Source organism: Rosa chinensis, chromosome 3 (genome assembly GCF_002994745.2).
Source record: "Rosa chinensis cultivar Old Blush chromosome 3, RchiOBHm-V2, whole genome shotgun sequence".
Classification (NCBI taxonomy): Eukaryota; Viridiplantae; Streptophyta; class Magnoliopsida; order Rosales; family Rosaceae; genus Rosa; species Rosa chinensis.
Window position 1 is genome coordinate 40,954,337 of NC_037090.1, and position 72,089 is coordinate 41,026,425.

Consider the following 72,089-nt stretch of genomic DNA (forward strand, 5'->3'; position numbering starts at 1 on the left):
GCGAGGGGCCCTAGAGGCAACCAATGAGGATTTTGGTTGGGCCTGAGCGTCTGTAGCGCTATTAGAAGCAAAGTGTGTGACTACATCTCCCATTATGGCGTTAGAGCCACTAGGAGGAACAACCATGGCGTTATGCTTATGGTTGGCGCCATTAATGGCGTCACCACATGGGACTTGGGCGGCCCTATGGCGCCCCAAGACGGCTGCAGCTCCAGATGCTGCAATGGTTGCGGTCTTGCTAAGTCCTGGAATCAATTTTCGATTCTTGCTTCTGCTCACTCTAAAGAATGGATGTCCGTGTGAAGTCTTTAGTATACGGAGCATCATATCACGACCAGGATGTCCTAGTCGGTCATGCCAAAGCCAATATGTGTCTGAATCCAAGAGATCTTCTCTTATGATATTATTGGATTCAATAGGTCGAATTGGAGTGACATAAAGTCCACTAGATTGACACATAAGCTTCTCTAAGATGCGCTTTCTTCCGCAATCATTAGAGGTAATGCAAAGGAATTCTATTCCGTTCTCACTATGCGTTTCCGCATGGAATCCGTTGGCTCTAATATCTTTAAAGCTCAATAAGATTCGATTCGCCTTAGGAGCGTAGAGAGCTTCAGTGACTTTAATCAAGGTGCCATTGGGCAAAAGGAATTGGGCCATTCCATGTCCTTGAACTAAACTTGATGGCCTAGCCATCGTAGTCACAGATGAATATGTGGGCAACATCTCCAAGAATAATTGCCTATGTCGTAGAATGGTGTGCGTAGTCGCACTATCCGCAAGACATTGAAGTTCATCCATTCCTAAAAGAAAAGCTCGTAATTAAAAAAGGAGTCATAAAGAAAAGAACTCAACTTTTATTAATAAGCCAAACGGAATTACATCATCGTTTCTTTAACCAAAGGAAATCTAATCCAATAAACTAGTTAATGCAAAACAATGGTAGTCGTCTAACTCCTTTCGGTAATTCCAATGTAAATGTGACCAGGTGAGTAGAGAGATGTCGGTGGAGCGAGGCTCACGTAAGTACCACTGATCTCAAAACCTTCCTAGACATCACACTCACATTGCATGCGCCTACTTTGAAGAAAGACTAATAGCATTGGCATCTACTACAAAAATAATATGGCAATTGCCTACATCTCTTGGAAATAGAAAGACTTAATCAAAATCGCCAGTTTCTGGGTCTTGATCCTTGTAGTCTTCCACCCTTAGATCGAGATCTCCATCTTGACCTTCTTGTTCCATGTAATGTGCCTCCCTTGCTTCACGATACATCTTGTATGCGTTTGCAACATTTTGGGATGCAATACACTTCTTTGCCCAATGTCTACTTAATCCACATCTGAGACAAGCATCATTATGGTCAGATTCCCTTGATCGAGGCGCTCTGGGGGCTTTTTGTAGACGGTTATTGCCTTTGGTGGCGTTACCACCATAACCGGAGGCTTGGCCTCTCTCTCTCTTTACACGTTTACCTCCACGGTTCCGTGTACGCCTATCTTGGTGATTTCCTTCCTCTTTAGGGCGAGAATATGGACCAGAACGTCCAGAATTATCCCTACTCTTAGGGTTTCGCTCCTTGCACCCTCCCTTGGGGGCGTGACTATAATTAGACTTCGGAATTGACTTGGTTCCCACGGGTCTAGAGTTATAGTTGTCACGCCCCTGATTTTACACACATGAAAATCGATATATATAACCCCATAATTATATATGCGTGAACGTCCAGTCATCAATACAAAATACCTGAAATCTTTTTCCCTTAAACTTACACACATATTGATGTCCTGAACCCTCAAAGTTAATATACACTCGCATCCAAAGAGTTATATATTACACAAGCTTACGAATTAAATTGTCAACAACAAAATAAAACGTAAAGGCTGCTCAGAGTAACTATACAACGGAAGTCCTTATCAAAGGTAAAGTCACAAAGATGGCTTCCTACCGTAAAGCTGCTAGCTCGCTGCCTCAACCTCGATTATCCTAACCTGCAGGATTAACCCCTACACCGTTGGAATGGTGCACCGGGTTGCCACACAACAAACCCGGTAAGCTTTTGCAAGCCCGTATGAGTAACTCAAAACACACATGCACAACTCACGCCAAAAACGAGGAAAACCTTTCAACTCGCGAATAAAGAAATCATACCATGCTTCCAAAATCAATACTCTTTTCCCAAAAGAAACAACGAAAGTCACACCGTGACAAAATCATATAAATCGTTAACCTAACAATTCAAATATGATAAATCGATCCAACCTGGATAAAACAACAAATCGGTCCAACCTGGACAAAACAACAAATAGGTCCAACCTGGACAAAGCAACAAATCGGTCCAACCTGGACAAAACAACAAATAGGTCCAACCTGGACAAAGCATCAACACAAATAAATCATACCTATTGTTAACCTAACAAGTAGAATATGATAAATCGATCCAACCTGGATAAAACAACAAATCGGTCCAACCTGGACAAAATATGTACCCAGGAGTCTTAAGTAACCTACTTAGATCCCTAAAGTACGATGGCAGACAGACTAGAGCTCTAACTGAATCGTAACCTGTCACCCGGCCAAGGTTCAATCTTACGATATAATATTGCCATGAGGATGCAACCTGCAACCCCGGATCCTTAGGCCAACCTGACCCTCAAATCAAAACGTTAAATCAAATCAAAAGGAGAAATCACAACCTGTGACTCTCAAATCCTCAGACCACCGGTCGTCAGATCAAAACGTTAAATCAATTCAAAAGGAGAAATCACAACCTGTGACTCTCAAATCCTCAAACACTTTTCAAAACAATAGAAATACCATTTCCCACCAATTGTTTTCCAAAAGCCACAACCCAAAACAATAAAAAGCATCGTTTCATGCATATTGTTTCACAAATCCACAACTAATACATGAATACGTATGTATATATATACATCCCATAATATATATATATATATACGCACATAGTCATCTACTCAGAAATGTCACTAATACCATCTATAGTTTGCAGTTAACTAAATAACTCTCAAAACACTAAGGGTGTTCCCGTTCGTGAAATGAACTTCGTGAGATTACTCACCTCGAACTCCTGCTGCGTCTTCAATACAGAACCGAACCAAACTATCACCAACAACTCGTTCAAATACTTCGACAAGTACCTAATCACATACGATTTCCACTTGGTAACAATTCACAAACGATTTAAGTCCGAAACCCCTGTTTTGAACTAAAATCCCCAAAGTGGCGCCAATCGAGGCGAAACCACATCCGAGACCTCCCAAAGTCTCCGGAATACGTCCACGATCGATGTGACCAAACCACAAGTCGATCGGACGCTCAAATCCTCACGGATAGCATAAATTGGTCGGTATGAAACTGCAAAAATCATAACAATTCCAAACGAACTCCAAAACTTGCATATTATATATCGAAACGCTCGTATCAACGAGTAGAACATATATAATAACAGAAACAGTTCCTTAAGTGGCCGGAACACCGCCGGAAAGCCACCACAGACGGTGGTGCACCGCCGCCGGCCAAAAACACATTATTTCACAAAACTCCCAACATCAAAAAGCTTCATCTAAGCATGCTTGTGAACTTTCATAACTGGATCAAAGTCAGAAAACAAGCATAAGGGGTCGAAAACTACCTCAAAAGCCGTGAACAGTGATCCCAACTGAGTTGATCGAAGTTTCACGTGAATCGATCCAAACAACCACCAAGGATCGATCGGCGAGGCTGTTCTGAGTTCAACCAAGAAGACTTGAAGCCTTGCCGACGTCGGAACAAGGAATTCCGACCGGGTCCGAAAACGTCAACCTGCACAGCCTTGCAGCGCCGCCGTGGAGGAGAATCGGCGCTAGAGGACACCAGAGGGACGACCAGACGGAGGAGACTATCCTATCTGGAAAGTTTCGTCGCCGGAGACCGCCGCAGTTCGCCGGAAAAGTCGGGTCGGATCGACCGGGTCCGGGTCGGGTCAGTCTGAAATCTTCGATTCTGAAGGTGCGAACGAGAGAGAAGAGAGAGGAAGGAGCTGGTTTCCGAAAAAGGAAACAAATGAAAATAGTAAGTTTCTCCTTCGGGAAACTTCTATTTATACCAAAATGGAAATTCCTTCCAATGGCCATAACTTTCTCATACGAACTCCGATTCTCGCGTTCCACGTGTCCACGAACTCGTATCGACGCGCTCTACAACTTTCGTGAAGGAAGTTTTCGGAGAATCCCAACGAATAAAAATTCAACCTTTGTGGCACCCCTAAAGTCACGCTTTTCAAATAGAAATTCGTCCGAAACGCTTCCGCTCCATCCACGAGCCACGAAACCGTCTAACAACCATAAATTAGATTCCGGAAATTCCTCAGAAAATAATTATGAATTTCCGGGGCATCACAATAGTTCTTCACAAGTATGTTGTCATGCTTTTCAGCTACGTTCATGGCGCCAATTAGCTCATGAAATCTTGTGATGCGTCTAGCATTGACATCAATTCGATAGTTTTTGGCTATCATCAATGCAGAGACGGGGAAGGTGGAGAGAGTCTTCTCGATCAACATCGTATCAGTGATGTTCTGCCCACAGAATTCCATCATAGACTTGATACAAAGTGCTTCTGAATTGTAGTCAAGTACAGACTTGAAATCACAGAAGCGGAGGCTATGCCATCTCACTTCTAAGTCTGGAAGCAGGGAATCACGGACGTTGCCAAAACGCTGCTCGAGTTCCACCCATAGTTTTCTTGGGTCTTCCTCATTAAGGTACTCATTTTGGAGCGCGTCATTCATGTGCCTTGTCATGAGAATGATGGCTTTAGCTTCATTTGCCTCTCTCGCAGCTCTATTTGCTTCAAAAGCAGCAGCTTGTTGAGGAGTACGTACGTCCTGACTTGGCTCTTGGATCGTACTTAGGATCCCATCAGCCTTAAGATGCTGGCGCACATCACGGACCCACTTGTGGTATCCTGCGCCTGTTGTCTCTAGTGGAGCGAAGCTCAACTTGTTCAGGTTATTCATCCTGAAAAACAACAAGAAAATAGGGTTAGTTTCGGAGCGAAGAAGGCTACCACGAAAAACTATATAATTTCTGAGTGTAGTCGCTTTCAAGAAATTAGGGATTTTTCTGAGCGTAGTCGCTTCCAAGAAAATCCGATTCCAAGAGGGGTTTTGGATTAGATCGAAACGACGATGTATGTGGTCGATCGTTTTCTTCTCAACAAACTCTAAGTTTGGAGGACTCTACAAGCTCCAAGCTTGGAGTGAGCACGAACCCCCACAGTTCGGCTATTGGTTTCCCCTATGAAGAAGAAAGGGGGGTAGAAGAAGGGAGGTTGGAAGTCCCCGAGAAAAGAAGAAGAAATTTAAAAAAAAACTTCAAAAACGGGAACTTTTAGAAAAGTTTACCTTAAAAGATGGTCGGAAAAATCGTCACTGGAAGTTACTGTAGCTACCGGGGAAAGTGACCGGAAAAGTCGCCGGAAAAGTCACCGGAAAAGTCGTCGGAAAGTTGCTGGAAAAGTCGCAGGAAAAGTGGTCGGAAGTTGGCCGGAAAAGCTGCCGGCGGTCGTTGACCGGAGGGTTGACCGGATCGCTGAGGTGGCACTGGCGCTGACGTGGCTACTGCTGATGCTGACGTGGATGATTGCGTGGCAGATGACGTCAGGGTCTTATGCTGCTGGGCTTCAGAGAATTGGGCCTCAGGTTATTGGGCTTCAGGCTGCTGGGCCGAGTACTTAGGCTACAGGGGCTTGGGCTGACCGCAGCTGGGCCTAGGGTTGACCGAGTTGGGTTTTGTTGACCGAAGCACAGATAGGAGGTGCAGGCAGCGGCTCAGATGGTTCCGGCGGCCGGTTCAAGTCGATCTAGACCGGTTCCGGTGTTGATCTTTCGATCCGGTGGTCTGAGGTCCGTTTGCAGCTTCTGGTGGACGTTGGTGACGGTGGGCAGGGGGGAAAGCGTCGAACCGGGCAGAGGGACTTTCGATATTTCCGGTGGCCGATTCGGATATTTTCCGGCCGGTTCTGGGGGCGGGGCCGCCGGTTCTGGACTCCTGGAGTTGAGATCTTCAAGGTGGGCAGCGGTGGTTTCTGGGATTTGAAGGCTACGAATTTAGGATTTTAGGGTTAGGGCTTCGTGCTGATAACGTGTTTTAGAGAAACTGAATTTGAGAGGAATTTGCTGTGTATTCTCATTGATAATAGGGGCCTCTTTATATAGAGGATTACAATACGTAGAATCTCAATCGTACAAGGAAAGTAATTGTACATTGAATAGGAATCTAGATCCTTCTAATTTAACCCTATTACCACTAGGTCAAGTAACCTAGAGTTTGGGCCAAACACAAATAGAGATATCCTTAAACAGTATTAACTATACATACCAAATTCCAATAATTTTCCAGCCTCTAGACCAAAGATTTGAAAAAGTCTATCAAAGTTTCCTCTTTAAAAAAAAAAAAAAAAATCTATCAAAGTTCTTCTCCCTACGCACGAAGAAGTTGGTCCTTCATCATCTCTCTTTCTTAATTTTTTGTCTTTTCTCTAATCTTTTATGATATCAACGTTTTTTGATACCCAACATCATGTTCATTGTAGTTGTTGAATGTGATTTTTTTTTTTTTTCAATTGTAATACTTCAAATCCTAATAGCAATAAAAATGATTTATGAAACCTTAAAACCCAAATATTGTGGTCTACCCCTAAGACCTTGAACGGTGTTGCTATGGCATACTAAATTTTATCTTATTAATTAATTATTCTCATTAATTTGAATTTATATTATGGTTCAAAGAAAGGTTGAACAATTGAATTTCAATTGATTGATTATAGATCAAGACAGTGACCAATATTGCTACAATATATGTTAATTGGCGAAAACAAAATTGATGAGAATAGTTAACCATAAACATCAAGTAATCTATATTGTATATTTATGTTGTTAGGAGATTAGGAATGAGAATAAACTCGCTAGACAGACTAACAATCATTCATTTGAGTCAATTTCTATTAGAAGATATTTGAGCATTGAAGAAGCAACGAGTTACTATCTTGTTTTGTGTTTGGGCTGCATTTGTTTTGTTTTTTATTTTATTTTTTTATATTTTGTACATGCTAGGAAATCTGTAAAAGTCATTCATAATAAAGTATATAGATTTTCATGAATCAATAAAAGTCTGTTGCTAAAATCAATGGTTTTAAGAAATCCATAACAATCTATCGACTTTTTAAAGAGTCTGTGGACTTTTCAAAAAGTCTGTCAGTTAAAAAAAGTCTGCACAAATCCAAATACAATACACACCCCTTAGGTTGCAACTGGAAATTTTGTTGGCCACTTTGAATACTTTGTGAAATTAACAATCACAAACTTTTTTTTCCTTCATAAAATTATTAAATTAATATTAAATATCTAAAATTTAAAATTAACATCTTTACGAAAAATGGATCTTCTATTCATACCTCCGAAATTGGCATTTGGATCTCCTCACTTAATACACCTCCAACTTACTTTTACAAATAACCAATATACTATTTGCACCTCCCTAATTTTCCCACAATACCCATTGTCTAACAAAATCTATAAAAAGCCTCTCTTTTTTTTTTTTTTTTTGAAAGAGAATAACCTCGGAGTCCATGCCCGGCCATGAATCAAAGTCACCCACAACAAGCATGTGATCCATGAATTCAAGGACATGCGGTATATATAATTTTCTGTAGTCAGAGTGTCTTGATACATTTACATACTTTTCTATAGAGAGGTCTTCTCTTCTTCTCCGTCAAATCATTTCTTTCCTCTGCTAGATCTCTGATCTCTTTATCTAGACCAGTGTTCTAAAAAACGCTCTAGGCGGCGCCTAGGCGCTGGAAGGTAGATGACTGCCCCGATTCAGGCCTAATCGCTCGAAAAATCGTATTTGAATTTAAGCGGACGCCTAGAAGAGCTTGACGGGAGCCTAGGCGTTCTGGACGGGCTGGCGACTAGGCGGGCCAGCTAACCCATGTCTCTCTCCTCAACTCTCGCCTCCTCTCTCTTTCAATAGGCCGCCAATCTGACTCTGAAAATCCTTCTCTCTCCTTGACAGTACCTCTCTCTCTCCTCGAATAATCAATCTCTTTCTTTCTCTCTCCCTGTAAGTTCTCTCTCTGCACTGATTTTGTTAATCTGGCGAATCGTCGCACTGATCTTTCCTATAATTACAAGCTTTCTCGATATATTTGGTTTGGATTAAAATATGGGGGGAGTGAGTTGCTGAGAATGAAGTTGGGGCTTTGTGCGAATGGCAGGGAAGAACGAGGAAATACTGGGACACGAAGAGGTGTGATACAACACGAAGAGGTGTGAAGCAGTTGGTTAAGAAAAGATTGATTGAATCCTTGGTTAGTAAGGAGCCACGTGCTGCTCCATTTTGACAAGCTTAACATAAATAAAAAAATTATCTATATATATATATTACCAACCATAATTAGCTAGAGTTTTAATTTTTTATTTTGGGTTGACCAATGACTTTATGTTGTCTTTCTCAAAACAAAAAAAAAAGTCTTTATACGTTTATAATTATATAAATAAATGTTATAAAAATAAAATTAAAATTAAAAAAATAAAACCGCCTAGGCGGCGCCTAGGCACCCGCCTAGACCCCTGGGCACTAGTCCCCTGACCACCGCCCGACTAGCGCCTAGCGATTTTTAGAACCTTGATCTAGACCCTTTCCTCTCTTTCCAAAAGTATGATCCAACTCTGCTAGCTTTTCTTCAAGTTTCTTGTCAATAGCATTTGGATTTTCTAACAGTTTGTCATCTTTCTCCTTCATGTCATTGAATTCTTCTTGATCATCATCATCAACAACTCGGATGATTTTTTTTTCTTTTTGAAATACAACATCTTCTAGAAGATCAAATGAGGGCTTCAGTAGTTCCTGAATGGCTCCATAGTTAGCAGGATCATTTGCATCATAGGCTTCTGAGAAACAAAAACAATCCCATGAGATTTGATAGCTCAAAGCTATTTGCAACAAAAAAAAGTTTATGGGGTTTTGCCATTTAAATTAGTTGGTAGTAGGGTTATGGAACTCTTTGAAACCCAAACAACATCACCATAATTCATCAAAATTATATTCTCAGTCAGCTTTCCTATGTGGGATCGTTTCTAGATTTTCATTCTTTTATTGACGTTGCAAAAAAAAAATATTAAAGCAAGAAGAAGACGAGGGGAAAGTTTATTTTCTCCCCAAAAAATCTTGGCATCCTATCAAGAAATGTTAATAAACGAAACAAAAACCACATAATTTCTTTAAGTTGAAGACTACTGTTGTTTGTAGAGGTAAGAAGATTTTTTTTTTCTTTCTTCTCTTTTGTGTCTTTATTGGTAATTTAACATGAGTTGACAAAGTCAACTATCACTTGAAAAAATGAAGAGGTCCAAATGCTAATTTTAGAGGTATGAATAGAACCTCCCTTACCAAAATGCCAATAGATACTGATTGCACAAGACCAGCTAGTTATCCATGTTGATAGTGTAACACAAATCTCAAACAAGAAATGCTAGAGATACGAAATCACAACAAAAAGAAAATTGAACTTCATTCAGAATCATGTTTCTCTAATTTGATAATCTATTGACAAAAGACTAAAAGATAAGTAAGCAAAGTCAGCAGCCTAAGAATTAAAATTTGTGGTGAACTATTAGAATCACACTATATGCTGAGAGCAAACTATATATAAAAAATCACTAGTCATCACGGATAAGTTTTGTGGTATATATATTAAGAACTACTCTTCCTTTCTTGTTTTTGGTGTGGGTCATCTAGATATATCAACCAATCTAAAGCATTTTGAAAGTATTTATTACTGTCTAGGAGCTCAATGCATACTTCTTGGTTGAACTAGCCTCTAAGAGATTAAAGAAAATTCCATTACAAGCTAGATAGCCATCCTTCAACAGAACTAAGAGCATAACCTACAAAAATTAATAAAAAAAATTAGCCTTGAAAGAACCAACAACATATATGAACCATGCACGACGCTCACAAATTCAAGGATTGCAAACCCTATGGTATAAAAGCTTAACTCAATATTGGATTGATTGAAAATTCCCTTCTATTGTAAAAAAATAAGAAGCGAAAGTTTATCAATATTATAGTTCATAGTCCCCAAGCCAAGTTCTTTTGGTTTTCGATAAGAGTTCGCCAACAAACACGTGCCACATTCAATTAGAAAAAAAAGCCAAGACAATTAAAAGCTGGTTCCACCAGTTTCTTTCAAACAGTTTTTAGTCCATCTTCATCAACATAAAGAGCAAATAATGCAAAGGATGACTGGTCTAGTAGGATGAATGAGAATATCTGCATTCTTTAATGTCAACCCAAAGTCCAATCAATCAAAATTTTAGGAGTAGGCTGCAATGAACCAACACAATTGTAGACCAAAGGGGCCCCACTGACATGGCTAGTTAACATCCTTAGGAATTACTTACTTTTTGTTGATCGTGAATTGAACATTAACTGTAATTGTTTTCCCATCATGGCGAAACAAGTGGGGGTTAATGGTATTTTCGCTATGAAAATATATCCATACCTAGCTTCATTGAAATCACCTGCCTGACAAAGATCTGCCCTTCTCGATATCTCTTCCCCTTAGAGCTGATTAAAAGCAGAGAGAACAAAGCAATCCCAACATCAGTCAACCATCAATGAGGCTAATTATCGCAGACTCTGGATGTCTCATCGTTGTTATCTAGATGGATCTTGATTTTTGTTATTCAGTTTGATTTTGGTTGGAGAAGAGAAGATATATGGTTTGACAGCTGTATCGATAATGTAATGATGACAATTTGTAGGCGACAATGGACACTTGGATCCCGAAAGCCTCACCACACTACCAGAGAGCAATTTCGTCGGTACAGGTTCGTCCCCATATTCTATAAATTCCTTTACTTTTTGGATGTTTGTATAGGTTTATTAATCAAATATGTAGTTTCATTTGTTAGTATTGATTTCAAATGTTGTATTCTTGGGATTGCCAACACAAATAAAATTTCAGAGCAAGTAAACTGAAATCTGTGTAGCAATAGAAGCAAGTCAATCTAACCTTTTGTGTTTCTGCACATGTAATCCAGGATTTGATCGAGTTAATACATTGATGTGAATCCCCCAATTCGAGAAGTCCACTTCGTCCAGGCAATTGTATCTCCTAGTCTTACTAATACTGCCCCATGTTGTAGAAAATACTAAACAGGTTCACAAGTTCAAAGCACTCCTGCAAAAAATCGTTCCAGCAATCAGATTGGACGTCAACCATCTGGTACTCTTTATCTTTCCATTTGGGTATTCTATTTATATTGAATATACTCCCCTTGTGCTATTGTCACAGTAATGAAATTTGTGGTCTTCTTCATCCAGTTCTTACTATTTCTTTGTTGTGCCAATTGTTTGGTTTGGGTGGTTTTCTGTGGTGGGCACTAGGCAGGACGAGATAATTGTTTGGTTATTTAAGTTCATTATATAGTTTTCGTAACTGGTATTTGTTGTTGCTTGGAGAACACAATATTGTTGCTCTAGTGATTTAATTTCCATGTGATCACTACCCTCTACAAGGTTGGTACCAACCTACACCCCCAATAAAGCAAATAGGCATTTGAAAGCATCTTCAAGTTAAACAAAGCTTTTAGATTCATTCTACAAGGTTCAGAAAATTTCATATTGTGTATCCACGCTTCTGATGTTCGTTTTATGCATATACAACAGCTGAGTGTTATACGGTTAATTACTGCTGGAAATTGATATTCCACTCATACATGGGAACAGTGAAACCGTGGCGGTTAGGCTTGGGCGTCTGGACCCGAAGGACCAAACCGGACCGAGCAAAAAAGACCGAATCGATTATGTTTTAATATGGGAATTATTGGTTTGGTGCAAAGACCGACCTGAATGTATGTAATCAGTTCGGTCTCGGGCTTTAACAATTCAAAAACCAACCTGAACTGAATTGTGTCTCATTTGCCACTTGTCATTCTATGATTGGGTGATATAATAATATGTTAAATATTTAAAAAAAAAAAAAAAACCTAAGACCTAACCCACCTAAGTCATTGAGTCGAGACTAACCCGATCTCAGCCTCCCTCTGACCCTCTCTTCTCTCTCTCTCTCTCTCTCTCTCTCTCTCCAATCTCAGCTCTCCGTTCACCACCAACTCGATACCAGCTCCTCCGCCATTCTCCGTCTCTTGAAATCCGCCTCCGCTAGTGAACCACTGGATGCAAAGCTCTAGAAATTCACCGTCGCCGACGCCCGACGATCTCAGAGAGAGCTCTCGGATCTTCAATTCCACATGGTTTCGATATAATTGTGAGTTGTGACTTTGTGTTTGTGAGTTGTTGGAGTTGGACAATGTAATTGTGAGTTGTGAGTTGTGACTTTGTGTTTGTGAACTTTGTGAGTTTGTGTTGTAAAATTTAAGTTTGATTGAACATTTGAAATTTTCAATGTTTGAACTTTGAATAGGCTGTAATGTTGTATGATCAGTTATGTTAATGAGTTTGTGAAGTTGATATGCATCCCAGATTTCCAGGTGCCAAAATGAGTCTGGCAGTTTTGCCAGAAGTCCAGATGAGTTTTTGAAAAACTGGGAAAACAGCAAGCTCAAGACTATTTGGATTTTGGGCCCGAAAAGCCCAAAACCGAACCGACCCGTTTGGGATCGGTTTATTTCGGGTTCCAATTTTGAAAAAGCCCGAACCAACCCGAACCTATTATTTCGGGCTCGGTCTCAGTTTTACCAAATTTCGGGCCTGGCCTGACCCGAGCCTAGGCCTAGTGGCGGTAAAGTAATCCAAATCTGTATTCTTTGGAGTAATTACAGTTTTAGGTATAGTTAACGTGTTGCTAAATTATGGTGTGTGGACATTTAAGTAAATGATGACAATGGGTATCATGAAATTCTGTTAGAGGCTATATATGCAGAGGTTTCCTGATGGATATTGCTCGAATATTGGGAATTGTATGAAGTTGAAAGAATACAAAATACTTGAGAGTTGAAAGAATACAAAATACTTGGTCTCAAGTCCCATGACCATCATGTATTGATGCAGCAGCTATTGTCTGTTGCTGTGAAAGGACTTTTACCTTAGGTATTAGAAAAACAATATTTCGTTTCTCGTCATTTTTTCATGAGTTGTGTCAAAGAGTACTTGATAAAAAAATATTGGAAGAGTTGGAAGATGAGATTATCGAGACTCTTTACTTGTTGGAAAGATACTTCCCTCCATCATTTTTCGACATAATGATTCACCTTACAATTCACATAGGAAGAGAAGCAAAATTATGTGGTCCAGTGCATTATAGGTGGATGTACCCTTTTGAGAGGTATTGTACTGTTAATATTTTGTTTTCTTGTGATGTCTCTTTATTTTGCTAAATGTCTTTTTTTTTTAAATTTTTAGATACATGAAGGTCCTTAAAGATTATGTTAAGAATCGTGCATTTCCTAAAAGAAGTATCGTAGAAAACTATTTAGTAGATGAATGTGTTAGGTTTTGTGGTCGATACATGAAACAAGTTGTTGTGTTTAGTAGTAAATGAAAACGCAATGCTGTAGTTGAAGATGAGACAATCATAGAAGGATCCACGCTTCTAAAAGGGCGATCTGTACAATTGACTGAGGTTATGCATAAAGTTGTTAATCTATGTGTGCTTCTTAACAGTGAAGAAGTTGTACCCTATATTGAGTAAGTAACTTATCTGAAGGTTAGAAAATTTTCATATAATATAATGATTAGTTGTGTTGATGTTTTCATTAGGGTTCATAAGGAAGAGTTAAAGTGCTCTAATCAGCATTTGATAAAAGATACAAAACTGCTAGAAAAAAGACATTTGGAGACATTAATTTGTTCAATGGTTACAAGCTAAGGTTTGAAACATTGATACCTGGTTCATGTGTTCTAGGGTATTGATTGTCTTTCTTGCTTTTAAAAGTAAACTTTGTTATTAATTTTTCTTCCAAATTAAACTTGAAGCTGGTAGTATTAATTTCAAGTCTGAAACATTCCCATTACTTGTAAAAGGGCCTCGGCGTTCTGCAATGTCCCACACTGGTTTTCTTATTAATGGAAAACACTTTCATACTATGGAAGCTAATGTTTCAACGCAAGATTATGGTGTACATAAACAAATAGATACCTTATGCAATTATTATTATTATGGTATTATTAGAGACATTTTGGTCTTGGACTTCTATAAATTTCGGTTGGCTGTATTTCTTTGTGATTGGGCCAACATTGTTTCTGGTGTAAAGAAAGTGGATGGATTCACCTTAGTTAACCTTCATGAAGGTTTAAGTAAAAAGGATCCGTTCATTTTAGCATCACATGCTCAACAAGTGTTTTACTCTAGAGATACTGAAACTTCAAGCTGGTATGTGGTGTTAAAGGCACCACCAAGAGGTTTTCATGATCTGGATATTTTTGATGAGAGTGTGTTTACATCTTATGTTCCTCAAGACTCCTCTGCACTTCACATAGAACATGAGGATAGTGATGAAAGTTGATCACTTATGTACCTAGGGGTAGTACATGTAAATGATCATTTTGTGTAATTAATGTCTATGTAATGTACTGTGAATGTAATATATTTTGTAGTAATATATCATATTTGTTAGTTCTGTTTCAATTACAATGTTCTGGTTACTTCTTCATATTATATATTTTGTAATATTAAGTTCTAACTTTGTTTTCATGTCAAATAGACTATGGAAGTAGTGCAAAAAAGAGGTAGAACCGGATATACAGAAGATGCACGTGCTAGACAGTCAAATGATTGTTCAGAATCAAATCCTGAACTCGAGCTTACTCCTGATCCTGCTAACAATGGAAAAAAGGCTTTATGAGGTATGACTACGTTATAGGTCATTCCAACGGGAGAATCTGATTGACAATCTGTTGAGTGGAATGAAAGAGGACAACTTGTTGGGGATTTTTCAAAAAGGTTTAGCTCAACTATTGTGGTTTTAGTAAGAGAGTGTACCAATCAACATACAAACTTGGCATGTCGTGGATGATGTAACTAAGAACAGCGTCTGGGGTCTTTTGATGGTAATGTGTGCTCTCATTTGTTTTTTTTCTGCGTTAATACTTATTTTATTTTAAAATAAGTAATAATAGTTTGATATTTAGAAATGTAGCAAAAATATGTAGTGGATCTTACTCATAAGACATTTATCTTACAACAAATGGGAAGGCTATGGAGAGCTTGGAAATCTGATCTCTCAACCAACATCAGAAGAATTGTAGATACTACACGCACTAAGTCAGAAACTACAAGGCTACTTCGCATGCTTAAACCCTCTGATGTGCCACAGAAAGAGTGGGATGAGTTCGTGGCAGAACGTAGTTTAGAGTCATGGAAAGTAAGTGATTTTTCTTGATAACATGTAGCGAACAAATAAAATGAACCAAAGATTTATGTGTATGATGAAGTAATGGTGTGATGATTTGCAGGAAAAGAGTGAGAAAATTAAAAAAAATAAGAGCAAAACAGACTTTAACACACACAATGAGCCGAAAAGGTTATGCAAGGTTGGAAGATGAATATGTAAGTCAAATTAGACAAGTTCAGAGACATTTCTTTTTCCCTATTCTATAAATGAATAATAGATCTTTGAGATAGTAATAACCATAAATTGGAGCATGAATTTATGAACATATATCTCTATTTTTTTTTCATTACAGAAAAAGGAAAATCCTGGAAAATCATTTAGTATGGCAGAATTATGGATTAAAGGACACGAGCAGAAGAAGGCAAAAAATGAGCATGTGGCTGCTAAAATTGTAAGTATTCTTCATGAACAGATTTTCCTAAAGTGTGAATGCATACTCCTTTATTGTGCGACAATGAATCTGCAATTGCAATGTCAAAGAATCCAGTCTTTCAAAACAAGACCAAGCACATCAAAAGAAAATATCACTTCATCCAAGATGCAGTACAAAACAATGTAATTGCAATGCGATATTGCAGAACACAAGACAAGCAAACATCTTCACAAAGGCATTGCTAAGGGACAGGTTCACTTATCTCTGAGATCTTCTAAGAGTAAAACAATTAGCAATTTGAAGGGGAGTGTTAAATATTAAATTACTTCCGGTTTTGTTTAATTGTAATTTATCTATGTGGACACATGTGTGATCTGATCAACTGCCACATGTATGACTGCGATTGCACATAAGGTGTTACATTAGGGTTATATCCTTAAGCCACCACATTATGAGATGTAGATCTGAGAATTGAGAAATAGAAAAAAGGCTGCAACGTATGGCCATTCTCTCAAAAATTTTCTCTATCTAAAAATACAATATCTAACACCAGTTCATCAAGCCTCTCATGGCTTTCAACAGCCTTGATCTGCCAGTAAACCAGCATTAAGACACCCGGCCTTTTACCAGCATCAATTTGCATCGAAGAATCCCTCCAAACTTCCTAGCTGAGCAGCGTTGCCGCCTCCATTGAAACCCCAAACAGGAGAATCGTCAGCATTGCCGAGGTTGAAATATGTTGCCATGGCTGCCCAACTATTGCCCGACGAACTACCTCTATCGAGATCCACAAGTTTCTCATCTTCCTCATTGTCCAACCCCACCAACATTGCTAATCGCCCCCATTTTGGTCTCAAGCCATCTATAGTTTTCTCCATGCTTGCAATTTCAGTTAAGTCGAGATCGTCCCGGCAAGGTGTGATTGCAATGAAAGCACCCAAACCTAGACGTGCATGGGTTGTCACCGAGAAGCATCAACGGTGAGGGTCTAAGAAGCAATAGTCGGGTGTGGAGAGGAAACCGTGCTTGGAAAGGAGACCGACACCGATCTCCACGGTTGAAGCACCAAGCCAAAGCGGCTAGGTTTTGGGAGCCTCGTAGAGGCCATATAGATTCACACTACAAGAAAAGTGATCATTCACGACGTGAGATTTATAGCATGCATTAAATGCAAGCTGTGAATAAGTATTATTTACGACAAATAATAAAAGCACGTTGTGCTTGATACTTTTCAATTACATTTTTTACAGCGTGCTCCCTTTGTATGCCGTGATTCTGCAAAAGCACCAAAATTTTTGGCCAAATATTAAACTTTCCTCTCAGATGAAAAAGAAGGAGATTCACTCTCTCCCTCTCCCTCTCCCTCTCAGAGACTCTCTCTCCCCCACAAAATCTCCTCCGCTCCCGAAACCCTAAAACCATTGCCGCTTCTCCTCCTCCTCCACTTGCAACCCTATCCCTGCCGCCCAGTTTTCCCTCCTCGTCTGCTCCAACGGGACTGCCTTTAACGGTGTCGTCAAGAAGCTCAAGAATTTCAACACTTGAGTCCCCCACGTGCTTCCAGTTTCCGGCGACGGAAGAATCACCGCTGAGATTATCAGTGTCCTCGGTAATTTCTAGTATTTCGTTTCAAAATTGAATGTGTTTCTGTCTGGGGATTATTGTTTATTTTGGATTAGGTGTTCCGACCGTCGAAGATATATACATGGTCTAGATGCTTGAGATTCCGAGGCGGTCGTCGTCAGGCAGTTGCTTAGTCATCATTTACCACTTGATGCACGGCAAGCCAAATCTGAATGGTGAGACTTGGTTGTTGTATTAAGAATCATGTTATTTAGGGACTGCATTTGAAATTATGAGCATATTGTGAAGTGATGGAAATGTATGGTTGGTTTATTGTCTACTTTGTTATACTATTCGTCATTTTTGGGTGATGTAATTATATTTTCCTAAATTACTTTGGTTCTAATAGATCTTCCTCTTGGCTTATGTACGTTTATTCAAATGAAATTGGTTTACGATCAGTTGACACCAATTTTCCTGTTTTTGCTTTAATGGATTGATTGCTGGTCTTCATGTTTACTTGCAAGTTACTGGAATCTTTTGACATAGTTGTATATAAGGCTGGTTTCTGCTTTGCTGTTCATATGTTTCTCAACGAAATTAGATTTGTTTAATGGTTTTTGCCTCATAATAATTGGGTCCAAGCTCTGAATTGTTGTTTAATACTGTAAATGCATGCACAAAAATGATATTTCTGTTCTATTCTGGTTGGAATTTATGATCTATTGTATGCATATGTCATATTTGTTTTTCAGAGAAAGTTTGTGTGAATGTGATGAGTTTAGGCTGCATCAAAAGCAACTAGCTGATTGCTTGTTTCAAAGGTAAAAGGTTACCCTATTGTCTGTCAATATCTATTTGGTTGCAAATAAATAAGGTTTTTCGCTTTAAGTAGGCAAATTTGCATATGAGATTTAAACAGTAGTGAAGTCAAATTGCAAACACACAGTTTTATGCCCTTGGAGCTGGATCCTTATTTGATGTGTGGGAGGATTCTGATTACATTCGATACTCCTATTGGTAAGAACATTCTCATGTTATTAACATTAATACAAAACACACTGTATGATCTCTCTAATGTGTGAGTGAGAAATTGGTTTATGTCATTACTAATTAATAACATAATTTCTTATATAGTAATGTTAGAAGTGAATTGGTAATATGGAATTTGAGAGTGCAGGTACTAACCGTACATATGTGACATGTATTGTTGTTTGCCCCTCTCTTCAGCTAAAGTTATAGATGAGTATACCAGGCACTGGAGGACAAAAACAAGCATCTTCTCTAACAAACTCGGGGAAAGACTTTAAAAGGAAGAAAAGAACAGAAATCTGTATTGTTTCTTAGTGCTGCTACATACCCCACCCTTCCTACAGAGGTAAATCTTCAAGCTCTATGATTCCATTTGGTTTATTTTCCTACGACTTTGATACAGATATGTACTCATGGTTTTAGAGTTATTGCACTTGATCGGTATCCGATGTGGTAAATCAAAGTAGGTCAATATGAAAAAGTTGGCGCCAGCTTTTTCTCTGTAGCCAGGGCAACAGAAGCTCAGTTATTTCTAGAAGGGATATATGATATTGAAAATAGAGTGAAGGAAGCAGATTGATGTGCAGATAATGTAGATAATGCACCGGCTGCTATTATCAATCTTGTTGGTACCAAGGAGTATGACAAATGTGCCAAGGATGTCTTTTACAGTTTTACTTTCTTCAGGTAGTTATAGTCATTAGAGGGTTAAGAACACATGTTATTTCTGCCTTTCTATCTAATTTGACCCTCATTTCCTTGTGAGTTGTTATAGCCAAGGATCACTAATTATAGTTGATTGAGATAATTTTGATGAAGAGTTTCTTTTACATTTGGTATCTTGTACATCTATTTTGTTTCATTAAGTGTCTAAAGATGATATGGCTAATGGCTACAATATTGGGGTGACCCTGAAGCAACCGGAAATTAATTGATCTTTTTTTTTTTTTTTTTAAAATTTTGCAAAAGACATTTATAGCGTGCAATGCGCGTCGTAAATGAAAAATCTACGATGTGTTTTTGAATACATTTACGACGTGCATTTTGAACGCTGTAAACTTGAAAAATTCTGTTCAATTTTACGACGCGGTCTATAAGGGCTTTCGCACGCCATAAAAAGTTATTTACGGCATGTTTTGCAACCTATTTTCCTGTAGTGTCATAATTTGAGTAGTTTGTGGAGTACGTTAATGTTTATCTTTGATAGATATATAATATATGCAGCGAAAATGAGGATTGATCAATTACTTGTAGTCTTTTTTTTAACCCTAATAACATTACATAATAGAAGGGAAATGAGCGATTGTGAATATTAGAAGTGAGGTACAACAGCTCAAAGTTCCATACACTGCGCGCGCCATGCTAGTGGAGTGCACTCAAAGCTGATTAAGAATATGCGATGTCCAAGAAGAGGAAGATGAGTTTGTATGAGATGGAAAGGAGCTAGGAGCTTAATTAATAAATCAATTATACCAAACATAATATACCTAAAACAGGTCAAATAGAATAATATAGAGTAGAGTGAGGGATAAAATTATGTGAAAGGTACTTGGAAATGTGACACCAACAATCCCGTGACGCAGCAGCAGCAGCTACTTGCTTTTGATATAGATATATATACAAATCAGAATATGATGATGAGCTGCATACAGCATACGCGCCCCTCCGCCCTTATCACCTCCACAGACTCATCACTCGTACAACCGCCACCGCCACCGCCAAAACCAAAATATTAAAGAACAACTTAGAAAAAAAATATTACATTCAAAGCCAGGATTGATTTTATTTGTCACGCGAACACTACTATTCATTCAAAGTTCATACTATAAGGTGGGTATATCACAGGGAAATTTCCTGCTTATTCACGAGTACGTACTACATATCTTACATTTGGCTTATTCTCAAAAAAAAAATATATATATATATATATATATATCTTACATTTGGCTCCCAAGCCATTTCTCTAATTGGGTCATATATTAATTTCAATGAATCAAGGAAGACTGAAAATATAATAAAGCCCAAAAAATTATATTTTCTTTTCTCATGAAAATATAATAAACCCAGTTAATAATGGAAAGCACATAGGCTACATTTTTAACTGTTCCAAAAAGAGAAATTTTAAGGGTCCTTGCCCAAAAGCCCCAAAATGAGCCAAACTTTTCCCACTTACCCCAGCAACAGATTTTAATTCCCACTAACCCAATTTGAACTAAAATAACAATTTTACCCTCCATCTAATTAATGAATTACATCCATATGCCATCAATTTTCTCTCCTCTCTCCCTATCCCTCTGCGATCTGCAGTCTCTCTCTCTCTCTCTCTCTCTCTCTCTCTCTCTCTCTCTCATCCCTCTCCGATCTGCTTTCTCTCACCTCCGTCGTCATTTTCAAATTCTGCCGCCGGTCTCACCAGGCTCGCAACGTCGCCGGAATGGGTTGGGTCGTCGTGGAGGCCAGGAGATTTTGTTGGATCCAGTTTTGGAGATCGTCTCCGAGCGCCTCCGCCTCTGCTTCACCACCTGCGACACCGTCAACTGCACCGACTCCCTCTTTGACAATCTCAACGCCGGCCATGGAGCCGAGGACCGCAAGAAGGACCACCACCACAAAATCATCACCAGCGACTCTTATGCTAGAGACGACGGTGCCGACCCGACCCGGTCAGGGCTTCGCCTTGTTGGAATTCGGATCTTCATGGTTGGTTCCTTATATTCGAGTCCAGTTTGGCAGGTTTGGCACAGTTTCGACTGCAACAAAAATGGAGAAGATGACATGGGTGCCCAGAGCTTTTCTCTGGGTGCCCAGATCAATTTATCTGTTTTTTTTTTTTTTTTTTTTCATAAAATGGTGCAGAATTCCTAGAAAGAAAGAAAAAATGAAGGAAAAAAATGTTCTATTGGGGCAATAGAAGTCTGTTAAAGCGTCTATTGGGGGGCAATAGACTTTTTGAATTGATGTAATGTTCTCATTTTTTTCTTTAATCAAAGTTTTATTTATCTAAATCTAAGAAGATTAGTTCCTATTCTGGTGACTGAAAGTTCTATTGGGGGGCAATACATGGCTGATAGTCGTCTATTGGGGGGCAATAGACCTCTATTGGGGGGCAATAGATGTTTTGAATTGATGTAATCTCCTCGTTTTTTTCTTTAATCAAAGTTTTATTTGTGTAGTTTTAGGAAGATTAATTACTATTTCGGTAATCTAAACGTCTATTAGGGGGCAATAGACGTCTACTGGGGGGCAATACATGGCTGATAGTCGTCTATTGGGGGGCAATAGACGTCTATTGGGGGGCAATAGACGTCTATTACCCCTCTATTAGGGGGCAATAGATGTCTATTGGGGGCAAAAAAACTTTCCGGTGAGATTTTCAGCAAGTTCCAGTGGGCGACAGCCGGTGACCGGATTCCGGCGAAAGTTGGCCGGATTCCGGCGAAAGTTGGCCGGAATCCGGCGACCGGTGACCGGAATCCGGCGACCGATGACCGGATTCCGGCTGCCGGTGACGGGCTCCGGGGAAGTCTCCCATGGTTTCTCTCTCTTCTATTTTTTCTCTCTCTCTCTCTAAGTAACAAGGGGGTGAGGGTAAAATGGTATTAAAAAAAAATTAAAAACAAAAAAAAAGGTATTAGGGAAGACTCCCTTAGAGTGTATTGGGTAAGAGAGAATTAAAAAAACTTAATGGGGTAAGTGGGAAAAAAATCCCTAGAAATGGGGTAAATGGACAAAATCCCTTAATAAATACACACTCCTGAGTTCTTAATACACATGCCTATAATTTTATATTTCAAATCAGATTTTATAGGTACATTAAATGTCCAAAATAGACATCTATGTATTAGAAGAAAAAAAAAATAGTCATATTTTCTTTATATTATTCTATAATTATAAATAAATAGTTAGATAAACACAAGAAATTTCTATACAAAGACTCCACATTTAATACAAGAATAAAGTCAGAAACCATCTAATTTAAATTTTCCTTAAACAGATAGTAATTAAATGGAGTGAGAGACCATATAATTTAGAACTTTGGAATCAATGGCATTAAATATTTTTAAAATATATCGTTGAACTCCCATTTTTTAGTTAATTTTCATTTTTTGTTCTAAAACTAATGCTTAGTCAATTTATTATTATCTAATATATATGATACATCACAAGTAGAAAACTCTGTAATTTTTAACTTGTTTGGCCCCTCCAAGGCTCCAATGACAATTTCGTAGTTCTGCCACTGTTGACAAACTATTGATATAATTTTGTTGAATGTTCAACTAAAAATTTTATACTTGATCATCAGGGTGTTTGGTGGATGAGAACTTAAATAGTATAAAACCTGTTTCTAGGTGATAATAAATCTTTATGGACTTTCTAATAATTAAAACAAGTAATCAATATGGTCATTTACAAAACGTCAATATATTGTCTTGAAAATTCAATTGCTCTAAAAAAAATACCTAGCGCTCTGCTAGGGTTGAGAGCGGCCGCCCTCGCGGTTTTGCTTCTGAAATTTCCTTCATGAATATGGAGGACTTGGGTGACTCCGATGGCGTGGTGGGGATATGGTGTAGCGGCAAAGGTTGTTTGCCTCGTTTCTCTTCCCTCCGACGGAGTTATTACTGTGATTCTCGAAGCCATTGGAGGATCGGATGGTGGAATAGCTTTCCGATTATGGTGGTGGATAGGGGTAGTATGGTGGACGCGGTGGTGAGCAGGTCGAGCAGTTGTTAGCCAGCAATGGAGGTAGGGAACCTCGTCCCTGGTCGTGGTTGTGTTCGGCGGACCTGGATTTGCGTCTGGACAGTTGATATGGGTTGCATCTGGCGGCGTGCCAGAGGGCGATAAATCGCCCGATGTTGAGCTGATGGTCGGAAGCTTTTCTGGGCTGAAGACGCCGCTCGACAGCATGGTGCAGACTGGTTTGAAGATCCGGATTTGAGATCCGAGTCGGATCCAGATTTGGGTCTAGTGCTGGGTCTGGATCTGGATCACAGGTCGGGTCTGGGTTTGGACTTGGTACTGGGCCTGGATATGGGCTTTGAGTTTGATTTTTATTTGGTTTTCATCTTTTTGTTTCATAGGTAACTTTGGTGGAAGATTGATCTCTGTTTGGCGTACTTTTTACGCGGAAGATGTTTGGATGGTCACATTAGCAGTTATATTGTTAGAAGATTGCCCTTTAGTGGTCGGCCACACTATTGATAACTTAGGTGGAAGTTTGTTCTCTTTTCGACGTAAGATGTACGAGGACTCTGCTTGGTCAATCATACCACCGGTTTCTTTGATAGAAGATTGCCTTGTTATAGTCGGTCATGCTATTAGTAACTTTTCACATAGCACGGTTTACAGCCGATGCATCCTCAGATGCATTTTTGCATCCAATCGTATCTTTGCTAGGTTTTATGTTCAATGTTTTATTTTCGTAATTTTCATTTATGATGTAATTTCTACATTTGTCTTTTGTAATATTTCTTATTATTAATGGAGTTGATATTTATTCTATAAAAAAACGCCAATATATTAAATAGTAACCTTAATATAGACAAATAATATGATATTTAATGGTTTTTGAGATTAAGGATATTTTGAGTTCTTTGGGTTGTGTATTTAGTAAAATATTAGAATGAGATATTAAATGGGTAGTGTATTGAGTATAGTATGTGTATTAAGTAATTAGGGGTGTGTATTTAAAACCTCTCATCTAAAAAATAGAGGGAAAAAAAAAAAAAAGGCCAGGACACTAGAACTACAAAAGATTGATTTTTTTTTTTTGAAATGAAAGATTGATATTTTAAACAATAAAGGAATTATAAAAAAAAAAAAAAAAGGGTGGAAATGTTGTAACGTACCTTCCAACACATATTGTCTTCATTTAATTAAATTATCAAGTTTATGGCGCAACGCGGACTCTACTAAGAATGTCAAAACCAGATACAACTGGCTCCATGATCTATTTCTAGTTGAGACCTCTTCCCTCTTCAAGGTGCTCACCTACATATAAATGGGCAACTAACTCTGATCATTCATCGATCATCTTAGGCATATACAAATGGGCAACTACATTTCTTGCAGTCTGTCAAGTAATACTGGAGGAGGAAAGCACTGCAAAGTGACCAAAGTAGTGGTTCCAAGCGGTGAAGTTCGAGAGATGAATGAACCGGTAAAAGCCGCGGAGGTGATGCTCGACACCCCAAACTACTTCCTGGTAAACTCCAAGTATCTCCATATGGGCAGGAGGTTTTCTGCTCTTACTGCAGACCAAGACTTGGAGATGGGCAGCGTTTACGTCATGTTTCCCATGAAGAGGCTCAACTCTACGGTCACATCTTCTGACATGGCCGCCTTGTTCCTCACCGCCGTTGCCACTCCCAAGGCCATGCACAAGCCCAAACGGCAGCTTTCCGGTGGCAAGGTCAGGGTGCGGCCGGCTGATCATGACGATCACGATCAAACCACCATTAATAAGATGTATTCAGACAAGGGGCCAAAGCTAAATTTGGATGATATCGAAGAGTTCTCGGCCCCAGAGTTCATGCATCGATTATCCATGAGTAGGTCCAAGAAGCCATTGTTGGAGACCATAACAGAAGAGGCTGTTAGTGTTTGTTCAAGGTGAAAGTCATAACAATTAGTAAAAATGTTGTATATGTATGCATGTATTACAAACTTAATTAATTACAGCAGTTAAGTTTCAAAGTGGTTGCGGACCAAAACAAACAGCGGGATTTTTCTGTTTTCTCCATCACCTACGTAAAAACCTCTAGGTATCTCTGCCCTCTATTTTTTGGGTAAAATGCTCCAATGATACCTTTAACTATATGCAATCTGTTGACATAAAGAATGGAGCTAGAATTCTCATCATTCTTAATTTCGTAGCTTAGAGGGAATAGGATTAGAGTACTTTTTCTTTCTTTGTTATTTTTTTTAAAATAACAGGAAAATAATCCTCGAAGGCCTCTGGCCCAGAGTCCCAGACCCGGCTGCTTGAAAGGTTTGAATAGTTTTCCAGCTATATCATCCAAGGGTCTTTGACTCTTTGGCATGTGCCGCACAGCTCCCCTAGGAAATTTGTTTTGCAATTTACTTTTTTTCAAGTGGAAAACTCCGGCAACGACATGGACAGCCAGAGACTTTTTTCTCTTCTTTTTTCTCATTTTTTATCAGAGCTGGAGAAACCCCGAGGCTATATTTACAAAAGAAGCCCAGGAACAAAAGGGATAATGAAATCCCAAATTGTTCAAGTTATACATTCGAAACACATTCTTTCCTACCCTAAATGTACATTAGAAAACATTAGAAAACATGGGAGTGAAAGCAGTAAATTTACAGTCACAAAAATCTTTTGATCCTCAGCTGCCATCTTCAGAAGCCACATCCATCTTCCTCGTCTGAGAATGAAACATTTCAGCTAAATCAGAAGCTGTGCTACATTCATCTGGTTTTCTATCAGTCACAGTGCGAATGTATCTTGGGAATCGAATGGAAATGCCACGTGATGGATGAACTAGACCTAAAGCAGCCTGGTGAACTGGAGACACTGTAAAGTCTGCACCTCTTATTTCCCATACAAGCTCAGGAGAAAACCACAAATCAGGCACCTCAGCTGTTCTATAATAAGGAGGTTTTTTGGCCAAGATCTTGTCCCCAGAATAAAAACTTTTCATCTGCAGTCAAACAATAGACAACAAGCATGTTAAAAAGCTGAAATGATAAATAGACCTCAACAAGGAATCCAAGTTAGAGGATCTACAACAGTACTAAATTTCCAAGGGTTACTATCTCCTTGTGCCGCAGAAAATAGTAACAAATTAATTGGTTTTTACACTGCCACCATCAAGCAATTATGTATTTTATAAAATTTGTTGTAGCACCAAGCAATAGGCAGAATCAAAAATACCGAGAAGCATGTGTCAAAGAGTAGTACGTGAACTATAGATTTATTCACTAGACCAGAAAGACAAAAACCATTATTTGCATAGGCAGTGGATTAGAAAAAAACTTTGATGGTACTCCAATCAATCAAAGTATAATTTATTTGTGAGGTTTAGGATGGTCTAGGGTATTAAGGTTCTTTGGCTAGCAAAAGAAACAACCCTTACATTAATCAGCCACAATACATAACTAGTATGGGGAACCACAATGTCATGCAGCCACAGTTCCTTCAATGAGTCATAATACCTAACTAGCAATGTTCCCAAAAGGGCATGTACTTTCTTCAGTATAGTGCAAATCAGCAATACACTTACCTCTGTATAAAATAAATCTGAAAACCCAGACATAACACGACAGACGCTTTGAAATTCTTCAGTTTCAGGATTGTAACATGCCATGAGAAATGGACTGTACCTGGAACATGAGTACATATTTGAGGGAAATTTAGTAAGCACACAAAACCAGAGTAACCACCCCTTCCCATGGGCATGAATAAGATTTAGTCCATATTTATTTCAGGCAATTAAATAATTCAAGGTACTTCACTTGCTCCATGCACTACCAGACGAATATGAAACGAAAACTAAAAATCAGTAAGATTTAATTTTTTTACCCACTGTTTCTATTCAAATGGTTATACTCACAAAGTGGATTTGTGCCTCCAATCACATGAACAGAAATTTTTTATTTTATTTTCAGATACAACAATGACTTGAAGAATATTAAAGTGATTAAACTGCTATTTCATTGGTGAAAAGAAGTAATTACCAGCCTGCCTTTCTCCCGTTTCCATGCCAAGCTCCAATTGGGACTAAATCAAGAGTATCGCCCAATCCCTCCATGTAGTCTCGCTTGACCTAAAGAGGACCAACAAAAACAGAAGAATTTATTCAGGTGAGAAAAGTAGATTAAAAATTCAATGCTTCTAACATATTTAACATAGAAGTTTTGAATGGCGTTGACCTTTAACCAAGTATCTGTACGCTTTGATGGAGAATATCCAGCATCAACATCTAAAGATTTAACTATAATCCCTTCACAAGAGGAAACAAATGCATTTTCAAGGAAAGAGTTTATTTTGGTTAATGTCGCTTCACTGGTTAAACAAGCATCCTCTGCCTCAACCTACAAGCAGATAGATCATACAAATGCCATTGAAGAAAAATATTAGTTTCTCATATTTTCTGGCCAATGAATTATCGTTATGTGCAATTGTAAAGAATAATTGTGAAAATACTAAACCAGAAGCACTTACTGTCATTTCCTTGGCATATTCAAAGTAACCCAACTTCTCATCGTAGAACAACTCTTTCAAATCTGCAGGTTTTGGAGCACCAAAGTTTACAATATAATACAATGAGGTATTCTGTATTCTATTAGGAAACATATAAAGGCATTGCAAAAAGGATGTAATGCATACACTTTCGCCTTCTCCGCAGAGGAAAGCTTAACAACCTGTGATGAGAGACAATTGCATCCGCCTTAAGATAAACTAAAGTAAAAAATAATAATAATAATAAATAAATAAATATAAAAAAAATAAAAAAATGATAAAAGCAGAGACAACAATATTAGAGCTATACACAACTCTAGGAGGTGAACCTTTGACAACACAAAAGATAAGTAAGGTCTTTTAACTCTTTTGAGCCTGCAATGCTTGAATTCATAATGAATAAGAAGAAATAAGAATGAAGCGAGGATAATACACGATAAGCAAAAGGGCAGGTGTATTTAGCAGTTAGGTTTAACATTACCCGTTACATTTTAGATAGCCTATAACAATAGTTTTACCATTCTTAAAATTATATCTCCCTAATCACTATCATACATAGCCAAACAAATAATTAATAATAAGTTTCTTTTTTCTTTTAAAATTGATTTAAAATAAACTTATCTTGTCAGTGTAATGGGATTGATTTAAAATTCTGCGACAAAAAGATTGAACAATTCATTAGCATTATTTCATTGGGTTCAACTAGACTTTACCATTGCTAAAATTCTGCATCACAAGAATCATATCATGTATCCCAAATTACTATCATACCTTACAAAACAGATCAATTGAAAATAACTCATTAACTGAGTTTAAAACAATTATTGCAGTAACGTAGGATATAATCTGCTAAAAGAGCAATAAGTTATGCCCAATTAGTTTAGTTATATTGGATTTCTACCGATTTGTCATATTTGCGCTGCATAAAATATACTAAATCCATTATTAATTGGTGTAGCATTTTTCACTACATATTGATAAAATTGAGAGAAACGCTACTGAAGGAGTTGAGATATTTACTGTTGTCCATTGGCAAACATGATGTCGAAGACAAAGACGCAAATGTTGACCTGCGCAAAAAGAAATTATTTGACACCAGATTCAGTACTTTAAAATACTAAGAACTGGACTCAAAGACCAATTTTAGCAGTGTTTTTAATCAAAAGAATTTTAATTTATTCATTAACTGAACCTCCATAGATATGTAAGTTACCCTTTATTAATAGGCAGTTCTTTGATAATTTCTTCTTCACATTAATAGATGTAAGCATTGGTGTAGTGTTAACATCTGATCTGCCCCGTTTAAGAATACACAAGATGACGATAACATAATTAACCTTTATGCTATCCAACGTTATTGATGCATCTCTGCTCCCTCTCCCACGTGAAGATAATTCTTGGAAGGACATTAGCTTGCAACCATTCTTCCTATCAACTCCAACAACCTGAAACCAGAAAAGAACATAACAAAGACTACTTGTAGTTGTACACCACCAAAAGAGAATAAAAATAAATTAATTTCTGGAATGTGCATCTCTGTGTGATTGTGCATCAAAGAGATTTTACCTCTGCATCCAGTATGAAAGTCACTGCATCGGGTTTACAAGATTGATTGATTATATTAATCAGATCTGGAAATCTCGAAGTTGACTCATCCCCATTTCTTGTAAAAACATGCATGGACCCATCAACTAGTTTATGAATTTGTGCACGCTGGCCATCATATCTGCAAGTATGCCAATTATGGCCAATAGCAGATATATCACATTTTCAGGTCAAGCACACTTTGGCATAGAGCCACTTGAGCACATCTTCTAGATATAGACAACAAGGGTGAAGGGGATTCCATCTTGGATCCTCTTCGAACAAAGTGGATAGAAATACCAACAGAGAGAGAGAGAGAGAGAGAGTTACTTGTATTCACATGTAAAAGCTTTATTTTCAAATAGCTTCAGTGCTTGCTGAACACCATTTGTGATTCTACCTCAGGAAATAAACAATAAAAACAGTAAGCTTCCGCACTAGTATCCTTTCTACTTAAAACTTTTCTCAAAGCATTAACTTTTCAAAAGCATTATACCTTGCAAGCATTGGCTTGATAGGTATTCCTGGAACCATTGACAAAGTTGATGAGGAGAATCCAATGCCTCTTTTCATGAGAGAAGGAATGACCAAATCCTACTTACAATTAATCACATAACCCATCTAGAGATATGAAAAAGAGGAAAACAAGCATAGTCCCTCCAAAATATAAAAAAATATATATAAACAAATGAAAGAAAAGGGAAAACTTGATAAGAAAAACTGTAGCTTATTTGATGTGATGTGGAATATTGATTCAAATGGACTTTCTTCAAGACCATATCTAACAGAAAGAACACAGAACCCTGAAACATTGTTGGATAAGGAAAAGAAAAAAATATATATATATACACACACACACACATATTTTGAATATTGATGTTCTTAATAATCTAAATAACACGTATATCTTACTTGAATTAGCATCTTGGAATCTTGCTTGTATTAGGATTAGTATCCAACTTGAATAATTAGTAGGTTATGTTGACTGTTTATATTATTGACTTGTCGATGTAAGAGACATCAGAAGATGAAGCTAATGTAGCTATCTAATAACTTCAAGCCAGCTCAAATACAAATGTAGGAGTTCAGGAGTCTTGCCAACAATTGACAATCATAACTAGTCTTCAAGTCGTAAGTCATCTACATTGCTAAAAAAAAATTCTAAGAAAAATTGAAGGGTTTATCTCTTCAACAGTTAAACCAAGAAAAGATACCACGAATTCACCATTACTTGCAATTTTCTAATTTCCACACATTAACAAATATCATACTAGAAGAAGATGGGCGAGATGCGCGTAAAATTTGATGACAACTACAAATACGTACCAAATTGGGCAGTACATTGTATGCTTCTACTACAGCTGCTGAATGGCGCTAAAAAAATTAAGAGAACAGTCAGAGAAGAAAACAAGAATATGGAATAAATTTACAATTCTAAATCGTAAGTATCGCATCCACAATTATGAAAGTCTAGACCTTCTAATAAAAAAACTGATATAATCATCTACAATTATGAAAGTCTTCACTGCATAATAATAAAACTAAAACCTGAAGCTTGTCCTTCAAACTTTCTATAGTTCCTTCGTGATTACAGCTATGGAAGGAATTCAGAACAACAGCTTGAGCCAGAGCAGGTAGGACAGTTTTCATCATTGCTCCGATACGTAAGTTTCGAACCTATACAGAAAATGATATTCAGAATGTCACAAGCATTTTCCTTTCATCCTAAGCAATTTTAAGTCAGTGAAATTGCCAAGAGGAGAAGAATGAGTGACCAAAATAACGCTAACTATAATACTTGGTAAAATTTTGAAACCAGTCAAGACCAAATACAAACAAAAAGAAGAGAATCAATTTCCCAAATCAGTTTAGGAATAATCAAAAATGTATTTTCTTCTGTCTTTCTTTGCAGAAGAGCAGGGCTTCTCATTTTTCATGTTGTAAAAACTATAGAACAATAGATTCTTCAAGTTGTCAAGATTTGAATAATCAAATAGACAGCACTAATTGCATTGATCGATCATGCATTACAAACTAAGAAGAATGAAAACACTCCCTCCTGCCAGGTACATAGACACCAGAGTGAGGGAATGAGTTAAAAAAAAACAAAACAAAACAAAACAAAAAACATGAAAAACAAAAAACCATAATAAACAAAAAAAAACACCAAAAAAAAAAATAGTTTACATATTGGTAGGGTCATCCCACTTCATCTAGCAGCCAAACTGGCCTTTCAACCCTAAAAAAAAAAAAAAAAAAAATACAATAAATTTCCTCATACGAATGCAAACAAAACTTATATAGGTAATATCACTAATCACCTTTTGTACTCTACATTCCCCTGTTGAAACAGCATTGTCATCAATAAACCTAGTCATGCCCATGCAAACATATTAAACAAAAAAGCCCTATAAGTGCGTTACCAAAGTTCTAACAAGGAACTTCATCTCTTTCTCTCTGCAAGAACGCAAGAGATTCACAATCAGGCTTCTCTTTCGAGCACTGCTTCCAGTACCTGTTTGTACACTGATGAGTATTACATAAGAAATTCATATTGATGAGATGTGAGTCCTCTAAGGTAAGGAAACAATAACTTAATAAGAAAAATACATGATTCACCTAACTTTCCATGATCTAAATAACCGAATATTCAGAACACAAACACTTTTTTTGAGGGATACACAAACAAATTTTGTTTATGCCAAAATGGTCATAAATAAATGAACAAACTACTTGAGGCTAAAGCATCTACAAGCACAATGAGAACCCTCTTATGTTATCGCATATAACAACAAAGTTTCTGTAAGATTCAAATAAATTTATTACAATTCTTTAAAACACAGTAACCCCAAGGATGCAATCACCACTTTTTTTTTTCGCTCTTTAGGTTATAGAACTCAATTCCACTATTTCCAGACTAACAGCATTATAGCCAATAAGAGCAAGTTCACCCGTTGAGGTCACAGGGTCAGATACTATTCACTGCTTTTTGCCTTTCATTTCCACCATCTAGGTCACTGGGTCAGATACTGTTCACAAAAGGTCACCGAATGTCAGTTTGCAGGTCACGAAATTGACCTAGAGTGACCTTTTGTGAACAATGTCTGACCCAGTGACCTCAACGGGTGAACTTGCTCTAAGTGAGTTTATGGCCTGCTTTTTTAAAAATATCATCAAAGGAAAACCACAAAAAAAAGCCCAGATCACCGAGAAACAGCCCAAGGGAAAATTAACGATTAGAGGGTCTTCCAAAAATTGCTAAAAATGTCTGTTAGGTTAATTTTTTCATTTCTTCAAATTATGTTCTGCACAACAATCCAAATAGACCACGAAAAAATTTAAAAAATTCAAAGTCTACACATCGATTCTACTTTCATTTCGTCATTTTTGTTTAAAGCACAAGAGCAAAAGGCTCAAGAACTGCAACTCATGGACAAAAGAAAAGGAGAGAGAGATTTGCACTGAAACAAGTGTCAGTAGTATGAAAAGCATTGCAAGTGTCAATCTAGTTTGCCACTCGTTAGACCTTCCACTACGTCACTTCATAGATACACGTGCTCCAACCAATGTAACTGATCCCTGGTGTACACCCTCAGTTCCTAGTAATACCACTTCCAAGTTTACAAAAAAAAATTAAAAATTAAAAAAAAAAATAGTACCACTTCCGAGTGAAAGTACTGTAATTTTCAATGCTATAGTTAACCTAATAGATCAGTACCGAACCAAAACCAATTGGGGCATTCATACCTTATCTTCCGGAGTGCAGAAAATACATCTTTTATTAGAAGTGGTGGAGGAGGGGCAAGCAAAGTCTGTGTCTGCCGGCATGCTTGAGCAACATCACCTATAAACATAATAGATCATTCATAATTTATTCAGACCTTGCAGAAAGAAAACCCAACAAAAAAAAAATAATAATAAAATAAAATTACAAGAAGAATGATCGAGTCCTACCAAGATCTCCCAATTCATTGTACATATCCCTGATTTTGGATCTGCTTGTCCCACATGCGTCCTCCAGTGCTGCTGTGACCAAACTTCCACCAATGTTCAGTTCCTATATCATTCATACATGTGAGAATTCCTTTCCTTCCTTGTGTTTCTTTCAGTTTATATTTATTTGTCAGGAGAGGGGTCTAAGCGAGCATTAGAGTCCTCATTCTTGTCATTAGCCAGATTAATGGATTTAGAAAAAGGAACTATGCTGCATATCGCAGTAATCAGGGCAAAAAAATGCATCAAAGCACATTGAACAGAAAACATCAAAAAAGCATAGGGTACATTAAAGTTGTTCAACACAAAAATTGCTCACCAGACCTTCAACCTGAGCAAATGAAATAATAATAATAATAATAATATCCATTTATTTTCACACATTTAATCCCATTTACAATACTATATTGGAACCAGAAACTTCCGTCATTAACTTAACTACTTTTACGTAAGCATAAACCTTAGGCTACTATTGTTAAGAAGACATAGAGTAAGTTAATTATGAAAGTTTAGTGTACAAATAACTTAACTTCATCCCACAATACATATGAGACAGAGATCTAGCTTTTTCCTATGTACAGGAATACAACACTTTTCGAGAAACAATTTTTATTGATCACAAAGAATGATACATTAAAAGTAGACAAGAGGTGCAAAGCAGAAAAGCAATAGCAAAACCCAGAAAGCTATGTCAAATACAATAAGCTTGCCACAAACAAACCACCCCTTATACAAAAGAAAATAACTAAAAGGTGGAAGATAGAGAAACCTACCAAATGAAAGAGAAAAAAGATAGACACACCTCAACATATACAAGGCCTTGTATGAAAATATTTTATTACTCAACTTTAAAATGTGTGTGTGTGTGTGTGTGTGTTGATGTATATAGAGCAATCATCTAAGAACTGAAAGGTGAAAAAGTACAGCAATTGTACAAAAAAAAAAAAAACAAAACAAAACAAATACACATGATTAAAGAGGATGTTCAACTAACCACATTTTCGTGGTCTGCAGCTATCTTATTGGTGCACAAATAAACTGAAGGCAGCACATCATCAGGAGACAGGGCAAGCAAACTGTAAGAAAGATTGCAAGCAATTTTGTGCCGCAATAACAAAAAAATTATAAAAAGGTTGTCCCAATAATATATAAAGGTCGATCAAATAAGAACAAAGCACACACCAGACCTTCTGAACATATTGCAGAGCATAGAAGTAGCCTTTATCTTGCCTTTTTCATCCTCTAGTAAGTCAAAGGTTCGTGCAAGATGTAAATATGGAGCATGTTGTCCATTGCTCCAGCATGCTGCATATGTATCTACATGTTATGCAATATCATCTCTGCAAGGAATAGATTAAAGGACACTACAGAGAAAAAGTTCAATGGCTTGTCCTTACTGAAAACAGACTAACCATGATCTACAGGATTGTATTTTTCTGGTGGTAGTGACACAGAAGTTGCAGCGACGTTATCTGGTAATGACCCCCGTACAGACAAATCAGCTACCACTCCTATTTTCCCTAATTCAATTTTTTTTTGGACAGAAGAAGAGTTATCTATACCACATTTGGACTGAACTGATTTTGCATCAACCACCAGCTCCACTTCATTCTCATCAGACCTGCCTTCATTATTACGGTAATGTATATCCACAGCCATACTAATATCCCCATTTGCCTTTTGAAGAATGGTACCAGCATAGCTTTTTAATGATTCATTGCCATCTATTATCTGAAGAAATTGATCTATTGCATCCTTGTATGATTGGGTGACATGATCTGGTAATTTTTTATCTTTAGGGTTTTGTTCACCTACTGATCCAATCTCTGCACTTTCTGTAACGTCAGGCAAAACTTTACTAAAAAACCTTGTTATTGTCGATTGTTTTGGCCCACACAAATTCAATTTTGACTGTAACTTTACTTTCTTGTTAACTTTATTACTGATCTTCCTCCCTCTTTTTCCAGGGGAAATGCCACTTTTAACAATATTTCTTGGGTTGGGTGAAATATGAGCTTGGCTTGAAGAAACATCAATATTTGCATGAACAGAACCTGCTTTTGTCGGTGATGCTGTGTCACAGAGTGAGCTGGTCTCGGATACAGATACGGCACTTGTAGAGGCAATTCCTTGATCATGAAATTCTGTTTCACGATCGTAAAATTTAGTGACTGCTTCAACAATGTCCCCTCCTGAGCTCCCAATCAGATCTAGCATCTGCTGGCGAGTGACCCATGACGGCAAACAATCACGAAGTTGTTGAATAATTTCCTCTGCTTTTTCATCAGTTAACAATATTGGAGTTTGTGAATCAGGTTCTTGGAGAGGAGACAACAATTCCTTACCAAAGCCTACATTAGTATCTCCCATAGTATCAATATCTGAAGGTGTTGCCTTTTTCTCTTGATCCTGCCCCTCCATGGTGTAATCTTTGGCATCACTGTCAACCTTCCCACCTCCTTCTGTAGTCCCACGATGAAAACCCTGCAGGAACTCTTTTTTGTTGGCCATTTCATCAATTAACCCAGCAAAATGCTTTTGCATTTTACTGGCCTGTTTACTGTCTATCTTTTCCACATCGGAGCCCACTGTAGGAATCACACGCTTTGGTTTCAAAAACCTGACGTATTCTCTAAGTTCATCATAGTTTGAATGCTCACTGTAGGGTACAAGATGGATCTCAAAAGCATCCTTTGACCTCACCGAGAACTTGTTACGCTTGACTTCATAAGTCCAGCCAGTAGGGACAAACCCTACAACCCTGGAATACCCCCTCTCAACCATAATCTCCTCCATTTTCACAAAATTTGGCCTGAAATATGGCCAAGTCTCACCCAACACATTCCACCCAACAACATGCACATCACTCTCACATTCATCCTCTGTAAACACCCCACTGTCTCCGTAACCCAAAACACGCAGCACCGCCATTTTTCGAGCATCCACATACACTTTACGCTTACATCTACGAGCAATTTCTATCAAAATCTTCTCTTTCCCAATCACATATGTAGCAACAAGGAACAGAACACTTTTCATAGAAACTTCGTGTTCACCTCCGACTCTTTCTATCAAGCTAGAAATATAATCAACAGATTCTTCTTGTGAAGGAAACACGAATTTGGGATTGCAATAAGTTGTATCCAAGAAAACGGCGTCTGAACCCACAAAGTTACGGAGAAAAGGGTCTAGCTTCATCGGAGCAGAAAACCGAAAATCACCAGTGTGAACATACCTCTGGAAGTCTCCATTGGAGGCGGGAACTTTGAACAAGAACTGAACGGCGCCCGGGCAATGATTGGCGTCAATAAGCACGACCTCGCATCCATCGATGAGAAGGGGCTGTCCGAGCGGCAGAGGAACCACGAAAAGCGAAGAGACGTTGAGGACGTCTGTGAGAAGACGAGCGGTGGTGGGGGAGCAAAAGACGAGGCCTTGGGACCAATTGGGGGAGAGACCGCCGTAGTGATCGGAGTGGAAGTGAGAGAGGAAGTAAGAGACGGAATAATCGCCGGCATAGCGGAATGCGTCGAGGGCGAAACGGGTTCTGGGGATGAGTTTGGAGTGGGGGAATGTGGAGGGAATTGGAGGGAGAGAGAGTTCAAGGGGACGGGGTATGGGTCTGGGTGGGTGGGAAAAGGCGGTTAGGGCAGTCAGGAAGAGGTCCGTAGAATCTAGAGCCGTCATCAAGAACATCATTCTCTGTTCACGCCTAAACAGGGTCCGACATTTTTATATCTTCGGGAGATGAATTCCAACGATCGAACGACTTCGGGTTTCTGTTTGGGCCCAGTACAGTTGAACTATTGGTCAAATGCTACCTTGTCAAAGCACGCAATCAAAACAAGCATATTATGGTTGAGTCTGATTCTTCCCTTGTGGTTAATTTGGTTAAAGAGGAGCGGATGTTACACATTGTTGAGACTTGAGACCAAAAATTTACAGGTTCATTTTCAAATAGGATCCTTCTTCCTCTAATTTTGTTGAGTGCTTTATTTAAAGCGCAAGACTTATAGTGAGAGGAGGAAACAAACACACGTTGCATGCCTTGGAGAATGTAGTAGTATCCAAGTTAATTACTGATGGGTTTGAAAGAGAGGACTCATGCTTCATTGTAACCAAGATGGCTCCTCACATAGAGTAATGCTCCTTTATACGAAGCAATCAAGTTTCAAAATCAATCTTAGAAAATGCTAGGATGAACGTTTTCTGGATATCGGGGATTTAAAGCAATCCTGACATGTATTGATAACAGAAATTTGCAATAAAGACAGCAAGTTGTTTACCCAATGAAAATCTCAAATTGAGGGAAAAACATTGCGGGGCTCTAATTCTTGAGAGCTCAAATGAAAGACAATCCAGTAATGGTGAAGAATGAGTTTCTTTACAAACATAAGTAGCACTAACCACAGTTACAATCACTAGACTATCTAGATGATGTGTTTGACTCGAACTTCTTTTGTCTTCTTCACTTGGAAGCTTTTTCACTTGAAGGGAAGATACTAATACGACCTTCATCCTTCTTGCATCAAGGACTTCTCCACTGATCTCGAGAGAATTTATGCAGGTGTATGAGCGATAAAACACTTAAGGAACAACTGATTCTAATGATTCATATCAGAAACTCTCTTGCTAAGCAAGAACACTTTTTGCACTAAAATGAGATGCACAATAATCTCACGCGAAAGCTTTGATCGCTTGACTGATTTTTTTAAGAATATATGGAGGGAAAATTCCTACTCAATCAAAGTTTTTAACCTAATTGACTCCTATTAAGAAAAAAAACCTTTTAAGAAAAGATTGTCAATTAGCTTTAAAACGATCCTCAATTAATTAGAACTGATTCTCTTAAACAGTACGAATTAACCAGCTGGAAAATATATTTTCTAATCAATATTTAAATAACAGAAAGACACATTCCAAATAAGGACATCTTAAAACCACTGACTGACTTGGGGATTGTAACACAGGTTGCAATCCCAGTGCATATGTAGACACATGAAATGCATTTACCTAAGATATCTTTGAGATCAGTTTTGAGACACTTTTTCAGCTTCTTCGGTGATGAAACAACATGATATACTTCACTTGCTTTGTATGGGAATGCCAACATAAACATGTACAAAACTTGTACAAACATGTACAAAACTTGTAATTTCAATATCCCCCTTTGGCATTCCTATACAAAACAATCCTATACTAATCAAACTCCCCCTCAACAAGTACTTAAGATCATCACATTCCATGAGCAATATACCTTTCCTAAAACACTTATCAACACACCTTGTGAAGAGCAAGTAACCAAGTAAGATAGGAAGAACTATAATATGGCTTAATCAATGTAACACAGTTTCAACACATGCCAAGAAAAACCAATAAGTGGTTTAGAGAGAGCGAAAGAAAACCTAGAAGGAAAACAACAGAAGTTCTTCTGCTACACAATCCTTCCTCCCCTTTTTTGAATAGGGATGCCAAAGAGTTGAGATGCTGGGGTGAGATTTGCAACTGCTGCCTTAAGAGCTTGGAGATCCCCCTCAATGTGACCCAAACGCTGGTGAACCTCTCCCTGAAGACGATCCAATTTCTCGTGAACCACAGGAAAGTGCTCTTGTGAAAGACGAGAAAGAGCAACGGTCTCAACAGATATGCCTTTGGTCTTGCTTTGACTGGTACTCCGAATAAGAGTGGTCTTGCTTTGACTGGTACTCCGAATAAGAGAGCTCCAGGAGAAGATCTTCAAGGCTGGACGAACCTCATCGTCCTAAGCAACCTTAACACCCCGATCCTGGCAGACTGCAGTGATAACTGAGGGAAAGACCAGAGCTGCTTTCTTGTGACGACGACCCTCAGCAGCAGCTTTCCGGATGGCCTTGTACATGTAATGCTTATCAGGACTGCAAGGACCCCTTTAGTTGACCAAAAAGATGAAACGAGTATATTCCAATGTGAGCTTGCTGGTTTGGGTTAAGGGATACAAAAGAACACGAACGAGGTGGCCCAATAATTAATACCACTCACTAAGAGCACCAGCAGAAATCTCCTCATGTGTCACATCTGGTTTGGACTCATAAATCTCAGCCACTACTGCATCCAAGGTCAGAGCTTCAACAACCTCATCCACTAAAGTGGAGTGACTAGTCCCAAAGCAGCACGAATGGTGCCCAGAGTAAAGGGAATAGAGACTCCCCAGATGTCAATATTGCAACCAACAGGAGTGGCATTTGAAAGCAAATCCACTTGCAGAGGCATATTAGGGGAACAACAAGCATAGAATTCTCTAACAACAGTGAGATTAGGAGCAGGCAAAGCATCCAACACAGATTCCTAATTAAAAGTATGAACGATTTCAGCAAACAACTGCCTAATTCACGCACATCAAATTTCTTTTCAAAGACAATGGGACGCAGACAAGTATATGTTTCAAAGTCAATTGTTTGAGTGCGAGTACCAAATTGAGTGAGAGATGATACCTTACTCGATTTTGGAGGAGCTTTCCGGGACTCTGAAGAGGCAGGGGTTGAAAGGCCGGAAATCCTGGCTTTCTTAGGCGGAGGAGCCGAAGATGATGAGTTGTCAAAGCAGCGGTGCAAAGCAGTGCTTGGGGAAGGAAAGCCATGCTCGGAGGCAGACTTGGAGGGCTTGCGCGAAGCAGGAGTGGACAGTTGTGGTGGAGGAGGTGGCTGACCCAGAAGGAGATAATGGTGCCTATGCGGTGGAGCGAGAGCGCAAAATCCTGAGGATGCTCTGCCGAGATAAGGGGTCTCGAGTTGTGACTCGTGCGGTGGAGGCGAGAGGAGCACCGGAATGGCTAAGATGGTAGTGGTTGGGCCGGAACGGCAGGTCAGTTAGCAACATGCTTGAGTCGAACCATGTTGAGAGAGTAGAGAGCAAAGGCAGCCAAGAAAGATTGAATTTGAAATCGAAAGAAAACCCAACTGATGGAGGCATTCGAGAAAAACTGAAAAATATTTATTTTATTTATAAAAAAGAAATGGAGATTTCTTGTGAAGTTTACTTTGACTCCAACCAACTTGTACAGGATAACCAAGTCATAATTCAAATCAGATAGAGTACTGTGGAGTTGACCTTGTACCGGAACTCCACCTTAGTGGATCATGTTATGAAGGATGCAAAAATTGAAATGTAAACACACAATGAGTGGGTTTGTATCCTTATACAATTGACAAAGATTAAAAACATAGCCTTTTAGACAAGAGTGTTAGCACCAATCCTCAAGCATGAATGCAATAAGATAAGGTTATGTGAGTAAAGAGTTTTTGACAACAACAAAGTAAGTAAGAAGATGATCGAGTATTCTGTACCTTTATTGTGTAAGTGAACATAGCTCAAAGTAAGGTGTGTAAGAAACTCAGAATCAAAGAAAATAGAACATAATTAAGAAGTGAAAGAAAATAATTACAATGAACTCAAATTTCCTCTTATGACATCGTGTGGGCACTATATTTTTTTTCTTTTTGCCTTTCACATATTAAGAAAATTTTTCACACATTTTTTTTTTCACATTAAGACTCATGCAACAAGTTTTATGCCAGCAACTCCCAAGCCAGTTGACTTTAGGGTACTAGATGTAACAAGGACATCCCAAAGGACACATCAACTCGAACCAATAGTTTCACAATCCACCGAGGTGACCAAGCCATTCCCTTTTCTTCCCAAACCTCATATCGTTCACCACAACCAAGGCTTGTTTACTTTGAGAATAGTCTGGCCTTGCTCCAAATATTTGTACCTTTTAACAGGGAGCAACAACTATATTTACTCACTCAATATGTGTGAACTAAGATCAAATCAACCAAGAAGATACTTACCATCATAAAGGAGTATATATGCATGTGAGAATACAAAGTGATGAAGAATATGTTGTTCAAGCTCAAGATTATAGAGTGATGCAATAACCAATTCAAAACATGTTATTCAACTCATCACAATCAGGTTTAAGGAAAGTATCAGAACACTTGTCAATCTAAGTTCAATTTGATCTGTCAGACACTTTGGGATACAAACCTCATATGCAATCCTGATTCTCCAGAAAGCAGAAATAAAAAGAGCAATGCACCTATACTAATATAATATCATACATTGTGAATGCATGCAAAAATGGATCAAATCAAGGGAGAATATCAGTACTTAGAACGTACACCAATGACGCTTTTAAGTAATCCAAAACGAGCATTATGGATACTCTCAAAGTGAGTGCCAGTTTAAACCCTGCATCGAATTGTAGTAAATAATAAGTAGGGTATCATTCTAAGCCGGGGATTGGGGCATACTTACTGTCAAAACGGTTAAGCAAATTAGTATTATTCACAATGTATGAAACAAAATATAAGTATATACGAAAATTACAAGATAAGGGGGGATGTATAAGAGTTGTATTTAAATCTAACTATCTAACCTAAGTAATCAAACAAATCTGAATCAAAGTAGAAGTAGATGAATGGAGGAAGTAGAGATATAATTAACAACTATTAACACGTTAAGCAGATTATCAAACATAAATTTAGAATCAAACATGCCAAAGAAAGAAATCAATCAAAAATAGAGATGAACGCATACAAAGTCCTTATTACTTCCCTTAATTAGATTAACTAAATGAATGCACCATAATTAACCCTATTAATCATGCAAAGCTAGTGAGTGATCAATTCATTAACAAAACACAATTAACGCATTAAGAAAATGTGGAAGTTTGATCGATTTAAGCAAAGACAACAAGTTAGAATGCTAATCTTATCATGCAAAGCTCATTGTTGATTTACCTAAGGAACTATAGGTCTTCCACTTAGTAATAAGACCTAGAATGCTAGCATATCTTAATTTGGATGCAATTACATGCTTATAATTCTAAGTTGCGCACCAAAGAACATAAACACATAAAAGTTGGGATTAAAGCACAAAATCAACAAACAATCAAGACATATTTGAAATTGAAAATTATAATATGAAAAACCTAAAACAAAACATGCTTCATGGTTATTGGAAATCAATCTCTAAACTTTAATCTCACAAGAATTCGAAACATCCAAAATAACAAAACAAGAATCAATTACAAGAGAAGAAAACCGAAATTAAACTAGAAGAGGACATGGTTACACTTTTGAAGATCTCAAGAATGCAAGAAAGCTTCAAAGGTGGTGGAGGCAAGATGAGGACTACGGCAAGGAGATGTTGATGGAGCTTGATCACCGCTTCTTCACTTGAATAGAGGATGGCGAAATTTTGAGAGAGAAAAGGGGAGGATTGCGTTATTTGATTCAGGGTTTGAGAGATTTCAGAATTGTGAAATGGATGGATGTATATGGAGGGAGAGAGATGGTTGAATGGAGTGAAGGAAAATATCCTGGGACGTCCAACATGGGTGTGTATATATAGAGAAGCTTAGACGTCAACCCTAGATCTCTGTCTTCAATTCTGATTCAATTTTCTTCTTTGTGTTGATGTAGATTTCCTCTTAAATTTTCTCATTGGTCCACATCATCATGGCTGCAATATATCCTCAAAATCATATCAAATATGGAGTAGAGACCTTCCCAAACTCGTCCCAAAAGATATTCACGTCCAAACTCTCCTTATTTGCACAAACAGATTCTCGGGCAGATTGACCTTCGTATACTAAATTGGCCATAACTTCTTCTAGAAAATTGATATTGAGAAACTAAAAAATTCTCTGGAAACTAGACATCCGTAGCTTTCCAACATATAAGGATCATAATCTGGTTCGTTCTGAGCTGCTCTAGGACTCTGTCTAATTTGACTGATCTGCACAGGCAGATTTCCTGATTTGAATCAGATTTGTCTTTGATGCGTATCTTGCAATATTTATGTAATCAGGAAACTTAAATATTCTCATTTATTTTCTTTCCCTGATTACATACCAATAGATTCTCCTCAAAACTCTCCAAATTCGTCCAAAATCAATCTGTATCCAATACGGACTCCAAATCTGATTTTTATCAATCTTTTCTTGCCAAAAATGACTCCCAATCCATATCACCTTTGTATAGAACGTTTTGGATTTCTTCTAGATGCTTTTTGAATGTTCTTGGGCTCTCCTAGTCCACTTAGGTATCCTAGTATCATCAAGACTCCTAATGCCAACAGGTTTGCTAGTCTAATTAGGACTCTTGCACTTTCGCCATTTCTCATCATTTCCACCAGCTCATTCCTAGTTGACTCAGGATTCCTACTCAAACTGAGATTCTTTTTCCTAATAGGATTTGAAATGCATCATTTCTCCATTTATGATTCATTTCTGCGCCTCATTTCCTCCTTGCCTTCATTTTAGACTCAAAAGTACCTGAAAACACTAAACTAAGTTAGAAATGATAATGTTAAGAGAATAACTAAGTAAAATGTAGAGAAAGATGCACTAAAAACATATGAAATATTAGTCTGATCAATTATCTAAAGGTTTTGTAAAAAAATCTGCCAATTGATGCTCTATTGGGACAAATGTAAGCTCAGGTATATCTTTTTCAACCAAATCACGGATAAAATGATATCTCAAGTCAATATGTTTAGTGCGTGAGTACTGCACCGGATTCTTGAAAATGTTTATGGCACCTGAGTTATCATAAAAGATAGTCAACTTACCTTGTGGAATTCCATAATCTCAAATCATTTGCTTCATCCATAGCATCTGAGTGCAGTAGCTACCAGCAGCTACATACTCAGCTTCGGCTATAGACAGAGATATGCAGTTTTGCTTCTTGCTATGCTAAGCCACCATGTTATTGCAAACAAAGAAGCAACCACCAGAAATGCTTATTCGATCCTTCAAATTTTCTCCCCAATTTGCATCTAAATAGCTTGCAATTTCAACATTAGTATTAAAGTAAATACCACAAGTGGTTGTACCTAATACATTTCGTATAATACGTTTTACAGCTTCCAAATGTGATTCCTTGGGATTGACCTGAAAATGAGCACAAACTCCTAAACTATATGATATGTCAGGTTTACCAATAGTGAGATATAGAAGACTACCGATCATACTTCTGTAGAGAGTTTGATCAACAGATTTACCAGTGTGGTCCTCACTAAGTTTGGCACTATTGCTCATGGGATTGGCCTAAAAACGAGCACAAACTCCTACACTATATGATATGTTAGGTCTATTAGCAGTGATATATAGAAGACTACCGATCATGCTTCTATAAAGAGTTTGATCAACAAATTTACCAGTGAGGTCCTCACTAAGTTTGACACTACTACTCATGGGATTGGTCACAATTCTAGGAAACTTAAGACCAAACTTTTTGACAACATTTTTAGCATATTTAGTTTGAGACAGAAACATACCATCTTTTAGTTGACGAACTTGAAGGCCAAGAAAGTAATTCAGCTCACTACACATGTTCATCTCGAATTCCTTTTCCATGACATTAGTGAATTCTTTAACATATATATCAGAAGTGGAACATAAACTTGTGCAATGATGACATGTTTCTTGTCCCTTTTTGACAAACAAGGTCCTACCAACATACCCTTAATAAATGAGTGGATAGACGCTCATACCAGGCTCTTAGAGCCTATTTCAGACTGTACAAGGCTTTCTTAATTCTGTACACATGATCGGGATTACAAGGGTCTTTGAGTCCCTGAGCCTATTCAACATAAACTTCCTCTTGCAAAATACCATTCAAAAACACATTTTTCACATCCATTTGGTACAGTTTTAAAGTGAAGATGACAAGTTATTGCAAGAAGAAGTCTAACAGATTTGAGCCTACAACAGGGGCAAAGGTCTCATCGAAATCAAGCCTTCAACTTGTGTAGATACCTCTACTAGCAAGGCTAGTTTGCTACCTCACCAAGCATAAACAACACCCTCATGGGATCCAACCGCTACTTGCATCTTGTAGCCCTATGTTCAAGCTACGCTACGGTATCCGGAAGTCGCAAATCCGTCGCCGGGAAGCCACCTTCCCGGCCTTGCCAAGTTGCCTCCACAATATGCTTCTCTAGACTAGAATAGTGACTTTGAGTCCCACATCTAAGAAAATGTAAATGAGGGAGCCTCCTTCCCCTATAAAAGGAGACTCCTCCCACAACTCAACACATCCCATTACATCTCTTGTAATCTTGTTAGGCCGCAAGGTTCGACACACTAGTGCACATTCAAGTGGACGTAGTTTCCCGCTAAGGCGGGAAACGAACCACTATACATCTCGTGTCACTCTCTCTCTCTATCTCTCTCTTAAGCTAACTAGAGATCCCACGGATCCAAACGTTAACATTGACGCCATCTGTGGGAAGCCGACACACAAAGGCTTCGTCACCTACCACGAACTTTGACCCATTTGGGCCGGTCAATACTTGGTCAACGCTGGAAGGGTATAGTCAACGCTGAACCTTCAAAAAAAAAAAAAAAAAAAATGGGCGGCAAAAATTCTCTAGACACCCAGAAAACTTCTCTGGGCACCCCTCCAATTTTCAATTTTCCCGCCAGTTCCTACCAACTGCAGCTCCGTCCAACTTCGACCGAACCCGTGGTCTCCATCAGGCTCCGGCTCCGCCAGACTTCAGTTCCGCTGAACTTCAGCTTCGGCCGAACACCAACGCTTCGCTGAACTTCGAGCTCTCTTCCGCTCCGCCGGACTATCTTCATGCTCCGCTGGCCTACTCCTCCGCCAGGTTGCAGCTCCAGGCCCTCCGCCGGAGAGTCGTCCGCCAGGGGACCCCCGCCGGCATCCTCCACTAGCAAACCAAGCCTCCGCTGGACTGTTCACCGCTGAGCTTCACATCCGCCGGCAGGCCTCCGCCAAGCGAGTCTCCGCCGAGCTCCAGGTTTGCCATCTCCGCTGAGCTCTGAGCTCCGCCCAACTATCCTTCTCCGCTCCACCGACCACCGCTGAGCTTCATCGCCGGAAGGGTCTCCGCTGAACTCTTCCGCTAGCCAGGCCTCCGTCGAGCAAAACCTCCGCTAGGAAAGAGCTCCGCTCCGCTGAGTTCCAAATCTCCGCCACACTTTGAGCATCCGCCGAACTCTTCAGCCACCGCCGGACCCTCCGGTCTCCGCCAGACTCTTGAGTCTCCGCCGGACTCTTGAGCACCAGCGGCAAAACCTCCGCCCACCAAGACAATCTCCGCTTGGCAACCTCCGACCAAGCTCCTCCGCCGAGTCATCCTCCGCAGGCCAAAAACTTCACCACCGCTGACCCGAGCTTCCTCCGCTAAGCACGATCAGCGGCACTTTCCTCCGCTAATTAATCCCCGTCAGCGGCAACTCTCCCGCTAGGCTCGATGGCTTCTCGTGCTCATTCTCGTTCACTCATCATCATCGACCTCGATGTCTGCAGTTCCAGAATGTGCAGCGGCCACCCAGCGGTAACCCAGCAACTTCCGCCAACGAGGCCCAGCGGACAGCGACAGCACGCGGCGAAGCTTCACTCCCAGCCATCAGCGAAGCTTCGATCCCCAGCGGAAATTCGGTCCCCAGCGGAACTTAAATCTCAGCTACGTTTCAATCTCAGCAAAGCTTCAGTACCCAGCGAAGCTTTAATCCTCCCGGAGCTTCGACCCCTTGCAGAGCTTCAATTTTCCGAGCGGCCCTTCAATATTTCAGGCTTTCAGCCACCCAGAGATATACTATGGACACCCAGGTTGGCGGTATACAAAGCAATAACCACCGCCCTGCCGATCTCCGAGCATAGTCCGACGGTCGTCGACCCACCCAAAGGCTGGGTTAACAATCAACTCTTAATTGGTGCAGCACATTCGAAAAAAAAATTTGAGCACCGACTGCCACTGGGCCGTACAAAGATAAGCTTTCTTATTCATGCCATTATTGTCAAATACTACCAAGCACCACGTGCTTCCGCTTTCTGCATAAGTTAGGCGACACAAACACTTCACACATATATATGTTTATACTAGTGACCGCATGCGCCGTTTACATCACCTATAGGCCCATACCAAATTAGTGTTGAGCTAGTTATCAACATGCATAATTATAGATGGGAACTCCTTTCAATTATCAATTATGCATGTTGCAGAGGCTGAGTAACGTGTCACCTTTACATAAATAACTATACATATATAGTCAAACACGCTATACTTGCATGTTCTTCTGACGCTATAGGTGGCTCCCCATATAAATGACTTGCTGCAGCTTTCCATGTCTATCTTATAGCATGACACAACATCATAATCATACACACGTATATGCTCTTGTCTATGCTACACGTATCAACTACAATGTTTGTATACCACATACAAATACATAACTTCTTCTTTGGACGCCTTGTTCACACAGAACACTTTGTCTATTCATATAGGCACGAGCACTACAATTTGGGCATCTACTAGCTACCCATGTGTGTCACTAGGCTTGAGCATATACATTTAATTGATGCTTCGCTTTTAATGGCCTTACTCAAGTGCTCCACCATTCTTCCCCGATCAATGCACTTAACAATCATTTAACACTTCAAAAATGATTACATGAAGCATACATTTAGTCCATCTAACATGGCCAAATTGCAATTCATCTTAGATTGCTTATACACTTTGCATCACATCTTATCAAAATACATGCAAATTATTTATGTTGATTTTACAAACCTACATATTAATCATCTATTTTGTTTCAAGGAAATTCAACTATTTCTATTGAGCATTCAACCGCAACTACGAGTTGACGTACATTATCGAAGTACTTTATCAGCCACAAGCAAATGAACCTCAAATCAGCATAAGATAAGTGCCTTCCTCTTATCTTTACGCTCTTACAATTTGAGCTACCGCCGATGCCATGACTATACATGTCTCTATAACCCTTAAGCATGCCTACAACATGTTATTAGCAACTTTACTACAAGTACATGCTACACACATACATGCTTAAATGCACTTTCATGTGACATGCATCTAGAAGCTAGTGACACTTACGACTAAATTAAACATGCTCGGATAAACGACTTGCTCGGGTTACGACTCGCTTGGGTATCGAGTATGGCCACGACTTGCGCTTGGGCCACGCCTCGCATGCTCGCACAGCGCCTACACACTCAACTACACCCAACTTGCTCAAACAACCCAACTTGCTCGATCATGTCCAACATGTTTTACTTAAGCCCCAAGTTCACAAACGCTTCATTCGATGTCACCGGGACTACTCCCACAAATTACTTTGGACACCCATTACACTTGCCACTATCTATTGTGCGTGTTATATGGCCATAAGATCCACATATACAACTACCAATATTTTACATGTTCATACACATTGATGGAATATTGAGTTCTTCTACCATTTGTTGTTTGTAACAAAACGAATTCTTTTCGCATTCCATTAATACGAGCGGTAACCAATACAACAAGCATTCTACATATGCGCGTTTTTGTCTCATTGTGAAGGTTAAAGGAGTCCCTTCTTGCTTACGGAGCTCGGGGACTTGTAGGGGCTAGGCGCCTCTCGGACATTGTTTATGCTTGATGACTTCATGATTATAACTCCCCAACCAAGAAGCTTCTCTTACTCGGGGACTTGTAGATACCTCTACTAGCAAGGCTAGTTTGCTACCTCACCAAGCATAAACAACACCCTCATGGGATCCAACCGCTACTTGCATCTTGTAGCCCTATGTTCAAGCTACGCTACGGTATCCGGAAGTCGCAAATCCGTCGCCGGGAAGGTGGCCTTGCCAAGTTGCCTCCACAATATGCTTCTCTAGACTAGAATAGTGACTTTGAGTCCTACATCTAAGAAAATGTAAATGAGGGAGCCTCCTTCCCCTATAAAAGGAGACTCCTCCCACAACTCAACACATCCCATTACATCTCTTGTAATCTTATTAGGCCGCAAGGCTCGACACACTAGTGCACATTCAAGTGGACGTAGTTTCCCGCTAAGGCGGGAAACGAACCACTATACATCTCGTGTCACTCTCTCTCTCTATCTCTCTCTTAAGCTAACTAGAGATCCCACGGATCCAAACGTTAACAACTTGTGTGTATCCTTGTGCAACAAGCCTAGCCTTTTTCCTAGTGATATTACCATGCTCATCACTCTTACTTTGAAAAATCCACTTGGAACCAATTACATTACACTCACTAGGTCTAGGCACAAGATACAACACATCATTCTTAGTAAATTGATTTAACTCATCTTACATGGCATTTATCCAATCATCATCAACCAAGGCTTCTTTAAAATTTTTTGGCTCAATGAGTGAAACAAAACCACAATGTGAAATTATGTTAATGTTCACTTTATTATCAGTCAAGAAGCATACAAGTGTAGAATCATTCCTTAACCCGGCTGCAGCTTGTCTTCAAGTTTGAATCCCATCATTCACATTACCAATGATGCCTTGAGATGAGTGATCTTTTTGGACTTTTTAAAGCCAGTTCTCAAGACTGGTGGCACTACTAGAATAATGTCATTAGACATTGCCACTATTAAATCGGTCAGGATTGCACCTGATATTAAAAATCGTGTTAACATCAGTTTGTGAAAAAACCGATTTCTATTATTATTATAGACATCGGTTACTTTCGTAACCGATGAGAAAAGTTTCGTTTGAAAAATTTTAAAAAACGCGGAGGGACTAAGTTTTAAAATTTGACAACTGCGGCCCGCAGGGACCAATTATTTCATTCCCCCAAAACTTCGTATTTTTTCCCTCTTTCTCTAAAACTTTTGAACCTTAGCTAATAACTGTGAGACTCAGCAGCTCATTCACCTTGCCGACCTCATCGTTCTCCAAGCTGACCTGCCTTGAGTTCCTGACATCCTTCTCCAACCTGACGTGCTCCAAGTCCCCGACTTCATTCTCCGACCTAAGTCGACTAGAGCCGCCTCTGATCTGACCCAGAGTCCCCGACCTCGCTCTCTGACCCAACCTCCCTCTCCAGACCCCGAGCTTGAGATCCAATCTGAACTCGAGCTTATTTGCCGACCTGAGCTTGTCATTCTCCTATTTGAGCCGGCTCTACGTCTAGTCGCGTGGGTCCTCTTTCTCTCTTCTCTAGCTTGGTGATTTCCTGTCCGGTTTTGATCTAAAGTTCAATCTTTTTTGTTTAATAAGGTTGGGCTGAAAATGAATCAGAGGGGTTTGGTTTTTAAAGCTTTTGAATTTTTGATTTTTATGTAGCGTTTTCCCTCTCCCCAAATTTCACTTCCCTCCCCCCCAATTTTCAACTTCCCTCTTCAATTGAAACCCACCATAAAAAAAAAGAAGTTTCATTCACTCTGCTCCCATTTTGCAGTTGTAATAGAAAGAAGAAAACAAACTCGAGCTGAAAATGCAGTCGATCTGATTCGACTCGGCGGAGAAGGCGGCGACTCGTATCAAGGGTTCAACTCGTAGTTAGATGTGAGATATATTCTGGGTTAAGAGATTCTGGGAAACATTTCAGTACAAGGTGAGGTTACTCGATCGAATTTGGAGGTTACTGGATCCTTTTTTTTGTAATCTTTTGATTATATAATTTGTTTGATATGTTGAGTGTGTATTGATATTGGATTGTGTTAAGTTGATGATAAGATAGTGTTGATATTGGATTGTGTTACGCTATTGATAAGATGGTGTTTGAATATTACTCTGCCATATACGATTTGGGAAATTAGTGTTCTTGTTGATTGTGTAGTAATTCAATTTTGAATTTTGAATTGTTATTGCTGCTTAATTGTGGTTTTTTTTTTTATTATTATTTTTTTTAAAATTTTAATATCTACTAGTAATTATGCAGATCTACCAGTAATATTACCAGGATGAGTTTTGAATTTTGATTCCGTCAAGAGGAATGATGCCACTGGGCACCATGCTACTGTGACTACTGGAGGGTAAGTAAATAGCCTTATATGGAGACTATAGATCTAGTCTCTAAACAAACAGGTTCATAGTATAATATGGATATTATCTACAATGAGATGAATTTCATATTTTCTTAGATAATCTTAATGAACTTTCTAGTTCCAGCATAACAATGGCTTTGGATGTATAAGGATTGCCACATTCTTGAAGGATAAGTAACTGATTGGATTTGGAAGACTGTCAACTAATAAAAGTATAAACTTTACCTGTTTGTACTTTTGATATGACTCAAAGGAGGATTTGCAGTTGTTTATCCTCGCAAGGAGATAAGCTGATAGTTATTGAAATTTGTAATTTCATTAGGAAAATTTGGATTTGTTGATTGATGTGTTTGGAGTGGTAGGGACCTTTCCTGGAGTTCTTCTCTTTCAGTTTGCGACTTGTCCTTTGTATGGGTTATTTGGCTAGAAAGAAATAGTACTATATTTAATCACATGCTAGCTAATTTGAGAAAACATGATTGTATTATGATTGTATTATGTACAACAAAGCAACAAGTATCATAGGGTTATGGCGGGATTAGTAACATAGAAGTTTTAAGAAATAGAATAAATGGAGAAAACAGAGTGTGTTAATAGCTGTTGTAGTTTGAGAAAACAGTAGAGAAGAAAGGGAGGAGAAGAGAGACAAAATGATAATACCAAGGCAATAAGTCTTCAGCAAAACTCAAAATTTCTTTCGTTCTCTATCTTGACATTACATAGTTCAGATCAAATAGGAATTGCATGGTGAAAAGAACTTCCATTTGGTTCTGCAACTAGCTCAGATCAAGTTACAGATGAGTGACAATATCTTTATTTCTTTCAACAGGATGGTGTATTTAAATCTGAAGGATGACGATCAGATGTTGATCTTCTTCTAATAAACATAGCTACAAATTCCTTGAAAGGGGGACTTGCTAGTGAGGTTTGGGGTGATATACAGCTTGCAGCACTGCGTGCACTTTTGGCATCTTTCTTGTCTTCATCTCGTGTCCGCCCCCCTTACTTAGCTCAGGGTGTTGATCTTTTCTGTAGAGGTAATTCCTTTAAGAATATGTACTCTCATTCTTTCTTTTGATTATCTCATGGATTTATCTGTAACAATCAATGTTTATCAACTTCAGTTCGTTGACACAGTTCCAAGCTTTAATCTTTATAGAGATTAATATTAGCTTCGTCCAAAGTTTATGATGTTTGATAATATTTGATTTACTATTGGGTTCCTGAAAAGGTGGATTTGATATACTGTTGGCTTCCACAGAAAGTTGATCAGCAGGCTGTCTTTAGTTTCTTTGTTCCTGGTTAGAATTGAACTAATGCTAGGACTTTACAAAGTGTTTTGCAAATTTAGAAGCATAACCATTTGAAGTTTCAAGTGACTTATGTCCCTGCTTACCTTATTTTCTAAATTTGTTAACCTTGTTATTTGAAGTTTTTGAATCACGAAGATGATTCTGTTTATGATTGATCTGCTTTTCTGCCCTTTTAGTGACCTTTGATTTAACTTGAGTAAGATATGTATGCAGGGCAGCTTCCATACCAAAAAGCAAGGGTGGTACGTTTCTTCAAATGAAATTGGTTTACAATCAATTGGCACCAATTTTCCTGTTTTTGCTTCAATGGATTGATTGCTCGTCTTCATGTTTACTTGTAAGTTACTTGAATCTTTTCGACATAGTTGTATATAAGGTTGGTTTCTGCTTAGCTATTCATATGTTACTGAACTGACTCAGATTTGTTTAATGGTTTTCCCCTAATAATAATTGGGTCCAAGCTCTGAATGTGTTGGTTTCATGTCTTCAGGTACGCTCAGATGGGAGGGCAAATATCTCGTCTTATGGAAGAAAAGCTACTACCAGTCAATTCTCAGTATGTAAATGGTTTTGTGAATTTTGGTATTTTATCATCTGTCAAAGACACTATTTAATCCATATATAGAGATTAGGTTTTTGCATATTTTATTTTACGGACAATTTAGAAAAAAAAGTCTCTCTCTTGCATAGCTTCACTTTAGGATTTCAAAATTTATTTACTAATTTCTTTCAATGGTTCTTTCGTGCAATGGTTCTAATTTTCTCAAAGACTTTCACTTCAGGTATAGGGTTCCCCTTTCAAACTTTAAATGACATAGAACTTTGTATACTGACAATATGACAGGGAATTCACAAGCTGCTTTGTTTCTGCAGAAGTTATATTACCGTCCCTTCAGCGTCTCCATGGTGATTCCTTGGATGTGGATATCACCCAAGAGGAAGATCTAGAGATGGTTGTAAAAAAGAGATATGAGGATAAGATAAAGCTTTCTGATGTTGACTTGGACAGAGAAAAGGAATGTGGTATCTGCTTAGAGCCTTGCACCAAAATGGTTTTGCCAAATTGCTGCCATGCCATGTTTTATTTTGCCCATTTTGTAAACTGTTTAGGATGTGATTTTAGATAAAATATCCCAATATTCAAATCACTCTTACTCTTGTTAACTGTCGAAATTGCAATTTATAGTAGCAGCTACATATTCTTTGGACATCATCCTCTTTATAGAATATGATGACTAGATATAAAGTTGAAATCAATTTTAACCATGAAAACTGATGTCCAGTAATACAGATAGATCAGTTCTAAAATGAAAATCGATGTTACTAAAATATACAGACATCGATTTTTTGTCCAATACGATATGTTACTGAGTACCAGACATCAGTTCCAACATGAAAATCGATGTTACTGAAATATACAGACATCGATTTTTTGTCGAAAACGATATGTTACTGAGTACCAGACATCAGTTACAAAATGGAAATCGATGTTACTAAAATATACAGACATCGATATTGTGTCGAAAACGATATGTTACTAAGTACCAGACATTAGTTCCAAAATGGAAATCGATGTTACTAAAATATACAGACATCGATTTTTTGTCGAAAACGATATGTTATTGAGTACCAGACATCAGTTCCAAAATGGGAACCGATGTCTGTAACAGTATCAGTCATCGGTTCTTAAATCAATAACGATGTTAAAACGCAAACTTGTGTTGTATAATCTATATTTCTTTAAGCTTGAAATACAATAAAATGTGGGTTTAACAATAGTAAAGCATGCAAGTTTGTTATCATTTAAACCTATTTACATCGGTTTATAATAAGGAACCGATGTCTACACGAATACTAGACATCGGCTAAAAACCGATGTCTGCATTTTCCGGATCTTTCTCATCACCCACAAAGACATCGGTCTGGGGCCATAATTCTAGTAGTGTGGAGGGTCATAGATCGGGTCTTCATGTAAGTCATCTTTTTCCTCTTTTACCTCCATAGTCACTTTGCTTATAGAGGGTGGGTCTCCATTTGTATTGACATAAATTGTACTCGCAACAAAATGATCAATAGACACATTATAAGATTCCATAACAGACATTGTTCGCTTATTATACAAACCTATTTGTTTTGCTGTTTAATGAGTAACCAAGAAAGATGCCTTTATCACTTTGAGAATCAAATTTAGCAAGATGCTTTCTATATCGATAAATGTAGCAAGGACTTCCAATGACACGAAAGTGACTTACATCTGGTTTCTTACCTTTTGATAAGAGCATAAAATGCGATGTTTATAATATTTAAACCCTATATTTTGCTAAGTTATTTCCTTTATCTTGATCAATTTAACTTAGTTAGTGTTTTTACAGGTAAAATGGAGTCTCAAGTCCGAAAATGTCTAAGAAAGGCACAAGTGGAGCAGAAATGGAAAGAAATAAAGAAATGGAAGTTCTCCCAGTTTGACTAGGAAAAGGAATCCTAGTTGGAGTAGGAATCAGAAGCTGACTTGGATTCAAACTCTTAAGTCGCGGAAATTAGGAGTTCTACTTGGACAAGGAAACCCAATTCTACTCAGATAAGGAATCTTAGTGTGACAAGGAGTCCCTGTTGGATAAGGATTACTCAAGAAGATTACGGAAGAGTGTGGAAGAATCGCAGAAAAGAAGTTTGTATTCAACTAGGAAACCTACTTGCATATGGAGTTCTACTCATACTAGGAGACCTGTGGAAACTAGGAGAAGTCTATGGAACGTCCATGAAGCATCTAGAAGTCTCAAGAAGGTCATATGCCGTGCACATGAGGAGGAAGTCTCAAGGAATTCAAATTACAAAGCAATGTGGAGTTTAGACTTCTTGTTGAGTAAGGATTGGAATTTCGGTGAGATTCTTGAAGGTTCTAGGGAGTTCTTGAAGTTTCTACTTCAAAATAGGCGTGGAAGACATGTGAGAGGCATGTGATGCAAAGGAAAACCGAATCGGACTCAACTTGTGCTTTAAAAGTCAAATCCCTTACAGATTCGGAAATCTGCCTGTGCAGATCAGTCAACTTCAATAGAGTGTCATAAATCGCTCAGAGCTCAGAAAATTATGATCTTTATATGGTTGGAAATATACAGATGTCTAGTTTCCAGATATTTTTACGGTTTGTAGATATCTATTTTCTATAAGAAGTTATGGCCGTTTTAGTACACTGAGGTCAATCCTGCCGGAAATCTGTTTTGTGACAAAGAAGTCCTAGATCAACACAACTTTGGAGAAACCAAGTAGAAACGAATTGGGAGTGCCTTGAGACATGCTTCTATATATACCTAGTGCATTAGACGTCCAGGGGTTACACATTATTCTCCACAATTTCGTTTCTCACCGGTTTGCTCTTGAGTTTCACGTTTTTGCATCTTGCAAGTTCCTAACCGTGCCATCCTCCACCTTTGCCTTGATCTTCACCTTGTACCACCACCTTGGAGCTGCTTTGGACCCTTGGGACATGTCTAAGGGTTGTTCTCACCATCTTCATCATGTTTTCTTCTCGGTTTTGTAACTTGTTAGATATGTAACATCCCGTATCTTCACTTACCCGTTTACTAGTCATTGGGACGGTAAACGATAACTACTCTCACTTTTTACCCTAATTCGGTATTTTAGTGGCCCTAAAAGTTGACTTTTTGATCGGGCCAAAATTTGAGAAACCTTCCTTCACGTAAGTTGTAGAGGACGTTAAACCGAGGGCGTGCATATGTGGTACGCTAAAATCGGAGTTCGTATGCAAAAGTTATAAATGAAAAGGTAATATTACTGTTCATGGTAACTTCCTATATATATGAGAAGTTACCATGGTAGGTTTTCAGAAATGTACCCCCCCCCCCCCCCAAACCGACTCTCTCTCTCCTCTCGGGTTCTCTCTTTTCCTCTTCGACCCGTCGTCTTTGGCCGACGGTTTCTCCCTCGTCCGGCGACCGATTGAGGTGCTGTCTGCGGCTATGAACTCGTCTCTTCATCCTCTTCATGTTGGTGGTAGCTTGGTGGCTCGATTTTGGGCCGTGGGAGGTGCAGCAAGGCGGCGAGAAGAATGGGTTCGGCCATTTCTGGCGTTCTCTTTTTCCGGCCATTTCCGGCCGTTCTACCACCCAATTCGTGATGTCCTCTTCATGCTGGTTCGACCCATGACAGTGGGTATCGACGATTGTGCCAGATTAAGACGGATCGACGACGAGGAACCCCGTACGGTTTCGAGGTAATTTCGACCCCTTAAGCTTGAAATCGAGCTTAGTCGTAGTTATTAAAAATTCTTAGAATGATAAGGCGAAGTTGTGGTTGAAATTTGGTGACCATTGGAGGTGGTGGCCACCGGCGTGTGAGCCCCACGCGCCACCCACAGTGGTGGCGCGTGGAGGCGTGTAGGGCAGTGTTTTAATTCCGGTTTTTAGCCCATTAAATCCTATAAATTGTGTGGAGCTTGTATGTGAAGTTTGGTAATTTTTGGAGAAGCTTGGCCTAATTATGAATTTTGAAGTTTAGGGTTTCGATTATCGAATTACGAGAATCCGACCATCGGATATCTCTTGGTTCTGCCTTGGAACCTTTAAATTAACGAATTGATATTAGTGGTATAATTTGGGCTGAATCCGAGGAGAATGGGAGATGTAATTATGAGGAATTGATTTTAGGAATCGTATTAAATTGTTGAAGAATTATTCACGGAATATAATTGTATACAGGACGACGTACCGAGCTATTGCTCGATGAAGGAACTCGTATACGTGATCGTCGGAATAGTACTGTGAGTGGACTTTTATTTTCAAAGAATGATGCATGCATTTATTTATTTATTTGTTTCTGAGATGATAATTTGTTTATCGTATTAGTTTCCCGAGCATATGGTTATTTTCAGAAATGGTTTTGGATATTTGATTATTTGAAGATTTTATGGCGTGCGGAGTCACGTCATTGGATTATGCTTATCTTCTCTTATTTATTTATTTCCGATGTGATTTCCGGATTTATACTATTTATATTATATTTATATTCGTCGATTTGAGATTTTTATGAGATTTTCAAAATGAGATTTCGATGGAGTTAGTCTTTATATTTATTTATCTCATATTTATTTTTTGAACTTGAGATTATCTTGGCATGTGGGACACGTCGTTGGAAATTTATTTACGAGAGTTGGGAAAGTTTTATGGATTTATGAGGTTTTCGGATTTTCTTTTGCCATACTTTGGGTGACTTATCATTGCTAGCATTGATTTTCCGCCTTTGTGGCGCGGTGATGGGATCACCGTAGCGCTCCGCCTTTGTGGCGCAGGTTACTGTCTCTGTGACAGTAATTCTGTAGCCCGGTATCCTATCGCTACACTTAGTGGCGTAAGGGTATATTACGGGAGTAATGGGAATATTTTAGCCTGGGAGGCTATCACCCGAGCCTGGGAGGCTCACTCGTATGGCTATTGCTTTCCCCTACTCACTTTACTACTTAAGCTAGTGGGGCTAGCTCGATTTTCGTTTAACCAGTGGGGCTGGTCTTATTTCCTTGAGTATCAGAGTTCCAACTTTTTCTTTTAAATCGTATGTGACTAGCGGGGCTAGTCAGTTTTCATGAGTGGAACTCCTCTTGTTTTATTTTCGTTAATCCTTGCATGCATCGGGAATTATTTTTAAAAAGAAATAAATGTGGGAAAGTATAAAACCCCTTTTGTTTAAAATTGTTTATTTTTGTCCACTCACACTAACATGTTTTCAATACTTTCCTCTGGGCCCTTCGGTTTCAAATGCCCAGTTTGCAGGCGAATTAGTTGGGGTCGGGCGTACATGGAGTTGAGGAATAGTCAACAGCATGGCTTCCGCGTTTGTCTTTGAATTAGGTTTTCCTCATTTATCCTACTATTAGAATTGCTCTGATTACCTGTGGAATTAATGTTATTAAGTTGAGTTTTGTGTTTTGTGATTTTGGATGATGTTGTTTTGGGGAGCAGGGTGGCTCCAGGAGAATAAGGATGGGTGATTTAGAAGTGTGAATATGCTTTCTACAGGTTTTGGGTAGTCCATTTTAGGGGAAGTTCCGCCAAATTTTTTTTGGTAGAATTTCTTCTAAGGTGGGCCCCGCAGGGCCACTTCGGATTTCAGGGTGAAATTCGGGGCGGGTCCTGTCAGTTGGTATCAGAGCATTAGGTTGTCAGATTCTGTAGACTCGTTTATATTCTGTTACCTTATATGCTTGGTGTTGCCCAGTACCTCCCGAGTGATGGCCCGACTGCAGCAGTTCCCCATCGTGTACTCTTCGGTGCTGTGGTATTCATCAAGTGTGTAAGGTACATGTCTAGTTGGTATTTCCTTCAAGTACTATGCCTCATGTACGCCGACCTCATAGGAACTTCACTGTGTATCGGATTGTCTACATGTCTTATACTTGTCTGGTTGTGGTAGGGTAAGAGCACTCTCTACCTGGTTGTGTTGTGCTATGAAATGTGATTCGAGGAAATGTTGCGAGTAACTTTTCCTCGATGTCAACAGGTTATTGGAACATGGTTTAGGGTACGAGACCGGAGTTTGATTGTGTGTTTCATTTTTGGAAATGAGTAACTACGGTTTTGGCCTATCTTTAGAGACGGAATTGATTCAAAATCATGATTGTTGGTGGAAATAGAATTGGTAATAATGGTGGTTCTGTTTTTGAACCAAGTTTAAGCAAACGTGTGTTGTGAGGTGATTGAGTGTAGAGTAGTATATGAAATATTATGGGAAGTTGATGGGAGGCCCCTTGAGAATCTTAGTGCAAGAAACCGATTGTAGGGAAATCTGGACTGGAATTTCTTCAATTAGACCATTTATGTGGGAATTATAATCATATTACCTTTTGGTAGACAACGGAGGAAAATTGAATAAATATTCTGAGTGGTATAGCTAGATGCCATGTTTTCTAGTGACTGTGGTCACTGATGATGGTAAATAAGGAGTGGAGGTGATAACAGTAGATAGGAGATTATAAGTGGAACGAGTCATTTTGGGTTGTTGACCTGACTGAAACAATTGATAGCTTTGTTTGGATTAAAAGAAAGTGAATTCTAGATACTTTGATTTATAATTGGTCAAATGTATGGGAAAACAGATAAAGAGCGGGTTTTTGAAGTTAATATGTGGTGGAAGTTTGAGGAATCGAGGGAATGATTAAAGTTTTACTATAAAGTTATGACTTCGGTCCATATTTCTAACTAGGAGAATTAGAATCAACCTTTAGTATGTAATATCGTGCCAGCAGGTGTCCTTTTAATTATGTGTTTATTGAGATGGTTGAATGTAATATCAGAGAATTTTAAAGGTGACATCGCTAGATATTTGTAGTATTTCGAGTGGGATTACTTTGTGATACGGAATTTGATTCGAGTTTTGATTAGTGAAGTCTTGGAGATTAATTGTGATAGGTTTTTGGTGGAACTTTTGATCGACAGTTTGGTAGTGACTTTATAAACATTGTTAGTGGAGTAACTTTATGGAAATAAGTTTTCTAGTTGGTTATGGAAATCTTTGAAGTCGGAAATATTTGAAGTTAAAGAATTGACCAGTATGTTTAATTATATTGGGTGAAGCATATTGAGGTTTGCCTTTTTAATGAAATAATTCAGCATATTGGACGATTAATTTGAGAAATTGGATTGTCATGCTGTAAGATCACTTTTAGATTCGAGTGTTGTCTTAATTGATACAAAGGTTGAACGAGCGTCCTTCGTTTCTCTCCAGCAACTTGTTCGAGAAAGACCTGGTGAATGATGGTTTGTTGTTTTGGAAAAACTGTTTGTTGTTTGTGTTGGGTACTTGTATTAAATGTTTTGATTTGGGAAAAATTGAATGAGTTCTTACTACACTGGTGTTAGTATATGTGGAAATAGGTAAGTCTGTTGAATTGTGATTCTTACCTTGATTAACATTTCTGTCCTGTGGTGACCCTTAATCGAGAATTTAGGAAGGGGATTTGTGTAATTGACATATGGTCACCAAAGCACGAGTATTAGCAGAATTGTGTGGACGGAAAATATGAGGTTGGCATAAAAGTGTTTGCATATATCAAGATCGAACTATGAGCATAAATTGAGGGGGACTAAATCTTAAGTGCCAAAACATTCCTCGAGATTATGTTCCATTTTGAGCTAAGCAGTTTTATATTAGAAATATCAACTGAATTTTAAGACCTCTGTTTCTTACTCACGAGAGCCTAATTTTTTAAATTTCGTGGGATTGTGTTTCGTCTAGTGTTCTCTTGAAAAAGGTTTTTCGTTGTAGAATTGTGAAATTTTTGAATATTGATTGGATCATTGGAAGGTCAAAGCAAAGTTTGATTATTAGAAAGGTAAATTTGCAGACTTCTAGCTTTCTATTCGAATGTAATGGGAATATAAAAATTTTATGCAAAAAGGGGAAAAGTGGTTCGTTTCTGTTCCATAAGGTTTTATCCTTTCTGATTTCTTGGATTTGAAAAATTTGCAGTTTGAGAATTATAGGTCCGCAGTAGTTGCATAACAATTGATTGAATTTGATAAGCTGCTGTCTACATTTAATTTGAAAAAGGAGTAATCTATGCAGAAAATTTTCGATCTCATTGTTTCTTATGAGATTCTTTTAAAGGACCTAAGATGAGGCTTGAGATATTTTGATGTAATAATTGTTTGTGTGGTATGGTAATTGAGGTTGTCGATGTAACTAGAATTTTTGTTAAATAAGTATTATTAGGAGAGTGGATCTTTAACCACCTTATTTTTTTTGTCAGCTCAGTAATAGACGGTTGTTGCCTAAAAATGTCAATTTTAAGTCAAGGATGAAGGGATGACTATGTTTAAGTAGTCTGTAGTTTAATGTTGGTTGTTGGATTAATACAATTTGAAAACACAAAGAAAAGAGTGGAACGCTATGGTAGCAGCCTTCGTACAAGAATTTAAGCCTGATTGGAAACGTCGCACTCGAAGAGTATTGTCTTAAGATAGCCGAAGAAGCAATACTTAAGATAGCCGAAGAAGCTACACGATTAGGAATTTATCAATTTAATCGAGGTTATCCTATGTTACTTTTCACAACTGTGGCATATTTACGTAAACGACATTTGACCAGAAATCTAGGCACAAACGGACAAAATGAAAGTGTGGTTCTGTGGTTGCTAAGGAAATTGGTTGTTTTAGACTTGTGGGGTATCTGCGAACATCTTATGGTGTTTTATTAGCAGTTGGACTTTCCCACAAACCCTTGTACGAATTGAGAATGTATTAATTGTGGGTCAATGTTTTATCGCGACGTTGTTGGTGAACGGGTTAGATCTTCCCTGTACGAGTTATATGAGAATTCTATGAATGCTACTGTTCCAACCGAATGGTTTGTGATGTCGATACCTTACGTCGTTTGGGCTATTAGCGGACACAAATTTCTTGATGCCGAAATTCAGGTACTTGTGAGATTATGTTGCTACGTTATTAGGCAAGACAAGTGCTTCGACTTGAGTGTTGTTAATTTGGGGTTATAAGCATGTTTTATTCTTGTTTGTGTTGTTGGGTTTGCCGGAGATTCTATTGGTTGTTAAAGTAGTTGATTTGAGGTTGTAAAAGAAAACTTAACTAAAGGAAGAGTCGACAAGTTTTGAGATTCCCGCAGCATCGAATGGGGTCTTCCTTCGATAAGTCTTTTGGGATTATGAAAGAAATTGTTCTTGCTTGTGCTTTATGTTGTTGCATCAATATCTCGTTCTCCTTGATGCGTTAGTCAATTTTCCGTTATGCAGTACTCAAAGTATGATTCATTCCAGTCACCGACATCGATCTAACCTTGAGTCTTGATTCTCAAAATTCTACCATGTGTTTCTGCTCACATATTCGAACCATTTACAGGTTTCTTTGAACATAAGGTTTTTCAATCCCGAATAGAGGCAAACCTTTCTTGGGGGATGGTTAAGTTCAGCGGAGTTGCTTTGGAATCGATTGAATTATTGTGACCGACAAGGTTTCAGTTTGCGAATTGTTCATTTCAAGTATTGAAATTCTTTTCTAGTTGATTAATTCTTGAACCAGATTTGGAGTATTAACTAGTGTTGGAAACATTGTAGTCCAATAAAGAATCTGGTATATACAGAGTTAGGAACTTTCAACAATGTTGTATCTGTAATGATGTGGTTGTGAGGTTTTGTCATACAGTTGGGTGGAAATATTCTATGTAGGGCTAGTGGAGATCATCAGAGTTTTTGTTGATTGCCGATTTGAGGTTACGAAAAGGAAAGCTTAATTTAAGGGAAGAGTGATAAGTACTTTCAAGATTGTGGTATTTTAGAATTAAATGGTGTGCCGTTTCTGTTCTAACTGGCATGAAATTTCGAGGGCGAAATTTTTATAAGGAGGGGAGAATGTAACATCCCGTATCTTCACTTACCCGTTTACTAGTCATTGGGACGGTAAACGATAACTACTCTCACTTTTTACCCTAATTCGGTATTTTAGTGGCCCTAAAAGTTGACTTTTTGATCGGTCCAAAATTTGAGAAACCTTCCTTCACGTAAGTTGTAGAGGACGTTAAACCGAGCGCGTGCATATGTGGTACGCTAAAATCGGAGTTCGTATGCAAAAGTTATAAACGAAAAGGTAATATTACTGTTCACGGTAACTTCCTATATATATGAGAAGTTACCATGGTAGGTGTTCAGAAATCTACCCCCCCCCTCCCCAAACCGACTCTCTCTCTCCTCTCGGGTTCTCTCTTTTCCTCTTTGACCCGTCGTCTTTGGCTGACGGTTTCTCCCTCGTCCGGCGACCGATTGAGGTGCCGTCTGCGGCTATGAACTCGTCTCTTCATCCTCTTCATGTTGGTGGTAGCTTGGTGGCGCGATTTTGGGCCATGGGAGGTGCAACAAGGCTGCGAGAAGAACGGGTTCGGCCATTTCAGGCGTTCTCATTTTCCGGCCATTTCCGGCCGTTCTACCACCCAATTCGTGATGTCCTCTTCATGCTGGTTCGACCCATGACAGTGGGTATCGACGATTGTGCCAGATTACGACGGATCGACGACGAGGAATCCCGTACAGTTTCAAGGTAATTTCGACCCCTTAAGATTGAAATCGAGCTTAGTCGTAGTTATGAAAAATTCTTAGAATGATAAGGCGAAGTTGTGGTTGAAATTTGGTGACCATTGGAGGTGGTGGCCACCGGCGCGTGAGCCCCACGCGCCACCCACAGTGGTGGCGCGTGGAGGCGTGTAAGGCAGTGTTTTAATTTCGGTTTTTAGCCCATTAAATCCTATAAATTGTGTGGAGCTTGTATGTGAAGTTTGGTAATTTTTGGAAAAGCTTGGCCTAATTATGAATTTTGAAGTTTAGGGTTTCGATTATCGAATTACGAGAATCCGACCATCGGATATCTCTTGGTTCTGCGTTGGAACCTTTAAATTAACGAATTGATATTAGTGGTATAATTTGGGTTGAATCCGAGGAGAATGGGAGATGTAATTATGAGGAATTGATTTTAGGAATTGTATTAAATTGTTGAAGAATTATTCACGGAATATAATTGTATACAGGACGACATACCGAGCTATTGCTCGATGAAGGAACTCGTATACGTGATAGTCGGAATAGTACTGTGAGTGGACTTTTATTTTCAAAGAATGATGCATGCATTTATTTATTTATTTGTTTCTGAGATGATAATTTGTTTATTGTATTACTTTCCCGAGCATATGGTTATTTTCAGAAATGGTTTTGGATATTTGATTATTTGAAGATTTTATGGCGTGCGGGGTCACGTCATTGGATTATGCTTATCTTCTCTTATTTATTTATTTCCGATGTGATTTCCGGATTTATACTATATATATTATATTTATATTCGTCGATTTGAGATTTTTATGAGATATTTGAAATGAGATTTCGATGGAGTTATTCTTTATATTTATTTATCTCATATTTATTTTTTGAACTTGAGATTATCTTGGCGTGTGGGACACGTCGTTAGAAATTTATTTACGAGAGTTGGGGAAGTTTTATGGATTTATGAGGTTTTCGGATTTTCTTTTGCCATACTTTGGGTGACTTATCATTGCTAGCATTGATTTTCCGCCTTTGTCCGTAGCCCTCCCCCTTTGTGGCCCAAGTTACTGTCTCTGTGATAGTAATTCTGTAGCCCGGTATCCTATCGCTACACTTAGTGGTGTAAGGGTATATTACGGGAGTAATGGGAGTATTTTAGCCTGGGAGGCTATCACCCGAGCCTGGGAGGCTCACTCGTATGGCTATCGCTTTCCCCTACTCACTTTACTACTTAAGCTAGCGGGGCTAGCTCGATTTTCGTTTAACCAGCGGGGCTGGTCTTATTTTCCTTGAGTATCAGAGTTCCAACTTTTTCTTTTAAATCGTATGTGACTAGCGGGGCTGGTCGGTTTTCATGAGTGGAACTCCTCTTGTTTTATTTTCGTTAATCCTTGCATGCATCAGGAATTATTTTTAAAAAGAAATAAATGTGGGAAAGTATAAAACCCCTTTTGTTTAAAATTGTTTATTTTTGTCCACTCACACTAACGTGTTTTCAATACTTTCCCCTGGGCCCTTCGGTTTCAAATGCCCAATTTGCAGGCGAATTAGTTGGGGTCGGGCGTACATGGAGTTGAGGTATAGTCAACAGCATGGCTTCCGCGTTTGTCTTTGAATTAGGTTTTCCTCATTTATCCTTCTATTAGAATTGCTTTGATTACCTGTGGAATTAATGTTATTAAGTTGAGTTTTGTGTTTTGTGATTTTGGATGATGTTGTTTTGGGGAGCAGGGTGGCTCCAAGAGAATAAGGATGGGTGATTTAGAAGTGTGAATATGCTTTCTACAGGTTTTGGGTAGTCCATTTTAGGGGAAGTTCCACCAAATTTTTTTGGTAGAATTTCTTCTAAGGTGGGCCCTGCAGGGCCACTTCGGATTTCGGGGTGAAATTCGGGGCGGGTCCTGTCAAGATAGGAATTCTGTTCATGTTCTTCTTTGTGTAAAACCGAAACCTTGAGTTAACTTTCTAATTTTTGGATGCGATTTGGATAGTCTTTTCAATGTTTGATGTGTTTATGTGTGTTTGATTCTTGTTAATTGCCGATTTTATGGAATGATGATCTGATTTTGTTTTATGGAAAACTTTTGCATGTTCTTGTTCTTTGGTTCGAAACTTAGAGTGATTGCATGTAATTGGAGCTAGTAATTAGGTTTATGCGTTGTAACCCTAATTCACTTAAGTAGTAAAGGTTTTGGACAAAAGTCGAAATCAGATTATGCGTGTGATGAATTGACTTGCGTTGAGTACTTGGATTTGCATGTTCATTGACCAAACTTTCACTTGTTCTTAATGATTCGAATGCATGAGATCATGAGTTGAGTTGATTGTGTGATACCTGTTTTCGAAATTTGTTGGATTAAGTGCGTTGCTTAATTGACTAAGTAAAGGGACGTAAAATAAGGGACATTGGTTGCGTTGATTTTTATTTCTTGGTTGATGTTGTTCCATGGTAATTAATAAGATTAAGGGATGCATGAATATATCGATCTCGATTTGTTCTTGATGATTTGTTTTCCGAAAAACTCTTCTTTTCCCACCTATGTAAATAAAACGTTTTTAATCTTTTATTTGTTTTCTGAAAATTTATGTTTTCAATCTTCAAAAACCCCCCTATCTTTTATGTTTTGTGTTCTTGTTCATTTTGTAAATAATTAAAATTAATTTAGTTAGAGTTTAGGTTGCATGTCATGTAAATAATAAAAGAAATTTTAAAAAATGTTTTTAAAAATTCGTGAATAGTGTCTCCGTGAATAGTTTTTTTGTTTATATGTGTTTGTTATATGTTTTCTAATTTTCAGGGATGTGTTCCTACTTTTTAGGGTGAGCTCCTATTTTTAGGGATTGGTTCCTAATTTTTAGGGAAAATAGTTAGAGTTAGTTTTGACTTAGGATTTCTTGTTTGACTTGGTCTTTAATTTGTTTTCTTAATAATTAAGTAATCCTAAGAAGTATATAACTAGTAATCCTTGTTGTATATGGATTTCTAATGTGATATGGACTTGTAAAATGTATTTAAGTAGGAGTAGGATTTCTAAAACCCATTCTAACTTGGTTTTCTTTCTTTCTTTCTTTCTTTCGAATTCTATGTGTATATATACATGTATATTTTGTTGTTCTCTCATTCTTTGCTCTCTAATTTCGTGTGATACATGTATGTGTGTTCTCTAACTTTTGTTGTTCTAATTTTATGCATGTGAACTTCTTAATTTCGTGACTTTGTAAATGTTCTTGGAATTTTCGTATGGAATGTATATTCTTCCCTTAGATTTATTTCTCACATGTTAGCACCCTCAATCCCCGGTTTTGAACGATACCCTATTTGCTCTATACTAATGATGATTCTTTTCGGGGTTTAAATTGGCGATTGCTTTTGCTCGTATCAATTTTTGGTGCCATTGCGAGGGATTGAAAAGTCTTCATGTGATGAAAAACGCCACTAAGGTATGATTTTGGTAAGGGATTGTGAACTATTATGGAATAGGTGAAATCTCGTTTGTTGATATTAGCCTTAACCCCTTATTAGCACTTGATTAAGGTCTCTTAAGGTTGAGGGCGGCTTTTATTAACACTTGAAAAATGTCTTGCACTTAGGCCTTTTCTTATCTAAGTAAGTATAGTCTATGTGAGATGGTGACTAGGAAGGGGACAATGTCCATGATGGGTTTTGAGTCCAGAAGTGCAATCAAACAAGCCTAAACCACTATGTGGGAGTAGCTTGTGCCAAAATGGTTTCTACCTCTCGTGTTCGTTCTCCCCCGCACTAGCCAAGTTAGTAAGGTTGCCCAAAGGATTTGAGAAGAAATATGTGTGGAGGCAAGGACTTGGGCCGTACGTCCAAAACAATAGTTCATGATGTCTTGTTGAAGTCATACACTTAGACAATTTTCGAAAGAATTGGTTTTGGTAAGAGGGATGTGAGTCATTGATTACACGCATTTTTATGCCTGTAATTGTATCCAAAACACTAGAAATATGCTAATACTTGAGCCAATTATAATGTAGTTAATCCAATTTTATTTGTTGTGTAGGAAATAAGCGAAATTGCGGAAATCGAAAGAAAATTGTACAAAATTGGAACAAATTTAGGTTTCCGAGAAAATGACTAAATAGTCAATGCGGGTCAACATGGTCAACGCCATCAAGGGAGTGGAATCTTGTAGACCCTCGTATTTTTTTATATTTTTATTTATTGTTTCTTTTAATTTATCGTATAACATATGAAACTACGTATTCGTAAGGTACACAAGTATTTGTGCTTAGGTTAAGACTTTGAGGCCATTTAAAGGATTAAGAAATTTAGAGAAAAATCCAATTTGGGTCTAGGAAAGTATTTTTAAAGTATCGAGGCTTAGGACAAGCCCGGAAAATTTTCCCGAAAGGATTCGGTGAAGTATCGGGGAAATAAGGATGTTTGAAGAGGTAATTTTCGGAGTGGGTTTAAGGAAAAATTAAAAGGAAAAGGAAATAGGAGCAGCCCAAGCCTATTGGCCCAAAAGGAGGGGCAAATTCGACTTTTCCCAATTAAATTAGGGAGAGGTATTTAAGCATCTCATTCTCCCCAAAACCCTAGCTAGCCTCTTCCTCATTTTCTCCTTTTCCTCTCTCTCTCTACCCGAGAGCTTCTCTCTCATCCCCCTCGCCGGAAATCGCCGCCGCTGTACCGCCGCAGTGCTGCCGCCGTCTGCCGCCGTCGCCGGAATCCCAATCCTCACCAAAATTTCCAGATTTTCTTCTCTTCCTCCCCTCTTTCCATTTCTTCAACCAAAATCAAGAAATTTGGCCATTCAATTCTCCAAAAACTCTAGAACCCGAAGCTAATTTGGGGGTTTTTGTGATTTCTTCTTTCCAAGCTTAAATCAAGGTAATATCCATCCTAATCTAGCCTCTATTCATCCGATCTACACCTATTTCTTCCTAAATCCGAGTTTTTGATTTGGATTTGTGATTTTGTTTGCATGAATCCAGTTTCTCCTTGTCACGCCCCTGATTTTTACACAAATAAAAATCGATATATATAACCTCATAATTATATATGCGTGAACGTTCAGTCATCAATACAAATACCTGGAACATCTTTCCCTTAAAACAAGTACATATTGATGCCCTGAACCAATCCAAGTTAATATACACTCGCTCAACAGAGTTATTAATTACACAAGTTTACGAATTAAATTGCCATCACAAAATAAAACGTAAATACTCCTCAGAGTTCACTACAAAGCGGAAGTCATAACAATGGCAAAGCCAGATCAAATTTGCTTCCTACCAGTTCTGCTGCCAACAAGATAACTCAGCTTCAGCCACGATTTCCCTGACCTGCAAGGTTAACCCCTACACCGTTTGAATAGTGCACCGGGTTGTCACACAACAAACCCAGTAAGCTTTTGCAAGCCCGTATGAGTAACTCAAAATAACTCACACCAAATTACAGGATAAAAGCCCGCACAACTCACGCCAACACGAGGAAAACCTTTCGACTCGAGAATAAGGAAACATACCATGCTTCCCAAAACAATACTCTTTCCCAAAAAGGAAATCACAAAAGCCACACCGTGACAAAATCATATAAATCGTTAACATCACAATTCAAATATGATTAATTGATCCAACCTGGATAAAACACATACGCACATCAATCATACCTATCGTTACCCAACAAATAGCATATGATTCTTAGTCCAACCTGGACAAATTACGTACCCAGGAGTCATAAGTAACCTACTTAGATCCATGAGGTACCATGGCAGACATACTAGCGCTCTAGCTTATCGTAACCACTCGCCAGGCTAACTGCGTGATTCCTTATTTCTTGCCTTGGTCACTATCAGCGACCTGTCACCATCTGTGACATATGATCCTCAGACCCCATCAAATCTTGGAATCAACCATTGGTCACCATCTGCGACCAATCACCATCTGTGACATATGATCTTCAGACCCCATCTGGTCTCAGATCAACCATTGGTCACCATCTGCGACCAATCACCATATGTGACATATAGAATATGATTCACAAGTCCTCCCAGGACATTTAAAAGAAAGAATCCCCGAAACTCTCTTTTAAAGAAACACGTACTCATGAGCATCAGATAGCTCCCCACTAACCCCATGATGCACCAACAACAAATCAGTCCAACCTAGACACACAACACATCAACACAGATTCACCACGAAGCCACTAATACATGAATACGTATGTATATATATATATCCCATAATATATATATGTACACACATAGTCATTCACTCAGAAATGCAACCAATACATGAATACATATGTATATATATATATCCCATAATATATATATGTACACACATAATCATTCACTCAGAAATGCCACAATACATCTATGGTAACTAGGCTCATAACACAGATAAATCATTGGTTACCATCTGCAACCTATCACCGTCTGTGACTCTTGGTTTTCATACCCCGTCTGGTCTTAGAACCAACCGTTGGTCACCATCTACGACCCATGCTTTTCAGACCCCATCTGGTCTCAAGTCAACGTTAAGTAAGTCACACCTGACCTAAAAACGTTACGACCATCTAGTTCCGGCTTTCCCCATCCCTGCTCACCATCTGTGACCCTTGGTACAAAGACCAACACATTTAAAATGAGTCACGCTTGACTCCAAAATGTAACATCAACTCAATGCTTTTCAAACAATAGAAAACATCTTTTTCCACAATATTGTTTCTATGAAAAGTCCCATTCAATAATAATATGAACCCATCATGCATATTATTCATCACACATCATCCACAAGAATATATATATTTCACGTAAATATATATATACGTAGTCATTCGCTCAGGAATGCCTACTAATACCAACTATAGTTTGCAGTTAAATAATTAACGCCAAAATAATAATGGTAATTCCGTTCATAATGAACCTTGTGAGATTACTCACCTCGAAACTCTTGCTGCGTCTTCAATACAGAACAAAGTAGCCAATCCACAAAACGATCGTCCAAGAATACTTCGTCAAGTACCAAATCACAATCGGTTTCCACTTAGTAACAATTCACAAACGATTTAAGTCCGAAACCCCTGTTTTGAACTAAAATCCCCTAAGTGACGCCAATCGAGGCGAAACCATATCCGAGACCTCCCAAAGTCTCCGGAACCCCTGTTTTGAACTAAAATCCCCTGTTTTTGGTAAGGATCTATCCATGCAACCTTGTTTTCGAGTTTTTTTGGTTGAGATGTTGATGTTGGACGGATTTGCTGGTGAAGAAGGCCAAGGAGAAGGAATAGGACGTGATTTTTGAAGAAGAAAGGGTAAGGAATGGGTTTTGGACAAACCCTAAAATTTTTGGAATTTATTTGGTTGATTTTGTTTATGTTGAGCTATTGTTGTTGTTGGAAAAATTGTGAAATTAGAGATTTGAGGATGGTTTAATTAGTAGGATTTTATTAGCATGATTTTCATAGTGTTGGAATTTTGTGGTTGAAGATTTGGTGATTATTGTTGTGTAGTTTTGGCCAAAAGAAAAAGAAAAGGAAGAAGAAAAGAAATGGATTTGTTTTTGGAAGAAAAGGAAAATAAAGAAAATGGTAAAAATTGGATTAAAGGAGGTTTTACTGTGATAAAGTGGTAAAAAGTGAAGAAGGTGAAAGTAAAGGTAAATTCGGTAAAAAGTAAAAGTGAAAGTGTGGAGGTAAAAATCATGGTAAAAGTGAAAAGGTGAAAAAGAAGAAGTAAATGGGTAAAAATAAAAGTAAAACTTTATTTATAATTATTTACTTATTTATTTTTAATAACTAAGAATTATTCACTTATTTATTTTTAATAAATAATAAATAATGGTAAATAAAGGATTACTTGGTCAAAAGTCAGAAGTCAAAAGTCAACTCCGAGAGTTGACCATGGTTGACCGACCACGTAAAACTTGAGGATCGACTCGACTTTTTAGGAAAGAAGTTAGTTTCCCAAATTGGTAAAGGTTGAAAGAAATAATTAATGGTCTCATTGAAATAAAAAAGATTTAGTGTTTGCGGTTACTTAAAGTTGATCATAATGTTTACCTGGATAATTACTTACAAACTAAGTAATGGTTCAGGAAACACGATCGTTAAGGGAGCTTAAGCGGAAAGCATCAAAGTGTGGAGTACGCCAGCATTTTCCAGGTAGGGTGAGCTGTCCCTTCCTTATTAGAGGCTTTTCGATATATGTGGAATGCTCTATTATAATATTATGTTGCCTGCAAGTATTTTTGGTTGTTCATTAGTCGATGCCTCGTGATACATTTGTTTTCAGAACTGATCATTGTTGATTGCGAAAACCGAGGCTAGACTTGCATGTTGAGATACTGTACCCTTTGTATGTTTGTGTTTGTGACCTGAAAGTGAATGGGACCTAGACACGTAGATTCCTAGGGATCCCACGGTGTCGATAACCGTGAACCTCCGGAGGGGGCTATGCTCCTATGTTTGTCGAGGAAAGGTGAGTACAGACAGTGAACCAGTCATAGGAGACTCAGAGCCAGGAAATGGATACTTTCGCTACTTGTAGCCATAAAGACTATAGAGTAGTTGGCCGGTTCTCGAAGGATGACGAACCAGGTCGGTCACCGTTTTATTTTAGTTTAGCCGGCAGGTAAGTATCTCGGAGCTCCAAGTTGTGTGAAGCATGTTGCATATGATTTCTTGAAACGAAACAACTGTGATTGTTTTTGTTTGCATTTGTTTTACTCGATTTTACAAATGCGCGCA

General features: G+C 38.5%; 3 protein-coding genes and 2 long non-coding RNA genes across 31 annotated transcripts; 4 read left to right on the forward strand and 1 right to left on the reverse strand.

Moving 5' to 3' along the window:
* Positions 1–16,350: 16,350 nt before the first annotated feature.
* On the forward strand, positions 16,351–19,311 carry LOC112191736. Of its 6 annotated transcripts, none has more exons than XR_005807720.1 (3): positions 16,351–17,599; positions 18,119–18,187; positions 18,313–19,311. It is a non-coding gene; the product is annotated as an uncharacterized LOC112191736 (long non-coding RNA). The 6 variants fall into 6 exon arrangements; XR_002933090.2 differs by having other exon boundaries at positions 16,366–17,599; positions 18,594–19,311; XR_005807718.1 differs by having other exon boundaries at positions 16,379–18,187; positions 18,313–18,383; positions 18,594–19,311.
* Positions 19,312–24,373: 5,062 nt separating this feature from the next.
* Positions 24,374–25,278, forward strand: LOC112192374. Its single transcript, XM_024332072.2, has one exon. It carries the CDS (start codon positions 24,448–24,450, stop codon positions 25,012–25,014), a length of 567 nt encoding a protein of 188 aa, XP_024187840.1. The 5' UTR covers positions 24,374–24,447; the 3' UTR covers positions 25,015–25,278.
* Positions 25,279–25,565: 287 nt separating this feature from the next.
* LOC112192370 (DNA ligase 6) lies at positions 25,566–36,971 on the reverse strand. Of its 21 annotated transcripts, XM_024332057.2 has the most exons (19): positions 34,593–36,952; positions 34,368–34,485; positions 34,175–34,256; positions 33,142–33,244; positions 32,935–33,031; positions 31,611–31,713; positions 30,736–30,864; positions 30,514–30,561; positions 29,684–29,781; positions 29,518–29,583; positions 29,170–29,329; positions 28,941–29,048; positions 28,624–28,673; positions 27,751–27,785; positions 27,586–27,647; positions 27,294–27,455; positions 27,099–27,187; positions 26,645–26,744; positions 25,566–26,062 (listed from the first exon to the last, which is right to left on the reverse strand). In XM_024332057.2, the coding sequence occupies exons 1-19, from the start codon at positions 36,877–36,879 to the stop codon at positions 25,748–25,750; spliced, it is 4,212 nt and encodes a 1,403-aa protein (XP_024187825.1). In that variant the 5' UTR covers positions 36,880–36,952; the 3' UTR covers positions 25,566–25,747. The 21 variants fall into 21 exon arrangements, 12 of the variants coding, with proteins under 12 accessions (XP_024187825.1, XP_024187828.1, XP_024187832.1 ...); XM_024332060.2 differs by lacking the exons at positions 25,566–26,062; positions 26,645–26,744; positions 27,099–27,187 and having other exon boundaries at positions 27,314–27,455; positions 28,817–29,048; positions 34,593–36,969; XR_005808236.1 differs by lacking the exons at positions 25,566–26,062; positions 26,645–26,744; positions 27,099–27,187 and having other exon boundaries at positions 27,424–27,455; positions 27,751–27,822; positions 28,817–29,048; positions 34,593–36,971.
* A 12,827-nt stretch (positions 36,972–49,798) lies between these two features.
* Positions 49,799–52,041, forward strand: LOC112193721. Of its 2 annotated transcripts, none has more exons than XR_005807945.1 (4): positions 49,799–50,234; positions 50,416–50,571; positions 50,899–50,992; positions 51,834–52,041. It is a non-coding gene; the product is annotated as an uncharacterized LOC112193721 (long non-coding RNA). The 2 variants fall into 2 exon arrangements; XR_002933985.2 differs by having other exon boundaries at positions 49,803–50,152.
* Positions 52,042–52,452: 411 nt separating this feature from the next.
* Positions 52,453–53,527, forward strand: LOC112194588 (E3 ubiquitin-protein ligase AIRP2). The gene is made up of 5 exons (XM_040517057.1): positions 52,453–52,460; positions 52,531–52,693; positions 52,808–52,873; positions 53,087–53,099; positions 53,191–53,527. The coding sequence occupies exons 1-5, from the start codon at positions 52,453–52,455 to the stop codon at positions 53,442–53,444; spliced, it is 504 nt and encodes a 167-aa protein (XP_040372991.1). The 3' UTR covers positions 53,445–53,527.
* Positions 53,528–72,089: the final 18,562 nt, after the last annotated feature.

Coding starts and splice junctions, on each gene's coding strand:
- LOC112192370 (XM_024332057.2), bottom strand. CDS start 36,879: ATGATGTTCTTGATGACGGCTCTAGATTCTACGGACCTCTTCCTGACT. Junction 34,486..34,592: donor ATACAATCCTGTAGATCATG/GTTAGTCTGTTT, acceptor ATACATATGCAG/CATGCTGGAGCAATGGACAA. Junction 26,745..27,098: donor AACGGGAGAAAGGCAGGCTG/GTAATTACTTCT, acceptor CTCATGTTCCAG/GTACAGTCCATTTCTCATGG.
- LOC112192374 (XM_024332072.2), top strand. CDS start 24,448: ATGGGCAACTACATTTCTTGCAGTCTGTCAAGTAATACTGGAGGAGGA.
- LOC112194588 (XM_040517057.1), top strand. Junction 52,694..52,807: donor TCGACATAGTTGTATATAAG/GTTGGTTTCTGC, acceptor TCATGTCTTCAG/GTACGCTCAGATGGGAGGGC.